The following is a 72,089-nucleotide window of genomic DNA, read 5'->3' as shown; positions in this document are numbered from 1 at the left end:
ACTAATCACAGCATATTGGTTGTATAAAAAAAGAAGGAAAAAAAAACACTTTTATTCATTTTAATTTGTGAAAACATGTGAGCATCACAGTTTCAATCGAGTCACCCACAACACATTCATTTTTGTCAAAAGCACTGATAGTCTGACACTCCAGGATTATATATACTACTAGCCCCAATCCCCTTACAGTATTCTACGATATCCCCATCTACCACAATTACAGAGGAAAGAAATACAATAGTAGTGGAACTTCAGATATCATGGTGGCTAATGTCAGAGGACAATTTTTCAAGGGACATCAATAAGGGTGCATGAAGAGCTGCTGACAGTCGTAAAAAGCCTGTAGGCCTTTGATATGACACCTTTTGTAAACGCCGCTTTTTCCTAACACCCCCTAAACTAAATCTTCCATATCAGTAAAAAATAGAATTGTTTTTTTTGCCAAGCCCGAATCACTTTGGTTTAATATCGCACGGACGAGCATTTCATCCCTGCTTTGTCCTGATTTAACACTCGTCAAGCTTTTTCCAGTCTGAAGTATTTCCCTGAGGTTTCAAACTGGTCATTCCTGAGATTAGCCCACGAGTGAAGGTACACCCCCCCACCCCCCCTCCAAAAAAAAAATAAAAAAAATAAAACAGCCTGCAACTTATTTTGATTACGAGAATGGAACAGAAAAGAAAAGAAAAAAAAAAACTAAAATGTCAAAAATATATACTCGAGAGTGATTAAAAGGAAGATGGAAACAAAATTATTAGTGCAGAGTAACATTGCATTGGTTTTTGGCATAGATAGACATAACAATGGGCTCAATGTGCACTAAAAACAAAAGAAATAATGAAAAATCTAATAAAACCTCACAGTTTAAGTCAGTCATCGGTATTCATGTACCCATGCAGTGTGGTGGATGTTACACCTGCTTTATAGAAACACTGAATTCCTATCAGTCAATGTCAGTGATTTATCAAACACACGTACAAAAGTACCTCGTGTGTTATTCCCTCAGTGAGATTTATCACTCATGTGACACTGGCCTGTTTATTACAGATGAGGATTAGGACCACTGGGGAAAAAAAAAACAGATCCAGTAGTGGAAAAAAAATCAATTGTAGAAAAAAGTTGAGACCAAAGACAAGAAAAAAAAAGATTAAAAAAAAAAAAAAAAAAAATCAAGACAAGAAAAAAATGATGAAAAAAAGATAACTGTATGATTAAAAATATGGAAGCAAATTCCCACCAGTAAAATGAATAAAAAACTAGGAAAAAGTAAAATAATACCTTAAAAAAATCTGTCATAATTTAATTAATAATATTTTACTTTTCCAAGGTTTTTTTTTACTGGCGGGAATGGGCTTCCATATAAAAACGTGTTCTTATATTTTTTTTCCACTACTTGATGTGTTTTTGTTTTTTTTGGGGGGGGGGTTCCTCAGTGGCCTTTAATCCTCTCTGGTAGTTTTCTGATGTTTTACTGGAACATCATTAAAGAGCTGCGAGGCTTCAGCAGGAAGCAGGAGGAGAAGCCGGAAGCACTCTGGGATGAAAATAAATAGTAATAAGTAGCATGATTTTTTCTTTTTATTTTATTTAAAAATGCTTTAAGAATAATTTCACAATATATTAATTGGGTGTAAAAGTCTCAGTCAGTGTCTCCTGTAAAACGGGAGTAAACTGCTGATAAGCTAGCTACTCCTACATGCTCCTCCCGGCAGACATGGGTGTTCCCGGGCGATCGCCCGACTAAAAAGTCGCAGGGAGGTTAACGTCTTTAAATAACTAGAAGTGGATCACACACTGGCTTTAAACAAAACCATCTACAACTCCCCCACTGGAAATAAGTCGTCTGATTCTGCCTGACTTTTATTCAAGTATCACAAAGTATCATAAACGAGCGCTAAGTCAAAACCGCTCAGTGTCACAGTCCAGGTCAACTGTCTTAACAGAAGTTTTTTTTTTTTTTTTTAAATTCAATTTTAGCGAATAAGAAACTTCTGGTAAATACGACTGAAAATGTTTGGTTTTTTTGTTTGTTTGCATGTGATTCCTGAGTGTGTGTGTGTGCGTTTTCCTACGGCTTTCAACGACGGTCCAAAAAATATAAAGAAATGAAAGTTATATCAACAGTTAGTTATCAAACTGTCATTAGTATATTGTGTTTAATGCCCCTGTAGGGGAAACTGTAAAAAAGAATAAAATAAACCAATGTTGATTGGCTCTCTAACACCAGTCAAAAATGTTCTACATTACAGCTGCATTACTCTGCTCCTGGAGGGCTGCCATCCTGCATGTTCTCTCAAATTCTGGATGCAGGGAGTAGATTTTAATACATTTCAAGGGTAATCGAGTGAAACATCAAAAACATCTTTTGGCACTAAATACCTCCACTTTCCTTCCTGAGAAGCTTTAAAAATAAAGTACCAACTCATTTCCTACCAATCAGTCCTTTTTGTATCATTTTCCCCCCCAAACAGTACATTCCTCATGGTCACATGATTTGTTTGAGATATTTTTAAAAATGGATAGAGTCTGAAAGCTGGGAAATATATTTTTGAGCGGTTTTGTACGTGCACATGAAACCTCACCGTGCAAGTTGTACTAAAAACGTAAGGAAAGTCTGTTCTGTTGAATGTGTCGTGCAAAAAGGAACCGGTTTGGTTTTCCTTCTACCATCAGTTTAGTAGCACAGCATGCACCAAATACGTAGGACCACCACACACCTTTAGAGGGACCTTTACAATTGTAACAAGAAGAAATTAAAAGAAAAAAAAAAAAGACCAAAAGCTGAAAAACACCCCTGGTTGACATTCATTTCAGAAAACTGGATGGTCATTTGCAATAATGGCCGATATTGATTCTCGTGCCTCATACTCATGCTATGCTCTTTAACAAATCCTCCCCAGGCCCATGCAGTAGGTTAACTGACATTCATCACACAAACACTGACTGTCACATCCCTGCCTTGGCGGATAATGAGGTATACCAGCAGCCAGGAAAGAGGCTCCGCCCACCTCCTCCTCCAACATCATCAACAACAACAACAGCAGTGATTCCTACAAGTGTCCTGAGTGCAATAATACAGCATTATTATTATTATCATTATTCCTGAGCATCACAACCAAATGAAAACAAAAAGACTTCAGCAACATTCTTCACCAGATTCTTTTTTTTTTTTTTTTTTTTAACCTGAGGTAGTTCCAAAAGCAGCTTCAACAGCCAGAAGGCGTGACCCCACCCCCCCCCCACCCCGCCCTTTAAAGCACTCCCATTGGCCCCCTGTGCTTCCTTCCACATCCATCCACAGCTTAGTTGGAGGTAGTTTCAGACGGCGCCACCGCCTGGACGTGCTCCTCCTCCTCGTCTCCTTTTCCCTGAGAACCCGGTGAGGATTGCTGTGCTTTGATTGGGCAGCTGGCGACCATGTGGTCCACACTTTGGCAGAAGTGGCACTTCTTGGGCTGGGGGGGCAACTTGCACTCTTTGGCGTGGTGGTCCAGACCGCCACAGTTGTAACACCTACAGGAGGAGGGAAGAATGGAGACGTTATGATTGTTTATCACCAGGGTTGGGGTCAATTATAATTATAATAATCGCGTAATTGATAATTAATTACAATTATGACATAATTATCAATTTTTTCTTCCGTCTGCTTTAACTCCTCCTACGTTTGTTTGATTTTGACAAATAAGTTATCAAAAAAATTCAGAAACTTCCCAAGATTTATGCTAGTACTTTTATATTTTTTAAACTTTTTGACTTATTAATTTTTTTCTTTTCCATTTATTTTTATTGGAAATTTAAGCTTTTTCAACTTTTAACCCCTTCATCCCCAGCCATTCTACAACTGATATCATTCAACCTTTAACGTGTCCAACTACTACCTTCAACCCATTTCAACCTTTCTTTTATACCTTTTCAACCTCTTCTTTTCTTTGTTTTGAACATTTTTTTTTTTTTTAAACTTTTAACCGTTTCAACCTTTTTAAAAACTTTTTTCCAACCTATATCAACCTTATTGCTAATGTTCAGCTAATGCTAGGTTAGTGCTAATGCTAGAATAATAGTAATGCTATGCTAATATTATACTAATGCTAACATTAATGCTAGCACCAAGTTAATGCCACGCGAATGCTAATGCAATGCAACATGGACCAGCACCTGCATCCTCACTTGCATTTTCTTCAGGAAATGCAAATATTCTAGTTTTCATTATAAAAAATCTGTTGCTGTTGTAATCATTCATTTGTAATTGAGCTCAGATAATTGACTTTCTAATTGTAATGGAAATTCTATAAAAACTGTCAGAGCCAAGGCATGAAAATAGATTTAGATAAGGTTGTAGTAAGGCATAAAAAAGATAAGGCCATCATGAGAACTATCCGTATTTGGTCCCTGAACTAAAATGAGTTTGACACCCCTGGTATAAATGAAACCATAACATTATAATTAGTTTCATCATCGTTTAACTACTGAAGATGTGGCAACATCTTTTGCAAATTTTATTGAATGTAAAAATAAACTAAATTCAAGGTTGGAAGTAGTTTTGTTAAACCTTAAAAAGTCAAACATTAAATCATTATCAAGTGATTTTTTCCCCCCATTCTCATCACCTGGATCTTATCAAAGTTTTCTCCTGCATTTCTAAGGATGTTATTTGTCTTTTAATCTTATAGCCCAGTTAAGGGTTTGGTCTTCTTATCCAAAGTCTAAACCAACCAATGATTTTTTGCATTAAAAGAGGAAAAAAACCTAGTGGTGTCGAGATATGAACAGAATAGTCAGAAACAGCAGGTATGAGAAAAACTAATGGGTTACATACATTTTAACCTTAAACATAAGATTATTTTACAATTAAATAAAAATAAATACATAATAAATAAGAAGACCTCAATAAATCTATTAAAAACTATATATTATATATATACAGTATATATATATATATATAGTATACCTGTAATTTGATACTCTGTTTTTGTTCAAATCATACTGATTTCCAATATCATCATCAAACCGGGACATCCTTTATTTTATTTTTTTTTGCAAAAACCATCAGCATTTGTATGACAGTGATTTTTAATTAAATTTTATTTATTTAATTTCACAATCTGCTGAGAGTAAACTTCTTAATATGTAAATGAAGCCTTTTCATTTGTTTTCTCAGTTAAAGCAAATAATGGTCAGTTTTACACATTATTACATGTAAAACCTTTTATTTTTATTTATTTTAAGGTCAAACCTACGTAACCCATTTTCAGGTAAATATTGTATGTTATGCTTAAAGTAAACATAGTGGGGGAAAAAAAAACATATCTGCCAATTAGGTTTGTGTGTTTCAACCAAAGATAGACCTTACACTATGGAATATTCCATTAATGATTGGAGGGGATCTGGATCAATACAGTATATGGATTCTAAATAATTGGCATAAACGTACAGTCTGCAGCTTTAAGTTGCACCTGTTTGCCACCAGGGGGCCTTATTTCACCTGGCATCACTGAGTTTATGGCTGGTCATAAATCATTGGAGGGCATTCCAGGTCACATCACAGAGCTCAATGTAAAGCACACCCCAATCTTTTATTAAAGCACCGTTATGTTTTATTTTATTTTATTAGCGCTGTCGTCCAGTGGGTCATGTTCCCCATTTATCTGATTTCTGACCGACCATGTCCAACTACAACGTTTTGCTTCAAAAACTATTCAAAAACAATAGAGCATGATGATGGAATGAACCAGTGATAACACATATTTTAAAGAATCTCATTTGGTAAATAAGTGGGAAAAAACAGTGTTTAGTTCAGTGGTTCCCAACCTGTTTTTGGATCATGACCAATAATAATAATAATATCATGGATTTCTGGTGACCCCAAAGACATTTATTTTTTTTCTAGAATTAGTTTTTGATCATGTTTGAGCTCAGATTTTTTTAATCTTTTACTGCATTTTAGTTGAACTAAATTTATATTACACAAAGTGAAAGCATAAAAATACAGTTGTTTAAGATTGTGTTGTTTTAATAATAATAATAATAAAAAAAAACAATATAGTGGCTCCTGAATAAATCTATTTCTATATTTCCAGTGATCTCACACCTGGGGAGGGACCATCATTTTCCTCATCAAATTTAACCCAGAATTGTTTCTGGTCAGACTTAATTTGAAATAAAATTATCAAGATTTATATTGTATATTGCTTTTTTGAGAACAAATATGGAAATCATATAGCCCAGCACTAAATTGCAGTCATTTGCTGTACTACTGTTTTTTTTTTAGTAGTTTTGTCTATTTCTGGAGTATTTTCTGTGTTTTTCTCTCATCTTTTACTGTAATATTGCATATTTTAGTGTATTAACGTTTTGTCATTTTGTGCATTTTAGGGGTTGCACAAAATTAGACTGCCAGTTGCCTATGTTTGCCCTAGGGGTACACGTACCCACATTTGAGAAACCCAGCTGTTGTCTATTAAAAGTTTGAATGCTCTTTCCAGAATATCACATGAGGGAGACTTGGAGCTCTTCTCAGTGACCACACACACGCACACACACACACACACACACACACGTTTAGTAACAGCTTGCTCTGTTGGTCACTTGCTGTGGACAGAAGTCTTTGATTGGCCTCTATTGTGCTGACATTTGTTTCCTCTGCATTGAGCTGAAAAACAGACACCGTCAGGAGGTCAGCGGGCGCTACGGGCGTCCCGCGGCCACCTTTCTGCACACCTTCTATAGAATAGCCACGCGTGTGAGGGGCGGAAGAAGACAGATGGGCGGTGGGCGGCCTCCGCAGACCCTCTGCCAACCTTTGTGAAGCGGCAGATGAGGGCCGGACTTGGGGGCGGCTCCCTCGGGGGGGGGGTCAGCGTTGTTGCTTTGTAGCGGTGCGGCCGTTCGGGGCGGTGTCAAGGTCTTCAGCGTCACATGGTAGCGCTGCGCTACATCAGCATCCATCAGGAGGCGAGTGGAGGGGAAGGGAAAGGGAAGTGGTCCCCTTTGTCTAAAAAAGCTGCAGTAATGACCTCTGAACTCTGACCCCCCCCTCCCGAACTCCCTCTCCCTCCATCACATCCCAGCCCCCCACTCTTCTAGCTTTTACTCATACGTTGTTGCCGTGGCAACAGCGACCTTTCACCCTAATGCCTGAGCTCTTGCATCTGTTATCAATTAAATGGACAGGACCCTTTTACACGCACGCACGCACGCACGCACACACACACACACACACACACACACACACACACACACACACACACACACACACACACACACACACACACACACACACACACACACACACACACACACACACACACACACACACACACACACACACACACACACACACACACACACACACACGTATGAGGACTGTTAGAAAAATGGCTACAAACTAGAGATAGGCAAAACTCATATCTCGATATTTTTCCTCAAAATGGCAATATACAATATAAATCTCGATAATTTAAATGAAGTCTTACCAGAAAGACAATTCACAGTTAAATGTGCTGATAAAGCTGCACAATATGTGCCACTTTAGTCTTTTTCTCCTAAAAAAGGACAGTATGTGTGAGTGAGTTCTGTAGTGTGGCTTGTTTAGAGGAAGGTCTGAGTTAGGACACACTCAGTGATCCATATAAATGTGCTTTTCATGCTGTTCTGAGAAGAAGCAAAAGCAGAAACTCCTAAAACTGGTATTTTAATACAAAATACGCTATAAAATGTATATCGATATAAGTGATATTGTAATTTTCCATAGCCCCAAAATAGAAAACTCGATATATCTTGAATCTCGATATATTGCCCAGCTCTACTGCAAACATGAGCTCAAATCCAAAAAGAGTGAAACGACTCCCTTTTGCTCTTTGGAATTGACCCGTTTTCAGCCAAAACTAAAGCTGTGACTCACCCTGCACAGTTAGAGCTAGTAGATCAGCAACTGGTGGCCCTCAATCTAATCCCCACCCCAAAAGCAAACCACCAAAAATTGTAATTCAAGAAGTTAGAAGGAATATGAAGCCCAACATAATACACAAGGTACACAAATGCAAAAAAAAAAAAAAATGAATTCTAAAATACACAAAATGACTCACAAAATATAAAATGGCAACAAAAACAGACAACAACCACTTAAACAAACAAAATGATAACAAGACATTAGATAATAACACCAAAGACACACAAACTGTTCACAAAATTACAAAACACAAAAATACACAAAGTGACCCCAAGAACACAAATCTGCAACAAACATGCAGAAAACAACAAAGAAATTACACCAAGAACACAAAAACACACATAATGACTAAAACTTAAAACATCACAACCACAGACAACGACACGTATTAATGCTCTGATTGGTCATTATTCTAAATACTGACATACATAAATGTTGATCATGTGGCCCTCAGATCAGATACGTGCACATGTTTGTGGCTCACGCTGTGATAGAGTTGCCCGTCCCTGTGGTAGATGCTAACAGGGAACAATAAGGTACCCATGGATGTGGTAAAGTTATTGAAACACAGCGGGCCTCTCTGGACTCTTTGAGGCAGTAATGATCTCCGTTCTCACACTGACTACTCGCTGGCTGTAATCACATTTGACAGGGGAGGGGGCGGGGGGTAAAGTAGATACACCTCTAACCCTGACTTAGATTGATATTCAAAGAGTGACCCAAAAATCGTGGGCCCCTACAGCTCCCGTTTTCTTCTGCCTGGAGGGACATTGTTGCACTTGGTCGGAGATTTGAATCCATGTTTTGTTTTCCATTAAAAAGACTCATACTGATTCATCATTTCATTTCAATTAGAAATCATCCAAATTAAAGCACATGTATGTGATATTACATCGACTGTACTAAACGGCAAATAAATAAATACATAAAAAATAAAGTAGAAGACATCACGAGGTTTTCTTTTGAATAACTAATGGTGCAGATGTGAGGGGTTTTGTTGGAGGTTGAGAGCAGGTTGGTGTGAATCCTCCAGGGAGCAGCAGATTTAAACAGTTATTGATCCAGGTCACACGTCAGGCCTGCTGACGTGACCCCCGCTAGGACATGAAGTGGGGGGTGGATGGATGCGGAAAAATTTTGGGGTGGTAAATACGACGTTGACTATTGTTTTCAAACTGAGCACCGCAAGATACGGGTTTAAAGAACCTTATTTATTTTCTATTCTAAAGATGTGTTTGCCCTTAGTTAAGACTATAGAGTCACACATTCCCGAGGAGCGAGTAAACTTAGTTTAGTTTAACACATTCAAAATGTTCTTTTAGGCTGTTAATACATTTATTTTGGCTGTTTGGGGGAAGATCTTCAAATAATACATAAAAAACAAAAACAGGGACATTTTAAGAACCTGATGTCACTACAAGGGGTATTTGAAAAAGAAAAATTAACAAATGAAAGCATTATAAATACGGGGTTTTACAATATCATTTCAGTTAAAAATGATAGTCATACTAAATATTACCAGCAACTCACAAAAACACACAAAATAAAAGAAAAATATATTGAATAATTAAAAAAACAGACAAACAACAACAAAATGACACAAATGACACTAAGAGAATCAGAATCAGAATCTACTTTATTGGCCAGGGGTGAATGAATACACACGAGGAATTTCTTTTGGTGACCTGTGCTCTCTCATGTAGTGTAACATTAAATAATAACAATCAACTAGGATAAATAAAAATAAAGAAAATAAAGAAAAATAAATAAAAAAGAGAAGTATAAACATAAATATAAGAGTAGTTAGACTAATATGTGCAAACTAAATAAAACTAACAAGATAATAATAATAGTAATAGTAATAATAATAATAATAATAATAATAATAATAATAATAGTAATAGTAATAGTAATAGTAATAATAATAATGATAATGAAATAAAATAAAAATACAATAATAATAATAAGATAATAGTGCAGAGAAAAATATTTACTATTACCAGCAACACACAAAACAACAACAAAGAAACACAATAAATACAAGAAAAAGACATAAGATCACTACAACATACACACAAATAACAGAGGAACAAACAACAAATTACAAAAAATGACACCAAAAACACAAAAATGTATATAGAAATGATCTTGATTAGAACATGAACTGAAAATACAGAGTCAGTCTTGGTCCCACATCAGGAGGGAGATAACTATAAAATAAATCTATTCAGGAGCCACTAAACACTGTTTCAATCCACTTTATTTCTACAAAATGAGATACTTTAAAATGTGTGGTATTTCTCATTCATTCCATCATTATGCTCTATAGTTGATTTTTCACAGAATTCTGAGCAAAATGCAGTAGTCTGACATAAGGGGGGGTACTTGCATTCAAAAGTAAAATAAAGGGGGTACTTGGGCCCAAAAAGTATGAGAACCACTGCATTAGAGAACCTAAATAAGTTAGCGTTCCCACAGCTTTTAAATCCAGAAAATTTCAAGAGCATGAACTAAAAAGAGCACCTCCATCCAGCTCCAATTATGCTCTTTTCCAGATATTTGCAGTTATCTGGATCAGTGATTGTATTCATTCACACTTTAAAAGGCTTGGAAGAAATTTCCATCCCCATTAATAACCATACAGTAGGTCCAAATGTGTGGACAACTCCATTATTTTGATAAATCATGATCAAACGCACTATGATCTTAAAGAGTCAAATTTAATAACTAACTGCAATCTGAATTCTGAACAAGAAGGATTTTTTGAAACTGATCTAGAATCAAAATCCCCTTCAAAATGTAATGGCATCTTCCATGGCGTAAGGCACACATGTCAAACTCAAGGCCCGAGGGCCAAGCTCGGCCCGCCAGAGCATCTAGTCCGGCCCACAGGAAGACTTTGTTCAAAGTAAAAATTAGAGAAAAAACAGGACTTTTTTGTTAATTGCCATATAAGTTGCAGTACTACATTATTTACAGTAATTTACAATTTTTTTTTTAAAAAAAACCTTGAAAATTCTTGTAAATTATCCCACACAATTCTGGCAAATTACATTGCAAATTTCATGAAAATGTGTTGCAAAGTCAGGATTTTGTTTGAATTTGTGCTTTTTTCCTTCACAAAAACATGGATTTTTCTGGTCCGGCCCACTTAAGGTCAATGTTTACATGTAAAAAAATGACTTTGGGCATCAAACCAAAGACTGAAACAACCTTCCTGTGGCATTTCTTAGGGGTTAAAGTGTGAAGTAGGTGTATAGACTAACCTGTCTCCCTTTGAGCGGCGCTTCTGGACCTTTTTGCCCTTGGGTCTTCTTTCGCTGCCCACACAGTGGATCCCATCTGGTCCTGTAACTCTCTGCGACTCCAGCCCTTTAGACGACTTCTTAAACGTAAACTCTACGGCCTCGCCTTCCTTTAGGCTGCGGAAGCCCTCCATGTGCAACTTGCTCTAAAAAAAAAAGCAAAAAGAAAGAAAAAAGCATTAAGATATTTATTCATCAGATTTATGATTATATGAGGAGGGCAGGATGAGGTCTAATTTATATAAATGTAGGGTCATATGGTTAGAGCAGGGGTGTCCAATTCTGGTCCTCGAGGGCCACTATCCAGCATGTTTTAGATGTTTCCCTCTTCCAACACACCTGATTCAAATGATTAGGATCGTTATCAGGCTTCTGCAGAGCTGGATGAGGAGTTGATCATTTGAATCATGTGTGTTGGAAGAGGGAAACATCTAAAACAGGCTGGATAGTGGCCCTCAAGGACCGGAATTGGACATCCCTGGGTTAGAGGTTAGACAACATGATAATACAATATTGTGCCACACTTTGTAATTTGGGTGTTAAAGGGAACACCTCCACTGTTTTTACAAATGTGGCCTAAAACCTTTGAAATATTTTTGTTAAAAGATCTATGCCTAACAAAACATTATTTTGCACCATATTAGTTTTATTGCCATTTAAAGAAATGGAACTATTTTACAGTTTCAGAGCCTGTGTTCCTCCATCTTGAAATCAGGTGATTGATGATGTCACACGGCCCCACTGCCTGTAAACATCCCATTGTTTTCAATTGGAGTGAAACATTCAGACTGATTTTTAAATCATTTATCAGATTTTTAGATCATTTCGCAGCTTTTTTCTGTCAATACACCAACTTGTGCTGCTTTCGGTTGCTCTAAATAATCAGGAAAAGTTGATATTGTACTTGGTCACTTTCTCACTTTAAACGCTTTTCGAACTTCTAAAGGTGGAGAATCAACAGAGATATTTAGCCTCAATGTGCTTCAGGTTTTTTTTCGTAGGTTCCAAATGCATCCTGGGAAACTTGGAAGTATACTTCAGTGGGAACGCTTGTCATCCTAATCGACCTAGCCATAGTACTTATAGTATATAGTAGACAGTATATACTCATTGAGTTAGTTTCAAACCCTAACTTTAACCAGATTTTTCACAAGTCACAGCTGTTTTTATTTGGTAAAAGAGGTTTACATCAGCATCTTTAACTTTTCCTGATTATTTAGAGCAAACCAAAAGCAGCACAGTCATTTTGGCTGAAAAAGCTGATAAATTAGCTAAAAATCTGCTAAATTATGTAAAATCAGGCTGAATGTTTCACTCCAATAGAAAACAATGGGATGTTTACAGGCAGTGGGGCCGTGTGACATCATCAATCACCTGATTTCAAGATGGAGGAACACAGGCTCTGAAACTGTAAAATAGTTCCATTTCTTTAAATGGCAATAAAACTAATATGGTGCAAAATAATGCATTTTGATGGACAAAGGCTGTGTTTGAAATTGCAGATGTATACTACATCAGGATGTTTTTGAAGTATGCACGGTATGTACACTAGTCATACTCAACCGTGCCATGATGCATTGCGATCAGAATGTAAAATCGTCCTGGGACAATTCATTTTTGCTAAAAAAAAAAAAAAATTCAGTATTGTTTATTTTTGTTTTCAAAGTGAACGGACATGTTTTATTTGTTTATTGGATTAGGTTAAGGTTAGGTTACAATCTCAGACCGTGACACCGGCTTTTTAAGTTAAAAGTCAAACATCCCTTTTCAAAACAAAAGCATCTCTTCTTGTCTTCCATGCGTTTGTTTTTACTTATTTGTAAATAATAGGGCTCTTGTTTTAAAGTTAACCACAAGTGTTGTCAGTAGCACAATGGTGGTTCTCTGAAACTCTCCAAAATGTCGGAATGAAATGTGTCTACATGAGTTTTATGGATCAAATGAGCACATTTTGATATTCTACTTGGTCACTTTCTCACCTAAAATGTTTTCAGAACTTTCAAAGTAAAGGTGGAGAATCAACAGAGATGTTTAGCCTTAGTTGTAGGTTCCAAATGCATCCTGGGAAACTTGGAAGTATACTTCAGTGGGAACGCTCATCATCCTAATCATACTTATAGTATATAGTAGACCGTATATACTCATTGAGTTTGCAGTGCATAGCACGGAGTGTGACATTTCTAACACAGCCATAGATTTTCTAATAAATACATTTCAAAGGTTTTCGGCCACATTTGTAAAAACTGAAGAATCCCTTTATTACTGATCATACCCACACCCGTTCCCCTCTGATGGATCACACCCTGATATCACATCAATTATCAAGTATCTGTGTATGAAGACAAAACAAACATCCCACCTGGTGGAAAACAAGCCCGACTCAGCATTTACACACAGACCTGCATGCATGACAAAGCACTGAGGTCCTCACGCTGCATTGTTTTCTGCTTTCATTCGACTGCGTAAACCTGATGAGGATAACCTTCAACCCCTTCCCCCCTCCGGAGGAACAGCATTCCAAACTGCTGCCCCCCCCTCCACCCCCACCCCTCTTCCCACCCACATCACAAAGCTCCACACACTGACCACCACCAGCACGGAGCCTAAACTGCAGGATGTAGGGTTTTTGGTGGTGCTCAGGTTGGGGGTGGGGTGAGAAGGCAAGTGAGGCTTCACTGGGAGGTTGGGGGGTCTGAGTGACATACATTCTTCAGATAGTTTTGGTGGAAGAACTCACGAGATAAAAAGTTGAGAGAAAGTCACCGGGGGATGTCCAAATAGACGTCAATTCGACTGGTTGGTTTGGGTTCACAACATTTACAACTTGTATTTCTTGGGCGTTCATTTAATATTTGAGGTTTTTCAGTAGATTTTGGAAGGAATTCAAATCAGATCTCTGACCTTTGTAGGTTCTCCTCTGACAGGTATGAAGAACAGAACTCATGGATACAAGAAGAACTTAGAAATGATTACCTTCAAGTTTTTTGGAAGAACTTTTCCACTTAGCCACACACTGGACTAACGAGAGAAAAAAAGACGTGTCCCAATAGAACTAGTTGCAATAACTTCTAATTTAGGTCGATTATGATAACTCTACACAACGGTTTGCACAAGAGAGTTGTTTAATGATATCATAAATGCTAGGGCGACCCTATGTCTAGATTTACCCGGACATATCCTCATTTTATGTCTTGTCCGGACCGTGTGGGCGGATTTTATAAATAGATGAAAATGTCCGGGTTTCCCAGGGACCCTGAACGCATCTTGGGAAACACGTTACTTTAAATGACCGTAACTCCGCTAATATTTGCTCTATCTCAGAAACTCCACCAGTTTCTGAAAGCTAAGAAGTTGCAAACATTATCACGTATTAGCATTACAGTAATGTCACTCACACGTGACTGAATCATTAATGATACCGCTTTGCTTTGACAAAATAATCAGATACGCAGCAGAGAGAAGAAAAAGACTGAAAGAGAGAAAATACTCGTGGATTTAATTAAAAAATGTAGCAGGAAAACCCTCATGGATGATAAAACCTCCATGGATGCTCAGACAGAGAAACTCATCTCATATGAAGTTATGGTCAGTTCATTATTAAAGTGTATATTTAATGTTCTGTAAGCCTTGAGGCTTTTTTTTTGTTATAGTTTTAATTTCAAGGATGAGATGTTTCTCATTATTTCAATAATTGAGAGATTTTTTCAACGACCGACTGTTGTAATGGATAATAAAGGGGAATTACTTGAGTCACCACTGATTCTTTGTTATAAAAAGAGAAATAATGTTTTAAACCCTATGGACAATAACTTATTTATCTACTATATTGTATTTTGCCATTACATGGTAGATTCAAGAAAACGTCGAGTATTTTGAGTATGAAGAGGTCGACCCAAGTGTCTTCTTTTTTGAAAATCCAAATATGGTAACCCTAATATATGCAAATAAATGTTTTGCTCGCAAGAAATATCCTAATACTGAAACTGTTAAAACATAAACTGCAAATGTCTTAATCTCTGATGAGCGAAATAATGATTTAACAACTTTTGTGTTTAATCATATCTAAACACAATATCCTTGGATTTAAGGAAACTTAAAACGTTGCAATTTTCCTGCGAAAAACTACAACTTAGCCTCTTAGCCACACATTGGATAAACCAGAGAAGAAAAGATATGTGTCCTGATAGAAATTTAGGTCTATTATGATAACTTTATGCAACGGTTTACACAAGAGTTGTTTAATTACGTCATATGAGGAAAATAATGTCTTGCTAGCAAGAAATATCCTAATAGTGAAATAGTGTAAAAATACAAATGTCTGAGTAAAAAAATGATCCCATAATACTTCTGTTTTTAAATATATCCAAACATCTAACACAAAGTCCTTGGATTTAAGGAAACTTGGTGATCAAGAACCTTTCAGTGGCGTCATCAGTTTGTCCTTCGAGCTCCAAGTGACCGTTAACCCACTTCCTTTGCTACGTGTGACCTTCCCCACCCCCGTAACGGACTCACACCAGCCGCCACATGGTTGCATCAGGTCATCCTGAGCCACAGGTAAACGTCTATTCAAGTGAAGACGTTGGTGGCTCCACTGTAAACCATCTCCACACTAATGTGTCTGCGAGCTGAGCGAGTCAGAGAGAGACATCAGAGCAGCGAGGGACAATAGCAGGGACCGCTGCTGGGACAATGAGGGGCTCGGTCATGGCTGAGGTGCTTCATTCGGATGCATGGCTCTATTGTCCACCTGCACAAAAGGCCAGCGGACCCCGGGAGTTCATTTTCTCCTTGACACACGACCACTAATTTTAAAGCACGGAGGCCTGTTTGCTTACCATAACCTCCCTGTGCATTTATCACCTGCACACGTGTCTGTCAACCTTTTACTGGTGTCAGACGGGGGGAGAAATGAGTCGTTTGTTACACATTTCTTCAGAAGTAAAGACACTTGGGTGAAGTATCGAGAGTCAAGATATATCGAGTGTTGTATTTTGGCAATATAGAAAATTACTATATATATATATATATATATATATTTTTTTTTTTATAGTTTATTTTGTTTTAAAACACTTGTTTTAGGCGTTGGTGCTTTCGCTACTTTTCAAAAGCCCAGTTAGATGGATTTCTGAGTGCATCCTAACCCAGACCTTTCCCTGAACCAGTGGTTCTCACCCTTTTCAAGCCGCAACCCCCAAAATGAAGGTGCCAGAGACTGGGGACACCCTGTATACCTGAAGGGTGGTCAAAAACAGACAGAAAAAGTGGCAAAAAGAGTTCAAAGTGTGAATACTAAAACAACTGGTTTAAATTGGCACATAATGGGCATGACTAATTATGAATGTGGAAAAAATAGGCATGAAATATGGTGAAAAGTGACAATAATGGGTCAACATATGCAACATTAGGTGGGAAAAGGGTTTATAAGTGCTGAATTTATCTTGAAAGTGGAAAAATTGTGCAAAAAAGGCATTTAAATTTGGTGGAATGGGATTAAAGTACCAAAAATGCATTAAAAGGAGCAAAAATATGGCAAATATGACCCCCTCCCAGACTTCATTTGAATTAGAATTATATTGTGTATTGCTATTTTGAGAAAAAATATCAAAATATGAGTTTAGGTCCATATAACCCAGCCCTAGGGGTAAACTTCAACGGTGCCGTTTGAATCACAGGATTTACACCAGATTTCTTCCAATCCTCATCTAATGTCACAATTTAGGTTAATAAAGAGGACAAAGAGGCGGTTTTTGGAGACAAAGTCAGTTTTGTGTGAACAAAGATGTGTAAATAAAACAAAACGTGTCAAACTCAAGGCCCGGGGGCCAAATCTGGCCCTTTGGAGCATCTAATTCAACCCGCAGGAGAAAGTGAACATATGACAGAGAAAACATGAATCGTTGAGTCAATGAAACTCAATATTTGTTTTCCTAGGGCTTATCACATGATGGCAGTCATTTTTAATGTTAAACTGTTGGGGGGAAGAAAAAAAATCAAAGTTATTAAAATCTTTCAGTTTTCCTTAAATAAATAGAAATATGGTCACAAAAATCTAGGAAAATTAAAGTGGAGATTCTGTTGGGACTGATATCTGTAACTTTTTGATTAGATCTTGTCGGTTTCTTACACATTTTGTATTTTATGTATACGTAAAAGTGCAAACTAGGGCACAATAATGTTGAAAAAAAAACCTAATTTTGTGGCCCATTTGAGATCAAACTGTTCTGTATTTGGCCCCTGTTTTAAGGTGTGTGTGTGTGTGTGTGTGTGTTAAAAGCTACCACACACACACACATGCACGCGGAGCAGAGGGGGATGAGCAGACGGCAGAGAGCCTTTAATCACTTTATGACAGGAACTTTGAGGTGAATGAGCATGGATTCCTCTCATTCTCATGCTAAACCACCTCATCAGGCACAAATGCAGCCACTCACTGGGACAAGGAAGGAACGCGAACCCAAGATGAAGATGAAAACTCAACACTCTGTCCATAAGTATGACATCAGGTTGTCCTTTTCTATGCAGAGAACAGCAAACAGAAAAAACTCTTCATTATGTGCTCACCCTTTCCTTTTAAAAACACCCATTTTCATGCAGCTCAGATTTATTGTAAGCCTGTTAGTGTGTGTGTGTGTGTTGCCAACCTTTTTTTGGGTTGTGACCCCATTTTCATATCACAAATGTTTATTACAAATACAGAGTAGCCAGGATTAGTGCACAAAGTACATCACCCACCTCAGATATTTTTATACTGCTTTTTATTTAAACTAGATTTATATTTGAGAAGTTTAAGTATAGCAGGGGTGTTAAACACATTTTAGTTCAGGGGCCAAATACGGAGCCATTTGATTTCCAGTGGGCGACATATTTTATGCGTTAAAACGAGTAGTTTCAACAATAAGGTGCCCTAGTTTGCACTTCTCCGTATACATAAAATACAAATATGTAAGAAATCAACAATATCCAAGTGATAGATATCAGTCCCAACAGAATCTTTACTTTAAATTTCCAAGTTTTTGTGGCCAATTTTTATTTAATTCAGGTAAATAAGTCATAATTTGAGGGAAACTGAAGGATTTTGTAAGCGTTTTGAGTTTTTTTTCCAACTATTTAACAATAAAAATGACTGTGATATAAGCACTAAGAAAACTGCAAATATTGTTGAGTTTCATTTACACAATGATTCATGTTTAATTTTCTCTTGCGGCCCGAATTGGATGCTCCAAAGGGCCGGATTTGGCCCCCGGAGCCATGAGTTTGACACATATAAAGCACAATATAGTTATTTGAAATTTATTGTGTGATGTGCATTTGAAAAATTATTCAAAAACAAACATTTAAAATAGAATTATAATCCGTTTTGACCAAAGGTTTAAAAAAAAAAAAAAAAGAAAGAAAACACACAATTACCAGATATTTCAGGCGACCCCACATGAGGTCCCTACCCAAGGTTGAAAAACCCTGGACAAACCATACCACGCTTGTATTTCTCATCACATTATTATTATATCAGTGTCTCTGAAAGCCACGAGGAGGGAGACCCCCACGACCGCAACACGTGCTCATGAGAAAACACCCACAGACAAGCCTTAGATTCAAAGGATGAGCGGGGATGCTTCCAAACAGGCAGCCCTGAGTCATTTCAATCATTTTAATGAAAGGAAATGGTAGAAAATAATGATAATAAATGAAAATCAAACGATTTTTTTGGGTCATTTTTTTTTTTTTGCAAATCCTGCTCCATTTTTTTTATTTAATGCTAAATTCTCTTTTCTGGTTGCTTTGATTATTGATATAAAAGTGTTTAATGTACATACCTGATGAACGAAGACATCAACCGGCTCGTCCAGTGGCTCTCCCTCCCTACTGGTCATGGACAGGAACCCGAACCCCATGCGGACGTTGAACCATTTACACACACCGACCCCATGGAAGGACTGGGAGTCTTCCTCAGTGCTCGGACCGTCGTCTTCCTCGGTCTTAATACACACTCCTGCAATAAATCATCAATAAATAAACTATATCATAAAAAACAACCAGCAACTATGGAGTTGTGTACAAATATATCCCAGAAAAAGCAGATTAACAAACAAATCAATAAATAATTGGAACCCAAATTTCCTGTGTAGTTTTTTCAGGATCGATTGAAGAAAAAAAAGTTGTTACTAAAATGGGGAAAAAAACTTAAGCACGTGTAAATTTAAAATGTAAAAAAAATGAAATAAAACGCATTGATTGACCAATTGATTTCCAATCACGTGTGAGAACAAAGCCGGTTCCAATCATCATTTTTTCTTCAAAAAAAAAAAGCGTTCAATCACCAGGAAAAGAAAAGACGCTCCTTTACCTAAAGTTTCCAAACCTGGGAACTCCTGGTTAGAAACGGAACCCATGTCTTCAGATCTCCCCTTGAGTCACAATCAGCACCCAACAATTACAGATCAACCCTCTCAGGCCCTGGAACAGGCGAATAATCCGCACAGGTTGCCACTTTCATGCAAAATGCGGCCAAAAAAGCCGGAACGCAGCGCAGCGAGAGGGAAAAAGCCGGAGGGAGGTAAACAAAAGGGGGCTGGCAGCTCTAAACAATGAGGGGTGGGTGGGGGCAGGCCGGAGATTCCCTCAAGAAGGACCTCCACCTCACTTTTAAAACATCTTTAGGGCAGAAATCCGCAGTGAGCTGCAGAAACTCACCTTCAGCCATGGTTTCTCCTCCTGGTTACACCCAGTCTCTATCAGCTCTGCTGTGTGTCAACCACTGATCAATGTGTGCATGGATCAATACCATGGACTATTTTCTAATCCAACGAAAATATCCCCCCCCCAAACACACACACACTGTGGTTCACGTTCACGTGATTCCCAATTGCAGTCCCTGAGGAGGCACGTTCTGCACGTCGGAGGACCCACGAAAATTTAAAAAAAAAAAAAAAACTTTAAATTACCTGTTTTAAAAAAAATAAATAAAATTTACTTGATCGTTTTATTGCTTTTCGTTTGATTCGAAATCCTATGTATATTTTCGCCCTCTTTTGATTTAAAATCTATGTATGGAGGTAGATCTGTGTCTTTGTTATTCAATATAAAAAAATTAAATATTTTCAAAAAAACAACAACAAAAAACAACAACAAAAAAACATTTTCAATCAAAGAAAAAATGTTCAAACGCAATTATTTGAGTCTCAAATTTTATTTTGCATTTCAACACGTTTTTATTTGATTGAAAATGTGTTTTTTTTAATCCAAAAAACCTTTTTCAATAAAAACAAATTAAATATATTTTTAATCAGAAACAAGTTTACTTCAATAAAAAAATAAAAATAAAAAAGGTTTTTCAATCAATGAAAAAAAAAGCGTTCAAATGCAATCATTTGGATGTTAAATATTTTTTGCATTTGAACACTTTTTTTTTCTTTGATTGAAAATATTTATTTTTTAATGAAGTGATTTTTTTTTTCCTATTAATTTTTTTTTATTTTTTGGAAAAATAAATAAATAATAAAGCCACAAATCTACCTCCATCTTGTTTACTTGTAAATCGCATATATCTTATCTTAACTTTTTAAAAATCTTGTTATCTAATGTTTTTTTAAATAAAAAAAAATACATAAATAATCTTTTTAAATTCTAAAAGGGGTTTAAACAATATTGTAATTATAATTGTGTAGGGCTACTTACTATATTCCTCATAGTTCTAAAATAAGTTTAATCTTGTCTCATTTTATTTAATCTTAGAAAATACAAAATCATCAATAAACACAAAAAGAAAATTACATCTCAATGTTTCTTTGTTTTATATGAAAAAAAAAAATTCTACTCCCAAATAATTTATTTTTTAGGCATTTAATCTAGTATTCCATTTTAATGTATTATCTATTGGAAAGATATGATCAAATATTTGCAAATAATATCATATTTAGTATCTTACACCACTATACTCGTCAACTTTGTACCTGCATGTCGAGGGTTCTGCTTTCATAGAAAAGTCATCGGTTTGATTCCAGTAGTTTGAGGGAGTTTGCAGGTTCTCTCTATTAAGCTTCTGTGTGTTTTCCATGAATGCATGAATGACTTTAGTAAGATTTGGCCAAATATGAGGATAAAACCCATAACCATTCATTTTTGTATCCTATTCAGAGTTGCATTGGAATCATGTTGGACGGGGGCACCAGCAGGCCACGAACCCACGCTTTGTTTACAGGAAGTGACGCCATCCGATGCGACACTGAGCATCCTTCATCATCGTCATCATCGTCATCATCATCATCATCATCATCATCATCATCATCATCATCTGTGAACTCCCAATCTACACTGAGGCATTTATTGTTGAATTCAAAACCATCGAGCAATTCATGGCGCAAAAAATTTAAATTTTAAGTAACATTAAAAAATACCGCATTATTTTGCTGAAATAATAATAATAATAATAATAATAATAATAATAATAATAAAACATTTATGCCATAGTTAAACAACTCCGTTAGGAATTAAAAAAAAAGAAATTAATTTCACTGTTTCTTAATTTTCTAAATGTAAAAATTAAAAAAAGTAAATAAATTCGTTAGAAACACACCTCATTATAATTATGAAGTGTACATTAAAGATTAAAAGTTGAACTATTCAGTATTCTAATTGTTTATTTATTCACAACGACCCCTGGTGGACACTTGAAACACTCGTGGCTGCAGATGTAAATTAACTTTAATAGCTAAATTAATTACTAAAAATAAATACTGTATGTCTTTAAGGCCAATTTGCTGCACAATGAAAATAAAAAGATATAGCATGCTTTTCAAATGTTTCCAGCTCTCAGAATTTTAAATTTCTAACCAATCTTTAAACAACTATTTTTTTAAACTTGAAATATCTGTATTTGCAGAATGATTTAACTATTAATCGAGTTAAATGAAGTGTTAGAATTATAAATTATTTCCCACAGAGGGGTCAGAGCCTCCTCAGTGATGTCTAATGTCTGCTGGACTTCAGCCAAAACCAGCGATGCTGCACTGCTGGAATCCAGCCAATGAACTAATGGACCAGTAACAGCCCAAATATACCGTTAGGGGGCGCTTTACACCCTGTTTACATAGCACAATCAAATAAATCTACTAAAGCCTATAGAGTAGGTAAGATGTGACTTTATTAATCAATCAAAAAAAAAAAAAACCCAAAAGTTTACTTTCATCAAAAAAACTATAAAATAAATGGAAAAAAATATTTCAAACCCATATAATTGCATTTGAACACTTTTTTGTTTGAGTGAAAAGTTTTTTTTTTTTTTGATAGATTGAAAAAAAATCTATTTTTTTGATTGAATAATAAAGACATACTTGTGGTGGTGTTAAGTTCCTGCTGCGTAAGTGTGAACTTTTGTTTCTTTGCTTAAAATAAAAATAGGTTCTGTTGAATTGGAAGTTGGTTTACAAACTTTACACATCATATCTTCTTTATTTCAGTGCAAAATTTGCAGCAATGATTTACTCTCTGGTGTGTTTGGTTAGCACCAAATATTAGATTCATTGCACTCCCAAAATAAATATAGGTTTGAATGTGTGACCTGTAATGGGGACATTTTATACTCCACCCAACACCAGCGTCACCTTGAGTTCCTGCCTCCTGCAACACTAAATAAGACCTTTTTTGTAAATTAGGAAACAAACGTTTTGTTTTTCTACCACACAATTGTAACGTGAATGTTGCATCCTTAATTTTACCATGCGTTCTAACAAGCTTTAAACACATGATGGTACATTGCCTGAATCTCCAGCAGCACCTGAACGCAGCACAGTGGCGAGGAATGCGTGTGTTGTATCAAATGTCCACAGTTTTAATCACTAACTCACATTGAAGGGTTAAGAATTTTAAGTTATTTTTTGCATTCTGCTTAAGAATATAAACTTTGACCCATAATCCACATTTAATAATCTAATCATGATTTTTGGGCCTCACATTTTATTTAAATGTAAGCCAATGAAGTTTTAAAGCAGCCTTCTATTCATAATCTTTCTTTATGCAAAACATGATACAAATCTATTGTTGTTGTTATCATTGTTGTTATTATTATTATTAGAAAATGTTATTATTGTATGTTTTCCCTTGTGAACTATGCGGTGCCCAATGTAAAAACTTGGTCACTGTTAACATGGCCGACATATTTTGAACACTGGGCTAATTTTTCTTTAATCTGCGACAAATTCATGTAAAACAGCATCTTCTATAATCATTGCTAAAAATGTGTAAACATTAAAAATAAATCTAAATGTAAAAGTTAAATATAAATGTTAAATGTAAATCAAAATGTAAAATCTAAATCTTAATGGTAAATAAAAATCTAAATATTAAATCTAAATCTCAATGTTAAATCGGTCGCCAAGTGTAAAGCTAAATGTTTAGAGGACCTCAGGCAGTTTAACAGACATAGATTCACTGATGTCGACTCACTTTTGCCAGTGATGAAGATATTAAGGATGCAGAAGACCTTGGAGGGTGGGGTGTGTGGAGATGATTTCTAAACATTAAGCTTTACACTTGACCACCTATCACCATTTAGATTTAAATTTAACATTTAGATGTAGATTTACCAATTAAATTTAACATTTAGATTTAGATTTAACATTTACATTTAAATTTAACATTTAGATTTAATATTCAAATTTAACATTTAAATTGAACATTTAGATTTAACATTTAAATTGAATATTTCGATTTAGATTTAACATTTAAATTTAAAATTTACATTTAGATATAACATTTAGATTTAGATTTAATATTCAAATTTAACATTTAAATTGATGATTTAGATTTAATATTAAAATTGAACATTTGGATTTAGATTTAACATTTAGATTTAAATTTAAATTGATCATTTAGATTTAATATTAAAATTGAACATTTGGATTTAGATTTAACATTTAGATTTACATTTAAATTGAACATTGAGATTGAACATTTAGATTTACATGTGACATTTACATTATGATTTATTTTTTATGTTCACAGAACAGGCTGTTCTACATGAATTTCTGTCTCAAATGAAAGAAAAATGAGCAAAATGAGAGGAAAATTAACTGAATGTTTAAAATATGTCGGCTATGATAAAACAGTGAGTGAGTTTTTACATCGGCTCCTCAACATCTAAAACTCTCAGACATCATCATCATCATCATCATCACCGTCATCGTGCCTCGTGCTGCTTGTGGGCGGGACTCACTCACTCAGCTGCAGGAAGCACAGCTCGTGCACAGTCAGGACTCTGACGTGAGTCCTGGTGGATGTGGATCCTCGGCAGGATGAACGACGTGATGCTGAGGGAGGAAAGTTAGAAAGATGGAGGATTCCTCCCTGCAGAGGAAAACAAACCACTTCCTCTAAAGCGATGCGGGCTGTTCTGCAGTGTTTGTAGGGTTTGAGGTGGAACCAGTGTCTCTGTGCTCCCTGTCCCAGTTCCAGGTCTCTGGTCCCAGTTCCAGCCATGGCCAGACTCCGGAGGAAAGCATGTGTGGCTCTTTTTCTTTTCATCCTCTTTATCTTTGGGGCCCTGATGGCTCTGAGGACCATGAAGCCCAGTGACGGATTCTCAGATCTGGCTCCGGGTTTGGATCTGATGTCCATGATCAGGAGTAAGATGGAGCGGGGATCCAGCACCACCTCCTCCGCCCTGGGACAAGCGCCAGCACCAGCTCCTGGTCCTGGTCCTGGTCTTGGACCTGGAGCTAAAACTAAAGAAGTTTTGTCCAACTTTGGCCCCGAGGGCACCGTGTTTTACGACGTCCACATCTTCTACTACACGTGGTACGGGAACCCATACCTGGACGGTAAATACATCCACTGGGACCACATCCTGGTCCCGCACTGGGACCCAAAGATCGCCTCCAGCTACCCGCGGGGTAGACACATGCCTCCCGAGGACATCGGCTCCAGTTTCTACCCGGAACTCAACCCGTACAGCTCGAGGGACCCGCACGTGCTGGAGTCCCACATGGAGCAGATCGGAGCCTCTGCAGCAGGTACACACGCGCACACACGCACACGCGCACAGAGCTGAGTGTGTGTTTCAGTGTGTCAGCAGCTGCACTGATCACATCCAGCCTCTCTCAGCATAAACTTACTGTTCCCGTCTGTGGGAGACGTTTTTCAGCACCACGTGTCCACCGGACAGCGTCGGTTTCTGCTGAGACACGTTTAATAGCCACACTCACCAACACATAACCCGTTACACCAGGGGGTCTCCAACTACTTTTGGTTCAGGGGTTAAAATACAGACTAGTTTGATCTCAAGTTGGCCGCAAATTTTAGGCGGGAAAACGAGCAATTTCAACATTATTCCTCCATAGAAATATTTAATTCATGGATGTTACAGACAATATTCAATCTTTACATTTCCTTGAGTTTGTGACCGATTTGGGAAAAGATAAAGATTCATTTTTCAATTGAAACAATAATGTGTGATTAAAAATGGCTGCCATCATGTGATAATTTAAAAACGTGGGGAAACTGTGAGTCCTGGCAATTATTGTGGATATTCATTGAATTCATGTATTTGCAAGGGCTGATGTATCTATAACTGAATGACTTGGTATTTCTACACAATGATTCATGTTTTCTGTCATTTTCATTTTATCCTAAGGGCCGAATTTGATGCTTTAAAGGCCCAGATTTGACCCCCGGGCCTTGAGTTTGACAGATGTGCATTACACATTCGTTTAAACCAGAGAGGGGAAAGTTTGATCAGATCGGGGGCCATAAAAATGTGTTTGTTTGATGGAAGGGCCACATTATGTACATTCAAGTCAGCCTTCAGAATAATGACCAATCTGAGCATTAATACAAAGGTTTTTAGAGTAATTTGTGTGTTTTTCTTTCCTTCTGTGTATGTTTGTTTATTATGTGCATTTCTTTTGTGTATTTTTCCTGTAAAATGAATCTCTTTTGGAGTCATTTTGTGTATTTCTGTTGTCATTTTGTTACTTTTTGTAGTATTTTCTGTGGTTTTCTTGTCTTTTACTCTATTTTTTGTATAGTAATTTGGGGCCACATTAAAATTAGACAGAGGGCCGCATGTGCGCACTTAAAAAATGTCCCTACAATCTTTCCATACTATCTAATGTGAACGCAGTACATACTCATTTTGACATCAGACTTAGTATGAGTAGTACGTTAGCATGGCATTTACAACACCGCCTTATATTTGAGTGGTAGCATTTTGCAACATTTGGCTAAAATTGTTCCAGCGATCCTGAGGAGACTGCAGTGTTTTTCCTTTGTTTATTATACGTCTTAACTGATGTCCTTCTCTAGGATGCAGCCTTTGTCTGTAGTCCAGTGTCAGGTTACACCCACGTCTGTCTGTCCATCAGCACAGGCTACACATGATAGGCCCTGGTGTTTCTGAGCCCTGACTCAGTATAGGTCATCCAACACCATCACATGCATCAGCACCACTTAAACAGATGGACCACGTTCACTTTAAAACAATCCACTTAATGAGATGCTACTTCCAGCCAAAGCCTCTGAGATCCCTCTTTAATTCGATGACAGACTTTCTGCCATCTTTCCCAGAGCTCCCATCAAGAAAATGCAGCCAGCGCGCGTCGTACACTTCCTAATACACAAGGCACATGATTGGACATTGTAATCTAATTGTCCCCCAAAGCCACAGAACGTGAGTTTAATGAATTAGCCGTGAGAGCAGGAGCTGATGTGCCAGCTACGGTTTGGTGCCAAGCATCAGACGATGAACACGCACTTCTTTTCAGGAATTTATGAGCTGTCGCACAGTCAAACTGTGCAGTGGGATTGCCTCCAAACAAGATGTAATAAATGGTCCTAAAATGAGAAGTGGGCATAGATCAAATGAAGCTGAGCAGCAACTGGGGACGCGTTACAGAACAGAACAGGACAGAAGAGCACGAAAAGAGCCTCAAAGAGGAGAAGATAGACAAAAGTAGAAAAAAGGACAATGGCACAAGACCCAAAAATAGTGGAAAAAAAGTGTTTCTTTTACAAAAATGTTTGTGTGTTAATTGACATTAACATTGGGTTCCCTCGGAGCGACCGGAATCATCAATTAGTCTGGTTACAAACTGTGTCACTACAGCCAATATGACTCTTTCATAAATAGCTGCAAACGTGTCACACAAATGTTAGTGTTAATTTATCTCCTGCTGCTCTAGAAGGACTTTAAAAGAATAGAACTTAACAAAACCTCTAATATCATATACAGTAAGATCTTTAATGGAACTTGCGAGTAAAATTCACTACAGGTACGGTTTTATAACGATAGCAGTGGGCATTAATGTTGGTTTTTGCACCCGCAAATTTAGGGCCCCTCAAATGACTACTCCATTAATGCTTGTTGAATCAGGCTGTAATTTGACATGGATATTCTATGAGCGGATGTTAAGAACTTCTCGGAGACCTTTTTGTACTCGATGGAACCGAGTCATTTGACTGAATTCTCGGGAGTCAAGGGTCTGCAACATGCGGCTCTGGAGCCTCATGTGGCTCTTTGACTCTTCTGCAATGGCTCCCTACAGCTTTAAAAAAAACTATTGAAATAAATATATATATTTTTTACAGAGGTTATTAATGATTAATGACAAATAAAGTCAAGATATAACAATGTGTTAACCTAAAACTAAATCCCGTTGTGCAATGACTCAGCACATTCCTACTTAACCTCCTGCAACATCTACAGACCATCAACTTTCCTGCACCTGTGACTAACCTTAAGTTTTAAATCCCTGGTAAGAAACTAAACCAATAAAAACACTATTCTGGAAGAAAATAGAGATTTTAATTGTGTGGGAACAAATTCATTTAACCACCAATGTACAGGTTAAATATGTATGTTTTATGTGTGGCAAGAAATGATAAATTAGCATGTGTTGATCACATGATCATGTATAACAAATTCAAGTTACTTTTTCTAGCCTTTCAAATACATTAACTAATAACAATATTATTTATATAACATGTTCTTGTAAACTAAGATGCATAAGAATTTGAAGATGCAAGATACTGTGTTATTTCTTGATGCCATTTTTTAAATTTGATTTTAAACAGTTTTTAAGTTGCCCTTTACATGATCAATATAAATCAAATTAAATTGAACATTATTCTATATAATTTTAACTGTATAGAATTTAATACACTGTATTGTCTTCACTGAGAAGGTGTTTTTTTGGCTCCAGGAGGACTTTAATCCAGGTGAGATGAAGCAAAATGGCTCCTTAGAAAGTAAAGGTTGCAGATCCCTGGTATACTGTATATCATTACCAGGATATAAATCTAGCACTACCTGGAAGGATGATTAAGCTCATGTCTCTGTGTCTTCAGGAGTACTGGTTCTGTCCTGGTATCCTCCAGGATTAGCTGATGACAACGGAGAACCTGCAGAGGATTTGGTTCCTTCCGTACTGGATGCCGCATACAGACATAACCTCAAGGTAACAGCGTTCTGACACTCGACGAGTAGTGGGAAATCCACAGCAGATACAATGCAGAAGTGGAGAAGTAACATTTAGTTCATTTAAGAAAATAAAATAAATCAAACAATGTAAATTCATAAATCCAGAAAGTCATTTTTCTCTTCTTTTTGAATAATATGTTCAGGTTTCATTCATTCAGACAATTTTTTCTTTTTAGAAAATTTCCTTTGATCTCCTGACATGTTTCGACTGTCAACTGCCAGTCTTCTTCAAAAAGAGCTTGCTGGAATTATTACGCAGTAGTCAAGGAAACATCAAAGAGATCCGCAGACGCCTTTGAAGAAATCTGAAACATGTCAGGAGATCAAAGTAAATTTCCGATAAAAAGGTTGTGTGAATAAATGAAACCATAACATATTAAAGTAAATTCAGGTTTTAAAAAAAACATTTTTGCATGAAAATGGAATATTTAATATTTGACTATACAAACCAGACTAAAAAACAAGACTAAAACACAGTATTTGTTGTATGTTTTTAGATCATTTATCAGATTTTTAGATCATTTATCAGCTGTTTGGTCAAAATAACAACTTGTGCTACTTTTGGTTGCTCTAAATAATCAAGAAAAGTTAAAGATGCCGATGTAAAATTATTTTGTTTACCGAAAGAGCATAAAAACATTTGTGACCCAAAAACATGTATGACTAAAGGCAGTTTGTCAGTAGACAATGAGGCAGAGAAGAAAAGCTCTCCTAAAGGACCTTTTGCTCCCCCCTTTAACAGTGCGTGGCTGATGGATGGGTGGGGGGTGGGGGGTGGGGATGGGGGCAAAGCAAAGAAGAAGAAAGAGAAGATGAACAATTGCCAATTAGGCTGGAAACACGACATAATGGATGGAATGCTTAGCTGTCGTTCCTCTGCATCCTGTCACTGTAATAAACGCTGATCAAATATTAAGAGGAAGCTTCAGAGCATTAAAAACATTTCTCAGATACACGTCAGCGAAATCATGAAAAATGCTCTCCTGAAGTTACTTAATTTGTATAAAACAATGGTTCTAATCAACCTTGGGGTCATGAGACACTAAGAGGGGTTTTCCAGATGCCTTTAAGAAATTAGGAATATTTTTTTTTTTACATTTTGAGCTCATTTTTACCCTTTTTCTGCAACTACACCAAACTTTCCATATTTTAACATATTTTCATCACTTTTTTCTTGCCATATTTTTGCTCCTTTTAATGCATTTTTGCTACATTACTCCCATTTCTGCCACTTCATCAAATCCCAAGGCCTTTTCTGAACATTTTTTCCACTTTCAAGACATTTTCTACACTTATAAATCTTTTCCACCTACTGTCACATATGTTGACCCATTATTGTCACTTTTAACCTCTTTTCACCACATTTCATGTTTATTCTTTTGCCAGTTTAACCACATTCAGAGGTCTGCAAATGATGACAAATATACTGGTAAATGATGAAAGATTGTTTTCCAAACTGTAAAATGTCACACAAAGAGACAAATCCTAATGAAATAAAAATATGTTTATTCAAGAGTGTTCTGGCCAAGACAGGAGCAGCATGTAAAATAAGATTAAGAATAAATAAATAAATAATTAAACAAACCAGAACATAACCAAAAATTAAGGATGTATCTGCCTGGGAATTTTCTAGAAGATAAATAAAGTAAAGTCTTGACTTCTTTCCATTCTCACTAAGCTGAATTAAAAAAAGTTGTAAATCAACAAAATACCAACTAAAAAAGACATTAATGTAAACAAATATATGTGCTCGCTGCTCTTCCAACTGCATAGTTTGGTTTGAACTCACTGTCCATGTTTTAGGTGATACTGTAAGTAAGGATAACTCCCTGGGTATTTTATACAGTACTAATAGTGCATAAGCTCATGCAAATTACAGCTAATGCAGGATCAATAATGCTAATTTAATAACCACATTGGCCAAGGATTAAATTAGTCCATAATTTATATTCTCCAGCTGAACAAAAGGGCTTGTGATTAATTACAGTTTGAAGCAAAGAAAGATGGATGTCAATGACCTGAAAAGACAGAAAATCTGACAGTATTTTTCACACTATTCTAATATTATTTTCTTTATGTGAAGGTAGAAATCTTCTATTTCCCTCCAGCAGCATGACACATATTTACCACGTTCACTCTGTGAACATCGCTGATGTAGGACGTGGGTTTTTCTGCTAGCTTGTCAGATCTTATATCACAATGTGTTTGTTCTGTTTTTGGCCTGAGGCAAAGATATAATATAATGTATCTGTCCGAGAATGAGACGAGAGTGCGAAGATTAGGCATGCAACACTGAGCTGATGGGCTTTCACAGTACGCACAGAGCTGACGAGAAGCTAATAGACTGCGTCTGATTCAGGGCTTTGTTGTGTTCACTGGTGCAGCTAGCGTAACATTTTTACTTTACTCAGACGTGTGCAAAGACATGTTTTTATGCCAAACAACTGCACAATAATCTCAGTGTAACAACAATCTGAATACGTTTCACTTCAGAGCCTACAAGTCCAGATTAAAGCTGGAGGAGGAGATTCAAGGAATGATTTCCTTTTTAGTTTGTTCAAAAGGGAAAAATCTTACAAGAATGACAAAATAAAAGTAATTATTCAGCATCTATAAGACTGGAAAATATGATAATTTATTTTGGTGAATGACGAAGAGATTCAGCCCTACAGCAATACTTCAACACTTCATCAATACAGCGGGGGCTACAAACATATAATTATCTGATCTGAGGGCCACATTACCAACATGCATGTTAGCATTTAGCATAATGAGCAATCTGAAGGTTTTTGTTGTGTTTTTTTGTGTTTTTATTGCTGTTTTGTGTTTTCCCTGTCATTTCTGTTGTTGTTTTGTTTATTTTAGTGTTTGTGAGTCATTGTTGTCATTTGTATATTTTCATATTCATATATTTTTCATTCTGTACATTTTTGTTGCAAAACAGGAATCATGAAAAATGATTTCTCGTTGGAAAACAGGAAACATTATTTCTAAAAACATAACCTTAAAGTTGCAGTATGTAAGTTTGTTTTGGTGTTATTTTCTCAAAAATCCATCCTAACCTTTGATTACATTGTAATTTAAAGTGTTCTGAAAGGTCTCTGGACCTCTTCTCCTTCTCTTGGCTTCATATTCAAGCTTTAGAAATTCAGGAGTGTGAACATAGATTTCAGCCAATCAAAAAACTTTTTACAGAGCGCTCCATGAGATGTTTAAGGCGTTACTATTGGCTGCCCGACTAAAGACAATGCGCGTTCACTTACCAACAATAGTAGAAGTGAATGGTGGACATTCCAGCAGGAGAAGTCCCCATCGTGGTGTTACGTGGAGAAGCAACAGAATAAAGGCATAATATATATATATACATAATATATGAGCATAACGGACTCAACGGAGATCTACTGAGTCAGAGGGAGCGTGAAAACAGATGGGATAAATCATGTATAAACCTAAGAGAAGCTTATCCAAGGTGGAGAGAACATACATGTACGTAATTAATTTGCAGTCAGGATGCGGAGTGGTGTGGGTCTGCTCTGACCTGAGCTGGGATCACTGCGGCTACTGTGAGGTAATTAGAGTAAATACAAAGTGCTTTCCTGTCTCTAAAACATCAGAAAACTCTCCAATAACACAAGATAAAGTCCCTAGATTTGTCACTGGTCTCTATTGAGAAAAAAAGTCACTAAAAGCTGAACAGTTGTGCCTGGTAAGGTTTCGAAACAGGGAGGGGGAGGGAGGAGCGTGGTTGTTTTTATACAAATCTCATGATTCTACATACTGCAGCTTTAAAAAGATAAAATGTGAAGAAAAACAATTCAATTTAAAACATGAATTCAAGATATAATAAAGTGATAACAAGGGTGTTCGAAAAGCAGTGCAATATTTGCTTAGCAGACAATTAAAAGCTGCAAACCTGCTATAATAAAAAGGACATTATTTAAACTTCTGTTGTATATATACCCCGGATTTGAATTGTTGATTTGTTTTTTTATTATTATTATAACAAACAAACAAATAAATAAATAAATGAATAAAAGTTGGCCTTATACTCAACATAGAACCAGAGGGCTAATTAAATATGAAAGACAAAATCTGAATCAACCAAATAAAACATGGTTCATTGAAAATTTGACAAACACAAGCCACAAATATCGTTAACGTCTTCTTTTTGTTTTATTATTATTATTATTATATAAGTAGTACATTAGTACAGCTTCACCCACGCACAGCGTGTACATTGTGTGAGTGTGAGAGCCTCCACAGGAGACGAGAGCTGCTGCTTGACCTCAGCTGGAAGTGGAGCTGAAACAGTCCTTCTGCTCTGGGGATAGAGGGAGACATGGTGGTGGTGGTGGGGGGGGACGCATTAGTGAAAAACATGGGTGGTCTGATTCAATATGTACTCGTGAACGCTGTGCACCCAGAGGGACTGTAAAGGTTCTAGTAAATGGGTCACAAAGCTTCATGTACTCAGTGGGATACAACAGGGCCCATGGGTGCCCTCGTTATTCCATCTGCAACACTTTGTTTCATTCAGCGTTCGACTTCTACTTCTGCGTCTCTGGGTCTGAACGCCTGTGTGAATATTAGTGAAGTTGATTTGTTGCAAAGGTCTCGACTTTCATCTCTCAGTTGGATCACGTCAACATCTGCTGGAGACGGTGATAAATGTCTCCGTGCTCGGCGTTAATCTTACACGGGTCGTTCCAGGACGAAAATGTCATCCGAAAATTTGCTACATTTTCTGGCAGTGGTGTTTTAGCGTAGAGGGTCGAGGTCTGGATCTAATGGGTATGATTTATCATAATATTTATACCTAATGAATGAATTTAAGAAGTTCGTGAAGAATTGCTGTAGGTTGAAGCTGATTGAAGCTCATTTTGTCTATGTTTCATTTATTCAGACATTTTTCAGGAAATTTACTTTGATCTCCAGACATGTTTCGACTGTCAACTGCCAGTCTTCTTCAGAGGCATCTGCTGATTGCTTTGATTTGTCCTTGACCTCTGCGTAATAATTCCAGCAAGTTATTTTTGAATATGTTCAGGTGTCATTTATTCGGAACCTTTTTTTAATATTCAATATTCTATACAAAAAAAACAATTTTTTGTATAGAAACTTAAATTAAACTCAAGTTGTTTCATTGCAGGTCAAGACTTAAAGCGTATTTAAAAAGGACATATTGGACTTGAAATGTAGACTTTAAAAGTAACTCCAAAGGAATGAAACTGAAAAATTAAAAGTACAAACCGTGGTTAGTAGGACTTTGAAAACCTTGTTTTTGTCTGTCAAATGTAATTTAAAGAAAACTAAACTTAAAGAAAAAGAAGGCTCTTAAACTGTTCAACATGTTTCAAACTCAAGGCTCGGGGGCCAACTCTGGCCCTTTAGAGCATCCAATTTGGCCCGTAGGAGAAAGTGGAAATGGAAAACTATAATTTTGTAAAAAAATTATTTTTAGATGTGTCAGTCTCTCCAAATTCAAAAATTCAATGAAACTCCACAATATACTGTATATAGAGGGTCATAATTTTCCTGTGCTTATTTTACATGACTGTAGCAATTTTTAAATTTTTTTTAATCTCAAATTGTGGAAAGAATGCTGCAACTTTTCACAAACGATCCCACAAAATTATACAAAAATTGTTCAAACAATCAACAATAATTCATTGATTTATCAATTGATTTTCATTACCTTGATTCCTATTATTGTCAGTGCTTTACATACTGTATTTATCAGTTACATGTTGAAGTACAAACAAGAAAACAACTATGTTGAAAATGCTTTTTTCCTCACCCACGATCTGCAGCCAACTTGAGCTAAAACTGGTCCATAAATGAGTTTGACGTCCCTGGTCTAGACTCTGATCAGTCTTGGTCTGTTCTAGTGTTGTCTAGAGTAAAACACTAGATAACGGCTCTGTTAAAAAACGTTATTACTATTGATGAACAAATGTCACAGAGGAACAAAAGCAGGATTTGAAGTTGCCTGCACTGCACATAAAAAAACTGCCCAGGTTGAATATTTCAAAGGCCCAGCCAGAGAATTCAGTGACTTTGCATTATGCATGTTCACAGGGAAACTCCATTTCCCTGGCAGTGGACCAGGGAAAAACAACAGCTTTTAAAAGATGGAGACCAACACCTGAGCCACCAGAGCTTCAGCAAAGGTAAGGTCAGAACATTGTTGGTACAAATGGAAGGATTGGCTTTGTGGATTCTCCTCACTGAACCGCCTGTTCTGCTTCCCATGTTTGCTGTTTGGCAGCCGTGGCAACACCGCCGTCCGAGTTGTTGTTGTTGTCATTTTCCAACACAAACAACGTATCACGCGGAAGTCAAGGACAAGTCAAAGCGATCAGCAGACGCCATGAAGAAGACTGGCAGTTGACAGTGGAAACATGTCGGGAGATCAAAGTAAATCTCCTGAAAAAATAAAAAGAGAACTAGTCCATGATAAAAACTGTGATATCTTTCAAAAGGCGTTCTTTAAACAGTCCTTTTATGAGACTGTGGCCTGAGGTGAATCAGCTGGTTTTTAGCGCTCGCTAACTCAGACTCTACCTAAAGTGCATCATCTGAATGGAAACTTACAAGCTGTGTGTTTTTCCCCCAGGTCGCTTTTCATATCCAGCCATACCGAGAACGCAACGACCAGACCGTGCACGACAACGTCAAGTACATTATCGACAGGTTGGACTGTGTGTGTGTGCGTGTGTGTGTGCTGCATGCACTGTCACTTCAATTAGTAAAGCATCAAGTTTGCATGCACTGAGGGGAAAAGTGACGTTTAACACTGAAATACTTTTAAAGCTGCACTCCTGTTTACGTAAGGTCTTCATGACTTATGAATTCAGTCAAAGTGCTTTGGTGTGAACAAAGGAGCTCCGTCAAACGTGTGCAAAGTCAAAATACATTTTGAAATAAACTCAACGTGACAGTTTTGCTACAGTGGTGGAGCAAATATATTTCCATCTGCCCCAAACTGCCCTGATTCAAGTCCAAATATTCTCTCCTATCTCCTTTCCTATCCACTTTTCCGGAATCACGGAAAAATCTGACGGCGCGGTGAGTGACGATTTTACAGTACATAGCACTTTTTAGACACTCAAAGTACTTTACATTGTTGTGCATTGTTCTTTCCCTCCACACACAGTGTGGTAAGCTACTCCTGTAGCCACAGCTGCCCTGGGGCAAACTGACAGGAGGGAGGCTTCCATAGTGAACCATCGGCCCCTCTGATCACGACCAACACTCATACACACCATCCATACTAGGCAATGTGGGTGAAGTGTTTTGCCCAAGGACACAACAACAACGACGGGATTCAAACCCCCTTATTGGACGACCCACTCTACCACTGAGCCATAGTTGCCCCATGGTTTTAGGTTATTTAAAGCTGTTCAAAGCACATTATTGCATTGGTAACTTACGTGTTCTGATCCCTTTTTAGTCCATGAACATTCGGATGAGCGAGTCCCTTTAAATCATGTGTCAAACTCAAGGCCAGGGGGCCAAATCTGGCCTTTCAGAGCATCAAATTTGTCCCGCTTGAGAAAGTAAAAATGACATCAAATGACTAATTCAGTTATAGATATCTTAGGCCCTCCAAATACAAAAACATCTATTAAAAATCAACAACATTTGCAGAGCTGTTTTACAGTTCTTATGTCACATGGCAGCAGTCACTTTTTAATTTGAAATTGTTGAAATAACTACATTTTTCCAAAATCAATTCCAAAATTAAATTTTCCTAAAATTGTTCCACGAAATTTCCCAAATTCCCCAAATCAGGGAAATTTAAGTGAAGATCCTGCAGAAACTGATATACTTACATACTTTATCACTTTATATCGTTTATACGTGGAAGTGCAAACCAGGCACATTAATGTTGAATTTGCACTTTTTACACCTAAAATCTGTTGCCCACTTAAACTGCTCAGTATTTGGCCCCTGAACTAAAATGTGTTTGACACCCCTGATTTAAATGTTGTCTCTGCAAGGACTGGTGGGTCAGCATTATCTGGTCTCCTTTGTTAAAGGATGCATCGGTGTTTCCTAGACTAAAGGAGGTTATGAAGGAAGCGTTGAGCCTCCTTTCCTTAGCTTTTATAGAATTGGAACACTCCTTATCATGGCTGCCACTTAAACACTTCCATGGGTTGAGGAAAAGTGGATAGGAAAGGAGATAGGAGGGACTATTCAGACACAGCCCTGATGTTTTTTCAACCTTGTATTTATCTTCTGTCTCAGGTATGGAGACCATGGAGCTTTCTACAAGTTCACGTCTAGCACAGGAAAGAGTCTTCCTCTATTCTACATCTACGACTCCTACCTAACTCCTCCAGAGTCCTGGTCGGAGTTTCTATCCCCCACCGGCTCCCACAGCGTACGCAACTCCGCTTACGACTCTATCTTTATCGCCTTGATCGTGGAGGAACGTCACAAGCATGATATCCTGGCTGGCGGCTTCGACGGCATGTACACCTACTTCGCCTCCAACGGGTTCTCCTTTGGCTCCTCCCACCAGAACTGGAAGACTATCAAAGCCTTCTGCGATGGAAACAACCTGCTGTTCATCCCCAGCGTGGGGCCGGGTTACATCGACACCAGCATCCGACCGTGGAACAACCACAACACACGGAACAGGGTGAACGGTCGCTACTACGAGACGGCCCTGCAGGCAGCGCTCAACGTGCGTCCAGAGATGGTCGCCATAACGTCCTTTAACGAGTGGCACGAGGGCACGCAGATAGAGCGGGCAGTGCCCAAGAAAACAGCCACCCACGTCTACCTGGACTACCAACCACACGGACCCGATCATTACCTAGAGCTGACGCGACGATGGGCCGAGCAGTTCAACAAAGAGAAGGAGCAGTGGCTCATGTGAGCTTTCAGAACATCACGGTGGAAGTGACCGTGTGGAAGAATAAACAAATGTGAAAAGGAAACAGTGACTGTGGCCAGAGGAGGCGGGCTTTGTGAGAGAGTCGTCAACACAAGCCTCGTCCACAGGAATAAAACCATCAGATCGCGAGAAGTTATACGATGTTGGATCTTTTCGTCTTTGAGCTCAGAAGTGTGAGAAGACTCAACTTCCTCTTTCTAGCTTCTAGTCAGGACTCTCTCCTGCTCAGACTGACCTAAGCAGGCCAGATACCATCGCACACTGATAGCATTCACCAAGGTCTCTGCTATGTTTTGACTACCGCTATCAGCAACATACAAAACCCTGAGAGCACCGAACAGCAGCAGATTCACTCAGACACACACAGACCGGTCTGTTCCCCCAAAACCCTTTGACATAATAAACCCTGTGTCTGCATCTGACCAGCAACCTTAAAGCTCGACTCCGCCTCATTCATCAAAACTGCCACAACAAAGACTGTTGGTGGTTTTTTTTGCACAGAGGAGAAATAGGAATCACAAGGAGAAGCACTAACCTCCTCAAATGCTGTGTTTGATTGCGCTCAGAACCCGGTTAAACTGACAGAACGAATTAGAAAAGTGCAATAAAAAAAATCACCCTTTAGCTCAGGATCCCGACTCGGGAATTCGGGCAAAATCCAGTTAATGGCGGCTCACACCGTGAGATGTGAACAGTCACTTCCTCCTCAACTTTTTCTTTCATGTGTCGTCTCATTTGACGTTTGTTAATGAAATTGTAGAATACCATAACTGTTCCTCAGGATATTTACTTTGGTCTCCTTACATGTTTCGATCGCCAACTGCCAGTCTTCGTCAGATGCGTCTTCAGATTGCTTTGATGTTTCTTTGACTTCCACAAAATAATTCCCTTTTGAATGATATGTTATGGCTTCATTTATTTAGACAACTGTTCCTCAGGAAATCCATTGTGAATCAACAGACGAATCAGCAAGAATCTTGCTGGAATTATGCGGAAGTCAAGGAAACTTCAAAGGAAACATCAAAGCGATCAGCAGACGTCTCTGACGAAGACTGGCAGTTGACATTCAAAACATATCAGAAGATCAAAATAAATTTCCCGAGGAACAATTGTTCTAAAAATTAAAACGTTAACATATTAAAAAAGAATCTTGCTGGACTTATACCCACTGTGTTCATTTGAACACTGCTGTGTGGAAGTAGTGATGGCGTATAGTTGAATGTATTCTTTCTACAGTTTATTGTGCGTTATGTTGCATTCAAATCATACCTACAGTATATGACGTTTCTCTCTCCCTCTCTTACCCTTAAGTAGCTCATATATATTTCGCCAGCAGGCATTTTTGCACCTCAAAAAACATCAAACCAGTCATGTTTTTGAGCTCACTGAATAAAACACATTTACCCCGGAGGTCTAAGTTGATAAACCGGATCTTTCCAGGTTCCGAGTGCAATCGAACGCAGCATAACACCTGAATGGACGCCTCAGGTGCTGCTGAAGTCAATTCACAGGTTGAGAAGCTACGCAAGGTCAGCTAAAAAATATTTACAATTAAAACCTTTCATTTTAATGTAACGTTACCAGATACTTTTACATAATGAGTGAAAGTGATTCCATTAAATATAAAGGAAGGACTTTAAGAAACAATCTGAGCAATTAAAGCTTCCTCTTTGGTCCACTACTGACTGGTTTTTGTCTCTATTTCATTAGCCAACCAAAGAGAAGCTATTAGATGGGTGTGTTAAGTTTGAGTAAACTAACCAGATGCATTCAAAAAGAATACTTTAGGTCCAAAAGAAAAGCTTTTCCTTTAAGTGCTTCTTAAATGTTATCGTCTCAATCTTTTCAGCCCTTTCGCGACCCCCATAATAAAGGTTCCAGAGAGCAGGGACCCCCACTGTAGCTGAAGGAATAAAGGGGAGAGATTTTTAGGGTCCATCCATAAAGTCAGAAAAATGATGGTCCATTGTTCTATGAATCTGTGATAACCACATTTATTTATTCTTTTTTTTTTTTAATAATATCCACTGTTATCCAGGAAGTGTATTATTATTTTGGGCAATAGAATATATAGTCATATTAAAGATGGAAATCCTCATTTTAATAAGAAATAAAATGGGTGGAAAAATGGCCCAAAATGGAGGAAAAGGTGGTGAAATGTAAATACCACAGAAATTGATTAAAAGTTGCAAATTAAAGTGGCTAAAAACAGAGAGAAAAAGTGGTAAAATGGGTTCAAAGTGTCAATATTGGAACAATTAGTTTAAACTGGCAAATAATAGGCATGACAAATGGTGAAAGTGGTTAAATTGGCAAAAAAATCAGCATGAAATGTGGTGAAAATAGGTTAAAAGTGGCAATAATGGGTCAACATATGTGACATTAAGGAGAAAAGTGGTGGAAAGGGTTTATAAGTAATGAAAATGTGCCAGAAAAAGCATTGAAAATTGATGGAGAAGTGTCAGAAATGGGAGTAATGTAGCAAAAGTGACTTAAAAGGAGCAAAAATATGGCAAAAAAAGTGATGAAAACAGGTTAAAATATGGCAAGTTTGGTGTAGTTGCAGAAAGTGTCAATACTGTCTTTAAAGTGGCAGAAATGGGGGTTGGGGTAATAAAAAGTACAATTTAAATTTAAAACAATTCAAATAAATAAATAAATGTGTGTGTAAGTCAAAAAGCATGACTGAGGCAGCCTCTCGGCTTGGGACCTTGGGGGCGTTCGGGGGGCTGCTTGGCCGTGGGGTGGTCGCCGGGGGCCCCTAGATCTCTCGCTCTTTCTGCTGGCCCGACTGCTTCTTCGGGCCCGGGGGCGGCTCATGGGTTTTGCAGTAGCGGCTCTTGGAATCACATTTGTCATGGACGCACTGGCTTCGGGCTGTGGGATAACACTCATACTGGGCTCAACCATAGACACGTTGTTCCCAAATACCTGTTTTATGTAACTTCCACTCACTTCCTCCTCTGCTCACAGCCACCATCATTATTCCTAAGCCGCACACTGGTCACCAAACTGGCTTGATAACACAACAATAAGCACAATATACACAACCACAATTTCACATCACATCACTTGAAACTTATTGATTATTCCCCACCCATTCGTTTTCCTATCTTGTATCCCTCCTCCCTGTTAACTCCCCCCCCCCCCCCCACCCCCCTCACCCTGGTGTAACACTGCCCTCTCTCTTTTACATCCTCCCTTTAATAAAGTATTTACCCTTCCCTAGGGAGGGCTGGTGATGGTCACAATTATGCAATGAAATAAATTCATTTATTTAATTGCAATAATAAAATATGCATTGCTGTTAAAAGATTGCACTTCTTGTAGTGTTAACCTTCAACAGCATGTGCAAACAAAGTGAAAAAAAAAAAAAAAAGAAAAAAAAAACAAACAAACATGAAATGCCACTGCAGAATAAAACTAATTTTTCAATAATCTTTTAAAACAAGGTTTTTATTGTTGGTCACTGAGCTGAACGTTAAAAAGATTTTAAATCACGGCTAAACATTGTTTTCTGTGGTCGTCGACAGTCACAGTAAAATCACTTCTGACTGTAAACGGTGGATAAAGACGTGAGAGACTGTGTGAAAACTTTAACACACTGAAAAAAAACCTGGAAAATATATTTATTGAGGCTGTTCATCTTACACGGTTTTATGATCAGGCATCAAAGGAAACACATGACAACAGCAGTGCCTGATGTATAATAAATAAAGGGTTGTTAATTCAATGACCTGCCATCAAATAAAAGTTACATTTATTTACAGTTCCTCAGACAAGTCCTGAAACGCGTCTGCCCATGAAAAATAAGAAACCAGTCCAGTGCACCCACAGTTCATAGCCTTCCACCAGTGGTTTGGGACTCCACCAATGAAGTCTCCTGTTCCCCAAGCAGCCCAGAGTCTCAGCTGGTTGTGCGTCTTAGCGTTTGGTTTTGCTCGTGGGTCAAAGGTCAATCTGTGCCCGAGTCCTCTGACAGTCCATATTTACGCTCCAGCACATCAACCGTGGCAGAAAGGGCACTGCAAACAGAGTCTGGAGTCATTCCCTGTTTAATGAACCTGTGTGTGTGTGTGTGTGTGTGTGTGTGTGTGTGTGTGTGTGTGTGTGTGTGTCGCTCAGAGGGAAAAGGATATACACATTTCACCAGTCTGTGACTGATGCAAACTTCATGATTCCGTTTTTTTCTAAATATGGTACCTAAACATTGCTCAGCTGACATTTAACATTTAGTCAAAGTTTTTATTTTGTTCTAATTTTCAGCCTCAGGGAAACGTGACGACGTGTTTACCTCTGTGACTTTAAAGGTAAAGTTTTTAATCATTCAAATCCATTTATTTGTGATGCGTTTGTCTTATTTATTTCAATAATACCCACTGTTAACAAGGAGGCTTATTATTATTTGGGCCATAGTATATGGTCATCTTAACGATGTAAATCCATGTTTTAATCACAAATAAAATGGGTTAAAAGTGAGAAAATAAAAGATGGTGAAATGGGATTTTAAAAACCACAGAAATTGGTTAAAAGTCTCAAATTAGAGTGGCCAAAAACAGACAGAAAAAGGGTTCAACGTGTCAATATAGGTTTCAAATTTACAGAAATGGGGAGAAAACTAGGAAGAATTAGGGTAACACTTTAGTTTAGGGATCATCTATAAACCATTAATTAGTTGCTTATTATTATGCAAATTAGTAACATATTGACTCTTAATTAGTCATTATTAAGTACTTATTAATGCCTTATTCTGCATGGCCTTATTATACAACCAGTAAGCCATTAACTAAGAGTTTCCCCTCAATAACCTCAGAGTTATTACTTATTATTAGTAAGTAAGGAAGTTGTTGTATATGAATTACAATCTCAACATGCTAGGATTAGGGTTAACGTTAACCCTAATCCTGTTTGGACTGGGAAACTGCCATTAAGTGTATATTAAGGCATCATTAAGTACTAAATAAAGCATTAATAAGTACTTCATTATCACTAATTAAGAGCCAATGTGTTACTGTGGTGAAATTGGCAAAAATAAGCATGAAATATAATGAAAAAGAGGTTAAAAGTGACAATAATGGGTAAACATATGTAACATTAGGTGGAAAAGGGGTTTATAAGTCATGAAAATGTCTTGAAATGTGCAGAAAAGGCATTGAAAATGTACGGAAAGGTGTCAGAAATGGGGGTAATTTAGCAAAAATGCATTAAAAGAGCAAATATGGCAAGAAATAGGGACGAAAAATTCAAATAGTTCTTAGTTTCTTGAAGGCATCAGGCGAGCCCCTCCTGGTGTATCGCGACCCAAGGTTGAGAACCCCTGCACTAAAGTGACAGACAAGCTCATGGTCGGCCATATCGCATTGAGAGTAAAAATGCAGGCGGACTGGAGCTCAGGTGTGGTGTGTTTTTCATACTAAAACCCAACACAAACGTACCAGCCTGGTCGTATGATGCGGTATTTGCCAAGCACTGATAGGTCGACTACTGTGGATCCGAGGCGGTTCTCGTCTCCTATTGGTCCACCATCAACCACCACAGCCAGTTTGGGCCAGAGCTCCTGAAACTCCTTCACAAAAAAATGGGGAAAAAATGCAGCTAATTACATAAAAATAAAAAATTGGGGCTTTCGCCTTTAATTGTCCATGTATGTTATTACATTAATGGAATTTGTCCTCTGCATTTAACCCATCCCTGAGGAGCAGTGGGCAGCCATTTTGCAGCGCAGTTCGGGGTTAAGGGACTTGCTCAACATCCCACAGTGACGGCCCAGGTGAGGCTTGAACCGGCAACCCTCCGATTACATGCCCAGCGTCCTTAACCACGAGGCCACCACTCCACTAATGTTTTTTTACTTTATAGAATTACATTTTTTCATGTTCTCTGTCTGTGTGTCCTGTCCCATCCCATTTGTAGTGCACTAATGCAAATATACGTACATACTAGAAATGCACTGAAATGGAAATTCTTGGGCGAAAATGAAAAACCCAAGACCAAAAAACATCATGCAAAAATATGAGTACCATTGCATTATAACTATATGTACTATAACCTCACTCTGAAACTGTTATAAATCTGATACGATACATCCCGATACTTAACAATACCATACTATATCGCAATATGAATAAACTTCACTTTTACACGTACAAAATGTACAATTAATGTCATTATTTTTTTTTAAACTTGTGAGAACAAGTAAATGTTAAACTAATTCCATCACGTCGTATGTTTATCAAACTGTCAAATTACTTTTTTCAACAAAGTTTAACTTTTGCTTCTACAACAGATTCGGATTGTGTTTAGTTCTGAAATTCTGAAATAAAAGTAATCACATGCATTTATAAAAGTATGTTTTATGAAAATAAATGACAATCAACTTCCAGTTAAAATGCAGTGAGGTAGTTTAACAAGGTCTGATGGTGCGTTCACTGACACCTAGTCAGACTGGGGCGTTTACGTGCTATGCAGATGAAAAACATGATTTTAAAAAAATCGCTTTCGACATTATTTGGACCAATACAATAATTGCGTGGTGAAATATTGAGATATATCGGCAAATCGATTTTTTATTTACACCCTTCTCGCACGCTGACCACACATCCTGTTTCTGCTGCGTTGTTTACTTTTGTGCTATTTTCAGCTTTATTCATGAGGCAATTCTTCAGATGTAGAGTACAGTCTGAGCTCTATTGAACTGATCAAAAACAGCTTCTATGTATTTTATGTTTCTGATCCATGTTCATGGAATCCTTCAACCTCACAGAGATGATTTAAATATGAGACGTTAAATCAACTTGTCATAAATCCATTAGTATGTTGTTGTTCTGTTGGTTACTTGGGAGTTATTTTCTAAATCATTTCATAAGCTCTTATTCTAGGACTGGACTTTTTTTTAATTTTTCTTAATGTACTTTGTTTCATGTGTTCTTTAATTATTTGAAGAACATTTTGTATCATCAATGTTTTGTGTGCTGCTGCCAATCTCGACCTGGATACACTCGTAAAAAATGATGGTTCTGGTAAAATGAAAGTTAGATTATTAACAAGGGCAAGACCTGTATTCACAAGGTGAATATCTATTTGGCAATTTGAAAAAAATGCCAAATATTGTGTGTATTTTGTTGTTGAGTAATGTCCCTTTATGTTTTTTTACTAATAAAATTGAAAGTAAAAATGCAGGAAAAACAGAAGACTGACCTTGACCTTAAATATGACCTTGAGCGAAGGTGAAGGTCACACATTGTAAGAAAATGTTGTTCAATGGTACCAGTCTGAGCACTGGATCTCAATTTGTGACCATGTTATAGGAAAAAAAACTATTTTTTTTGTGGTGACGTCATGAACTTTGACCCCTACTGATCTTTTTACTGGTAGGTCGTACAGTTTTGGTCCAATTAAATAAAATACTCCACTTAAGACGAGCTTTTCATAAATGTAAGCATCGAACTTGTACGATAAATATTCGTAGAGATTTGGAAAATTTTGTTTTTGACACAACCTTGATTCCACGACAAAGAAGTTGCGGAAGAAAAATAATAAGATGAACTCCAACGATAACAATGTATTTGACAGTTTGCAATTATTAAATACAATAATAAAAACGGATGGACTCACGTTGACCTCCACGGTGCTGCTGTGTGAGCTGATGTTAGCACTGGTCAGAGCCAGTGGTTCCCTGCACATCTGGCACAGACGACGCATGAAGTGGTGATTTGGAATCCTAACGCCAACCAGCTGAGGAGAAACAGACGGAGATTAAAATAACAAACGGACGCATCGCACAGACGGTCTGACAAGAAATCTCACCTGTGTGAAAGAGTTGAGGTCAGAGTTCAGCAGCTCTGATCTCTCAAATACCAGCGTAACGGGACCAGGAAGTAGATCAGACAACAGCTCCTTCTTCACTTTCACCTGACAGTACCTGCACACAGAACATCACACTGAGGAGGTCGGATTGGAAACGGAAGAATTCAGAGATAAGTTTAATACACGATCAGTGGATTAGTTCATTCAAGAAAATACATTTCTACATTAACTGACGCATCCATGTATTTTTGTCTAATCATTATGGTCTGGAATGATGTCATCAGGATACTGTAAATTAAGTTGATCAAAAGTTAATCAATAAACCTGCTCAGAATCAGTAAACCATTGATTGGGTGACATTAATGCTGCTCTCATTCATCTTTATATGACATATTGTGAATAATTATAAAGAAGCAGACGGAATAATCCATGGCAGTACAACTTTTATCTACCTTTTAATTGTTACTCATGGTTTTAAATCACATTTTTAATTTTGACAAACATTTTTTTTATTTTTTTATTTATTTATTATCATCTGTTTTGTTTCCTCGCAGAAGATAAAAACTAACATTTCCTGAAAAAATGGATAAAATATTTCTTTAAAAAAAAAAAAATTAAAAAAAATTATGTGGAAAACAGAATTTGAAAAAAAAAATGTAATGAATTTTATAGAGCCCTAAATAACCCATGTCAGTACAAATTATTTGAATTGTAGTTTAAACGTGGTTTTAACTTATATTTTTATTTTGGCATACATTGTTTAACTATGGTTTTCTTTTTTTTATTATTGTTTATTTTGTTTCCTCGCAGGAGTTAAAAACTAATATTTTCTGAAAAAATTGATAAAATATTTCTAAAAACACAGAATTAAAAAAAATATTAATGTGGAAAACATGGAAATTGGAAAAAAATCTAATTAAATTTGGGAAAACATGACAGATTTTATAGGGCCCCACTTAAATTACAAATTTGTAGTTTGTGCATTTCAAATAAAATCAACACTTTTTGTCGACACTGATTTATTGATTATATTTATCTATAGAACGTACAGACAGTTCAGTTTCTACACAGACTGCTGAGGGTTTTTAAAGTCAGTCTGAAATGACACGTGATTTCTCAGGGTGTTAAATCGACAGCAGGTGGAAGTGTTAAACTGTCACTTAACATAACTCTGAGAATATGATGGATGTGAGTCACATGTACTAAACGAAGCTGCCACGATGACTCACATTAAAGTCCATGTATAAAAAACGATCCTTTAATGTAGATCAGACTCACTCATAGATGTCCTGGACTTCACCCACACAGATGGCCAGAGGTTTGTGTTCGTTCCGTCCTTTGATCTCATACGTTCTCCTGATGGCCTCAGAGTTTTGAGCCAGACAGGCCAGACCATAGATGGTATCCGTGGGAACGGCCACAACGTGACCCTCCTTCAGGGCCTTCACAGTGGTCTCCAGCACCTCTGAGTCCAAACACAGGGAATAACCATTCACACATGATGATCTATTTCTGGGAAAACACACAGTGCTGGTCTCTAATCTTTCATATTTATTGTTTCTTTCCTGTACCACTGCTGTGATGACATACTGTATATTAATAAGTACACACTCATGCACGCACAGCGCCTGTGTTTAACGTGTTTCCCCATGCGCTGATCTGATGTTGACATGAACAGTTGTCTGTTAATAAATGCAATGCTTAAAATTTAATCTAATAAAATCACGACTTTATTCTCAAAACTACGACTATTCTCCAATTACTACGACTTTAATCTCAAAATTACAACTTCAAATAAAATTACAACTTTAATCTACTAAATTCCGACTGTTCTCATAAAAACGGATATTTATCGGCATATAACTCAATCAGTTTGAATAACTTCACAGTGAACCTGCAGCGTAGTTACTCTAAAATATTAAACGACAACCAGGCGATCTTAGATTCAGGCAAATCAAACAGTTATAGTCCGTTAGATGCGACTACTCTGGACCTCGAGCCTCGGATTGCTACGGCGGCTACATTCAGCGGCCTGCAAAATAACGGAGTTTCGTACCAGCAGTGTCCGCCAGCGGAGGACACGCAAGCGGTGTGATCAGAAGCAGGAGCGGGGCTAGCAACGAAGCTAAAAGCTAATCCTCAGGGAACGTCGCTTCCCTCCATCCTGTGTTCTAATGTCTGCTCCCTGGAGAACAAACTGAACCTGAAGCTGGATTTAAATGTAAGACGGGAGATGAGCGCGTCGGTGTTTGCATAAACACCAATAACAACTGGTGCAACAACGGTGAGCTAGTCTCATGTCACTGCTCTCCTGATGTAGAACTACTGACTACAAAATACATACATTGTTCTTCCCTGATCTGTTATAACTTTTGGCAGTCTATAAAACTCCACGTTTTTCACGTTCTGACCGATTAGTACAGCCAACAACACGGCAATAATTCACCATTTCCTCTCAAAATTCGGGATTTGCTTGTTTCTGTGCTGTTTGTAAACCTGCCGGCGCCGCTTATCTCCAAAATGGCGACTTCCGGGTTGATGACGCGCTGTGAAAACCCTCAATAATACAGGAATCAGACAAGCAGAGTAAACTGGCAGGACAAATTACAGTCCACTACATGTTTCAAACATATCAACTTAATCACGTACACGTTTAAATTAAAGGTTAAATGACTTAATAAATAAAACAAACACATTAAATAGGGATGAAGTCAACACATGTGGCTCCAGACCGGAAAATGACGTAACACAGTGTAATGTTTACGTTATTCAATGACAGCCGCGTCCCATTGTCCCTAAAGACATTATCTTATGGCGAATTACAGACGGACTGGTTCTCTACCTGTTCGGTTCGTTTCTCGATCCACTGACGGTCCGTTGGAGGTCGGTGGTAACAGCTGCAGCACTTTAGTCTTCATCTCTTTACACATGTCCGCTCCAAGTTGACGAGTTGGTGTTGAACAATGAGTTTCTCTGAGTTTAATGAGTCTAACAGTAAAGTTATAAACTATCTTCATAAAGTCCAGTTGGCAGCATGTGCTCGTTCCTCACAGACAGCGTGCAAGGACCGAACCGGGAGAGCGACTGAAGACTTCCGGGTTCCGCCCCCAAACAAATACGTCACTTTGTTAAAGCGGAAACACAGCGTTTATTAAGTGAATAAAATAAAATAAAATAAAATAAAATAAAATAAAATAAAATAAAATAAAATAAAATAAAATAAAATAAAATAAAATAAAATAAAAATAAGTTTATTTCAAAAGAAAAAAAACAAACACTTTTAATGATACTGAAGCTACAAATTAAAATTTGGGGTGCAGGGAAGATATTGTTCGGGCTCTGACTTTATTCTCAGAATTCCAACAAAAAATAAAATGAGAATCAGAATTTCTTTAATATCCCAGGGTCACGATGGTTCCAAATAAAAATACATACAAATAAAATAATTTAAAAAAAACATGCATAATTGAGCAAATTAATATAAAAATATCGTGTTAAAAAAAATATAAAAAACATTTTTTAAATGTATGTCTGCATTTATTTATTCTTTTATTATTTATTTATTTGTAACAGTTATTGCCAAACAATACATCATTTTTAATGTGGTCTTATTATGTGCCGTCAACAAACGTTACTATACTGATAAAAAGTATTTATATGTATTATTTTCAGAATTTTGGAAAGGGGGCGGGGAGACAATTTCCTTAGGTTAACGCCCCCTAGCGTCCACCCCCTGTGAATTACGCTCCTAATTGTACAGATACACATCACCTGTGAGTCCTAGAGAAGTAACTGAAAATAAAGCCACATCTTACTAAACACAGTTATAAATTGATTCCAACATGTCTGAAAGTCCAGGTAAGTCCATATTATTTATTAGCTTCACTGCTGCTACTTTGTCTTAATGTGTTTGTAACATATTCAGATTCTTTGGAAGATAATTCTGCTGTGAAACAGGATGGAGATGAGGCCTGTTCACCACCTCCTACACAGGTCAGTGATCTTAATCTGGGACTATTTTATGTATATATATATATATATATATATATATATATATTTATGATAAAGTTTCATAAGGATATCGAGGACAAGCTGGAGGATCTGTCTGATAGAGTTTCTCTGTGTGAGGACATCCTGAGGGACCTACAGGCCCTGCAAACTCAGCTCAATGTGAGACTTTTGATCTCATCCTCATCATCCTCCTCTTCATCATCGTTACAGGTTGGACTTATTAACGAACCATGTTTTGTGTTTCAGAGGAATGACCTCCAGGATGTTGAAATACCAGAGCTGAAGTAACCAGTGGAGATGGCCTCAGACACTTTTAATTTGTTAATAAATATGTAGTTCATGCTCTGAGTTTTTCATGGAAGATGGAAGTGTGTTGACTGTGTTACAAGTTTGTGTTGATTTCTATTAAATTTATCTGGTGGCAGCTGAGCTGGACTTTTTATAAACTTTATTTAAATTTTTTTTTAATTCTAAATTTACAACAAATGGCCTTTTTGACTACAAAAAGCTCTATATTAATTATGGAAAGTGTAAACTCTTATATCCTAATGGTATGTTTAAGGTTTAATTTATTCAGGGAACTGTTCCTTAGGGAAAGTCACTTTTGATCTCCTGACATGTTTCAACTGACAACTGTCAGTCTTCGTCAGAGGCGTCTGCTGATCGCTTTGATGTCGCCTTGACTTCTGCGTAGTAATACGTATGCGTGGACGGATGAAGTCATAAGATTGACTGAATATGACTTCATTCATCCGCGCATGTGGATTGAGAGACAGGCCTCATCAGCAAACTCTGGATGGGTAAAAGCGTGAGATTATTCATGATATTAATGTTAATATCATGAATAATCTAACGCTTTAATGCATTAACAGTGTCAGCATCTTCCTGCCTTTTCTGTAACAACTGTTTATTTGAATTATGGATTTTAATTATTCATTTTAAACTTCAACAACACCTAACCTGGTCGGGACCAAGTGATGAAGTGGCTCTGAGAAAGTATAAAAGCTCCGCCTCCTGGTGCTCTACACTAGTGTTGCTCTTCGCTGTCATGATGGATTGAAATTCATTATAGTTGTTTAAGATCATAAGCTGTTTCTCCATAATAAAGACGCCCGCTCTGCCAGTTTTCTCCATTGTAGTGATTGGTCAGACGTTGCAAGCTCCACCCCTTTTATGTGAACGCGCACATACCGAAGCTGAAAACACGAAGCTTAAATTATCGTGTTGTGATCAACTGTCGTAGGACAGCTTCTCTCTGACATGGAATGCTTGGTTAGTTGAAGATAGCTAACGGAGATGAATCTAGGACATAATTATCTAGATTTGTAGCATAGGGCCTTAAGGTTGATCAAACTAAACCAATGACATGTTTGTGTTGATAAACTGTTCCTGAATCAGTAGAATCGAACACTTCTAAAAACCGACACAGACACAAACTGTGACAAGGATATGATTTAATATTATATTGCTCTAATTTCAGAAAGTTATATTTTATACCAAACAAGCATAAGCGAATGTTTTCACATTATACATTCTCTTACAAATACACATCCTTAACAGTTCCTCACTCTTTGGGTGTCGAGACATTTTCCTTTGGAAGCAAACCACTTTTAACTTTTTTTGTAAGAGTTGGTAGAAATTCAGACATTTGTGACCAAACTGCTTCCAAACAAACGTCTCCGTCAAAGTTTTCCTCCAAAAACAAACAATGGTGTCTCTGCTTCATGGTTAGAGCAAACGTTGGCAGCCGTGAGTGTGAACTTTTCACTGGTGAACATAAACAGACTGACAAACGTGTGTGTGAAAGGCAGACAATAAAACACACACACACACACACACACACAAAACAAGGTAAAACATGTTACACACATCAAATAGAAAATAATTCTTAAAACAGAACCATCCATCTCATTCAGTTTGAAATATTCATCTGTGACATGAGAAAAAAAGAGAAGTGTGGTGCGACATGCGTGGAATCAATACTTAATGAATGCACTGCAAGTTCAGTTCACGCCACTGCACGTGTTTACTCACGGAGCAACAAAAGTGATCAACCTTTGCTAATAGATTGCTGTGTATAGGTTCCAAGCAGACACTACCTTTAGAGGCATCACTAACTTTTAAATAATAATAAAAAAATTATTGATTAAACTTGTGAATGCGACATTTTGAAGTTGCATAGTATTCACTGACTGTATGCATGTGCGTGTGCTCCACTAATGGCAGTTTTTATTCACTACAGTAAAGCTAGCGACTACATTTCCTAGTCTAATTTCCTACTCTGCCATTAGGACAGTGGTTCCCACTTTGATTAAATCACCGTTTGTTTAGTTTCTGGTCCACTGCTCTAGAAGTAATTTCATTATCTGCTGGAGCATGATGCTAAACCACATAGCTGCACATTTTGAATATCCGATTTGCCAATGCAATGATTTCCTATGGTGCTAATATTGGATAATAAATAAATACAGTAAATCAGATTACTTCTCATTTTTTTTTTTACAAAAACCACTGGAGAAAATGGGGGAAACTTTTTTCTTTAAGGTGAAGGTGAATGCTAGGTTTTGAAATTTAAATTAAATTCTTGACTTTATGGCATTCATTTTAAAATAGAAACTAAACTTAAAGTAAATGTAATTCCAGCAAGTTCATTTGATCTTTTTTCAGAAAATGTACTTTAAAATTGACTTTGATCTCCTTTGAGCAAAGTAAATTTACGTTGTTCTCTTTTCATCAAAGTAAATTGACTTTGATCAAAGTCGATTTCAAAGTAAATTTATTGAAAATGACTTTGATCTCCTTTGATCAAAGTTAATTTACTATGAAATTCACTAATTTTCTTTCATCAAAGTAGGTTTCAAAGTACATTTCCTGAAAAGAGTTAAATAAATGAAACCATAACATATTACATCCTAAATGTGACCGCAAAACCAAACAGGTCAAGAGGAAAAATAAATAAAAAATGAACAAAATATAAATTGCGTCTCTTCGATGCTCCAACTTCCAGCTGCGATTTCCCCCCCATTTCCATTGCGTTATGTCCCACCTGATGCAACACTGTGAAAGTCTGTGTATTGCGTACTGTGCAGAACCATTTAAACCCTAAGCTTCTGCATATCTGGGTAAAGCCAAACGAATGCACATAGAGAGGATATAGTACTTTAGCTCCAAACTTTTGAGTTAAGTTTTCCAAATTTCTATACAAAAATACAAATTCTAGTATAATCTACAAGATTCTCAAAGATGTTTACACTAAAATGTACTCTATTTACATAGTTACCAGGACACCGACATCCAACAAAATTATACTTTACAGCAGTTGTTTACAAAAAAGGACAAAATAAAGGTCTGCAGCGGCCTTCTTTTACATGGTAATGTGTGCAATAAACAGGGACAAGTGCAGTGACAAAGTAGGGCTACTGCAAGTGTGGGGCAGTGAACACACACACACACACACACAGAGTCGGGGGTTTATAATGACTCGATGCATCCCTGAGAGGAGGACCACAGCCCTGAATAAAACACGCTGACAGTAGTTTCTCTGCGTTAAGTGTGAGCAAAAATGAGATGAAACGAGAGATGTTCGGTTTCTCACTCGTAAAGGAAACACACACACACACACGCACGCACACACACACAGAGGATTGGAATAAATTAATAAAGTTTCTGCTAAATCAACAATATCAGTATCGTGAATAGATTATGCATTTAAATATATTAACATGTACAATTCTTTTTAAGTTATAGGCATTAGTTTTTGATGCATTGACAGGCAGTTTGTTTCTTTATCAGTAATTATCCGTCAGAAGAAGCAGGGTTTTGTCACATTTTATGAACAATTTGTGTTCGTTCCGAAAATAACAGACTCCGCCTTGTATTACAAGACAGTCGTACGAGTAATAATAATAATAATAATAATAAAGTATTACTACAACATAATTCCAATTCTGGCAGATTCCTCTAATATACAGTGCACTCTGGTTCAGTTGCTCACCAGCTTTAGGCATTAGTTAGGATCTGTGATACAGTACAAAGATTTATTTTACAGGTTTGTTTTTGTTGTTTTCCTGCTCAGGGTTTGTTTTTTTGGAACTTTACACCGAGACGCGGGAACTTCTCAGTGCTTGGAGAACAATCAGAGCTCTGGATCAACTTCTGGAGGAACTTTACATTTGTATGTACAGCTTGTGGTTAGATTTTCGGTCTCGTCTGCATAATTTAGCCGTAAATGTTTTAGCCGTAAATGTTTTTCCAACTGCAATGACACCCAACGGACAAAATATTAATAGTTTGCAAATAATATATCTATATATACGTATATATATATATATGTGTATGTGTTTCACACACGTGGACAGAAGAACAGAACACATGACATAAAGTGACTTCAGGGGTGAATAATCTTGGTGTTGGTGGAATGGAAAAAAACACACAAAGCTCCACTAAGAGCTGCCGTCTGTGGCCATGTTGAAGTCGTCGGCGACCAGCAGCAGAGCCTCGATGTTGGCGGCCGTCTCGGGGCTCTGCAGCGACAGGAAGTCGGACACGTCCATGCTAGCCAAGCTGTCAGACGTGGGGGTCAAGTTGGGGACGTTAACGTTGCTCGCCATGGTTGGCAAAGTCTGAGCGACGGGAGGAGAAAGAGACGAGGTTGAAGAAAGAGGCTCTGAACTAACCTGGCCCACCTCAGAGGAGGGGTCAGGGGGGCAGCAGGAGGAGGTTGATGATGAAGGCGGGGCTGAGTGTGGTGGCTGGTCAGATAGTGGGGGGGGAGGGGGCTCGGGCGGCTGTTGTTGCGTGGGCGCTGGGACGGAGGAGGAGGAGCTCTGTGTGTTTTTCTCCTTAGTGGAGTCTCTACAGGAGCAGTGGCACTGACACGACTCCTCCTGTTTGATGATGATGACGGGCAGACTGAGGCCGATCTGCTGCACAGAGTTACCTGAACACACATCAGCATTTTCTCATCATTCATTTTTCAGTTACAATTACGTCTTCAATTGTTCATGTTCAATTACAACACAATTATGATGGTGACCTGCATTTATTTCAGAATCAGAATTCCTTCATTAATCCCAGTGGGAAATTGCTTTTGTTGCAGCCACAGGCAAAAAAAAAAAACAAAAAAAAAAAACAAAAAAAAATCACAAATAAAAGAATAAAAACATTTAACAAAGACAAAAGAAAGAATAAATGTTAAATAAGTGTATAATTAAGTAAAAGAATGTTAAAAATAGGGATCAGATACACACACATTACAGTAGTAGAAAATAAAGTACGGTAGGATAGATAATACTACTACTACTGATAATAATAATAATACAAATATACAAATTATATACAAATATGATACAGATATTTACAAAAATAATACAAATATGATTTAGATATATACAACAATCAAGCTGTGAGGTTACAGTGATGGCCATTTACAATTAATATTTTCACTTAAAATATTCACAATTACAGAGTCTTTAATAAAAAACCCCATAAAACATAACCTTCCTCTTGTGTTAGCTTTCTGTTAGCATCTTTTATGATAACGGCTCAGTTTTGACCCGTCTTAAATCAGCTGTAAAATACACTAAAAACAATTATCGAACATCCAATTTGTTTCTCATCTATTGGTTACCTTGTTAGGCATCCTAATCAATGAAAATATTGGTATTAATATTTTTGATACCCCAGATCACTTTTTGTTTTTAGATGGTAAAATGAACTGACAGGTAAGCTTGATATGAAACTTATTTTAATAATTATTAACTTTGTATGTGTTTAACAACGTACGTACTTTGCTTGAATTTCTACTTTGGAATTATGGAAATTTCTGGAACATTCAAAAAACTTTTCATGGGGAATCATTTATTAGAATTAGCCGGAAATTGGGTATAACTTTAAAATAACTGATACTGATGTTACAGATGATGCTAAACTACATTTTCCCAAATATATTCATTTAAAATCCCAGCTAAGGACCAATCTTCAATTTTTAAAATGTTCCGTTAATTCCCAGTGAAACATTTGAAAATTCCTAAAATTAGATTTTTAATTGTATTATTTTGAATGGATTCTAATTTCTAGATATGATAGTTGTTTAATGTTTTTTCAATTATTTGGGCGACCTTGGCTCAGTGGTCAAGTGGATCGTCCAATAATCGAAAGGTTGGGGGTTTGAATCCCACTCAAGCCAAGTCATTGTTGTTGTGTCCTTGGGCAAGGCACTGTATCCACATTGCGTAGTATGAATGTAGTGTGTGAGTGAGTGTTGGTGGTGGTTGGAGTGGCTGATGGCTCACTATGGCAGCCTTGCTTCTGTCAGTCTGCTTCAGGGCAGCTGTGGCTACAATAGTAGCTTACCACCACAAAGTGTGGAGTGAAAGAATAATGTCATGTAAAGCAATTTGAGTTACCAAAATAAGGCGCCATATAAATCCAATGCATTATTATTATTTTTTGGTTAATTACTTAATTATTAATCTAATTTCCATGAAAATTTTATATTTTTTGAACATTCCCAAAATTAAGCTTTAGTTCCAGTGGAAATTTATCAGAAATATTCCAGCCCTTTGTAGCCCTAGTATGAGCTAATAAAACAGTGTCATTGGGCTAAAGAAGCTGTAAAGAAAATGTAACGTACTAATGTGGCAAACCAACCACAGCTTCCACTAGATGGATAAACACATTTATTGCATTATCATCATATAAAGAGTAATTAAATCTATTAAGATCTTACCAGCGTTTCCTCCCACAGGTATAGCTGTAGTAAAGAAAACCTTTTCCACTTTGGGGGCTCCATGATGTGACTGTGAACCAACAGATAAATGTTAATTTATAAAAAGATGTTATTAGTTCATCTGCTGGTTGTTGAACACTCACCGTGTGCTCAGGGTTCTGCTGCTGGTTGGCAGCACTGCTGAGGATCCACTGGAGGTTCTGGTCTGACATGACCAGGCTGGGCTGCAGCAGATTCTGTGTGGGTGCAATGGTGATGGAGGGGGGGGAGGGGGCAACATTGGGGTCAGAGTTTAGGACTGGGGCGTTGGCCAAAGGCACTGGTTGAACCACGTTGGGTGGGAGAGCGTTCGCTGTGGAAGCTGCAGGTCCTGATGCTGTGTTGACTAGTGCGGGTGCAGGGGGGTTGGGGACGGGTGGTGCCAGGGGGGCGGGTTGTGCAGCGCTGTCGGGCGTTAGGAATGTGGGTGACAGTGTCACGTAGTGCTGCGAAGCGACGGGGGGCGGAGCTTGGACTGAAGCCTGAGACGCATCGGGAACCTGCTGAGACGTAGTCAGCTGTATGAAAGGGGGGGTCTGCGTAGGACTGATGATGGAGGGGGCAGAGGGTGGGGCGGGGGTCTCAGAGGACGAGCTCGGGCTGAGCTGGGACGAAACTTCAAGGACAGCAGTGGTGGTGTGTGAGCAGGAGGCTGAAGAAGTGGGATTGATGGAAAAAGAGATGATGGAGGAGGCGTCGGCTGCTCCAGCAGGAGGAGAAGTTTTATCACTGATGCTTTCTGTAGGAAAGAATAGGTTGTTCTATTAGAAGAGCAAACATCACTTTATACAGTGGGACAGATTGAAAGAATCTTACCACAATGATGAGCAGCTTCGTCTTGGCTGACGCTGTTTTCAGGACTTTGAAACATCAGCTCAAAGATTTTTATAGGTGTCATAGTGCTGAAGTTCAAATTTTGAGCCTGCAATGTAAAAAAAAAAAAAAAGAAGATTGAAACTGTTCAAAATTACAGTATCATTATATTCAGATATTATTAACTAGAGCCTCCGTTTCCCGTGATCGCCAAAAACAGACGAAAAAAAACACCATGCGCCGCATTTCTTTCTCTCTTTGTTTAAAAATCGGACCACAACATGACACGGAAACACCTTGTTTTGGGACAATATCGCACATTAAAACTATTATTCACTGGAAAACGTATTATAATTGACTGTCTAAAAAGTGTCAAACGGCCCAATATGTCCAATTCCGCCCATAATTCCATTCAAATTCCCATGCTACGGCACATTTAGTGATCATGTTATCCTGTGATTGAAAATCTGAAGTGTGTTTTTTTCCTTATGTTGTGATAAACAAGTGGTTCAGATTTTCAAACCTGTAAAGGCTCTGGTACAAAGATTGGTATATTAGTGTAACTGGAGATAAGTTTACCTGGTGACACGTCACGGCAGAAGCAATAACTCACACGGCTGTGCAGGGTTTCATGCTAAACTTGAGGGCGATTCACCGGTTGGAGATTTTTAAAGGTTTCACAATAATGTTTTAGGACCGTATCAAACATTTCCATGGGATTTTCTCCCCCTAAACGGGCGGCTGAAAGTTCAGCAGTGTGGTTAACACTGCTCTTACAACGTAATCTTTCATGATTTTAATTTAACCCTCCTAGCTTCTATAAGTAATTTGAAACATATTAAAGTAAAATGAATACCGGTGGTTGACTCTATTAACCACAATGAGCATGTTTTGTGTGATTTCGGGAAGTTTAGTAACCAGGAAAGTCATCTAAACAGGGAAAGTGAAACGATGAAATGGAAAATAAAATAAAAAGTGTAACATGACGAGGAAATGGATGAACCCTGAAACAGAATTTGGGAAATTTAGTAACGGATAAACAGAGGCCCTACTTAACATGTAGCATGTCTGGTCCAATAATACAGCATCTTTTAGGATCTCAAAAGCTACAGTATATATGAGAGAGATTAGAAAATGCAGGCTTACATTATGGATGTTCTCTCGTAGCTCTGAGTCTGTAGAGATGAGGCTCAGGTCACTGAGACACAGAGAGTGGTTTGCATCCTGTAGTGAGGAAATAAAAAAAAGAACTTCATAATCTCACCACTGATATGCAATTGCTGACAGTTGATTTCAATATATCATCACACAACAAGCTACTAATATTGACAGCATGCATTCTGCAGTGAACCACATGTAAATACAAATGCAGGTGAATCCTTTGCTGTGACGCACCTCTGAATGTGGGTGAGAGAGGGTGACGGTGAACGGTTGTCCTTTATCGTGGCCTCGGATGTGACTCTTCAAACTGTACTGGCTGCTAAACGTCTTCTCACAGCCATTGCTGGGACAGTTAAATGGCTTTTCCCCTAAAGTGCGAGAGGAAACATGACAGAAAAGGACAAAAATCAAACTTAAAGCCAATAGGACAGGGGTACTGGTCCAAATATAAGAATACATAAGAACTCCCACCCAGAAGAACTTATATCCTAAGGGTTTTTGTGTCTTCAACAGTCCGTGATTACTCGCTAACTTTAGCTACAAGAGCGTGTCAGCGCACTGTTTAAGAGCTCTTCTTCTCTGCTTCATTGTCTACTATGTGATCGTAGAGCTGGAAATGACGCCCCCTGTAGTCAAAGATTTTTGTTGAGTTACAACTGTTTTAATCCTCTTTCGGTAAACAAGAGGTTTCTTTCGGCATCTTTAACTTTTACTGAACATTTAGAGCAATCAAAAGCAGCACAAATTGGCATTTTGACTGAAAAAGCAGCTAAATGATCAAAAATTTAGGCTGAATCTTCACTCCAATTGGAAACAATGGGATGTTTACAGAAAGTGGGGCCGTGTGACATCATCAATCACGTGATTTCAAGATGGAGGAACACAGGCTCTAAAACTGTCCCATTTTTAAAAATTAATAAAACAAATATGATCTTCTATTAAATCGGGGCTTTCGCCTTTAATTGGCCATGTAATGTTTTTACATTAATGGAATTTGTCCTCTGCATTTAACCCATCCCTGAGGAGCAGTGGGCAGCCATTTTGCGGCGCCTGGGGAGCAGTTCGGGGTTAAGGGACTTGCTCAACATCCCACAGCGATGGCCCAGGTGAGGCTTGAACCGGCAATCCTCCGATTACAAGCCCAGCGTCCTTTACCACTAGGCCACCACTATTTCAAAGATTTTAGGGCCACATTTGTAAAAACAGTGGAGGATCCCTTTAAGACAAACAAAACAAAAACTAGTGAACTAAATAAATTGTACCTGTGTGAGTCCGTACATGTGTTTTTAAGTGATGGCTTGCAGCGAAGGCTTTGCCGCAGCCGTTGTGATCACATCTGTTAAAAACAGGAAAACAAACAACAGTTTGAAACCAAACGTAAGCAGAAAGCCTGTAAAACCTTTGACAAATGTTTAACAGACGGTTCCAATAGCGAAGAAGCTAACCGGAATGGCTTCTCCCCAGTGTGTGTGCGAATGTGCTTCCTCAGGTCGCTGAGTGTGGTGAAGTACTTGGTGCAGCCTTCGGATTCACAGTTGAACGTCTTGCCTGTGTGAAGCCGCTGGTGTGCTTTTAGTCTGTGGAGACAAACATGATTCTACTGAAACTCTGGAGAACTGAGCAACCTTTGACAGGGTTCAGGATCAGGATTATGATGATGATGATGATGATGATGGTGGCGGCGGCACAGCTTTGCCAACGACTGTTACAACAAGAAAATCAATACAGAGCAAAGAGCTTTGAAGACAAAGCTACATTTAGATATCAGCACTGGGATAGATAGGGCCCTATAAAATCAGTTTAACTTTTATTTCAAAATTCCATTTTATTGTTTTCTAAAGTTATTTTACATTTTTAAAGAAAAAAAAAAATCATCATTTATTTCAGAAAATATTAGTTTTCAACTGCTGTGAGGAAACAAAATAAATAATAATAATAATAATAATAACAAAAAACCATAATCAAACAAAAATGTATGTCAAAATAAAAATGTAATACAAAACCATGTGTAAGCTACTAGGGGTGTGCCTGACAATAAACTATACAATATCGTGATATCAATAATTACAAATTTCATCTTTATAAGTGCAAAATGATATGAAATGCAATTTATCTTTGATTTTTTAAACTCGCGAGAACAGGTAAATGGTAACTAACAAGTTACATTCAAGTAAACAAGTAACTATTCAAGTAGCAATATCAAAAACAAATGGTATCAAACTGTCAAATTACATTTTTCAAAAAAGTTTAACTTTTGCTTTTAGTTTTTGCTTTAAGTTTTTAATTTTTTTTTTTTTTTTTAAATTAACCACATACATCTATAAAAGTGCCCAGTATGTTTTATGAAAATAAAATATCTTGAAAGTAATAAAATATGGTGTATTTGCAAAAGGTGTTAACTATATGGCCTTCAGACCCTAATAAGCAGAATTGTTCTCCTCAAATTGTAGGAAAAAAAAGTCTTAGTTTCTTGAAGGTATCTGGCGACCCCCTCCCAGTGTCTCGCAACCCCAAATGGGGTCCTGACCCCAAGGTTGAGAACCCCTGCTTTGTACAGTATGACATAAATAATGAAAAAGGAGCAATTAGAATAATCTATGTCAGTACAACTTATATCTAATTTTTAACTGTACACACATGGTTATAAATTACATTTAAAAAATATATTATTATTCATTTGGTTTCCTTCACAGAACCAACATTTTTCTGAAAACAATTAGAAAATATTTCTAAAAAAAACTAAAAAAAAACCCCAGGATCCCAAAAAAATGTATATGTAAAACAGAGAATTTAGAAAAAAATGAAATGGAATGTATCGAGCCCTAGATAGAACTAACCTGTCTCTGATTCTACCTGAACCATAACAAAAACTCACCTGTACAATGTGTTGAAGGCCTTTTCACAGCCCTGCACGTCACACTCAAATGGCTTCTCCTTGGTGTGAACACGCACATGGATCTTGAGGCTGTAGGAGGTGATGAAGGCTTTCCCACAGCCCTGCTGATTGCACACAAATGTGTATTCGCCCCTGTGTGTCTTCTGGTGTGTGCGCAGGTTTCCTGCGGTGCTGTAGGTCCTTGTGCAGCCTTCAAACGTGCACTGGTAGCGCTTTACCTACAAGAGGGAAAATAAAGACAATTAAATCGGTCCTGAAATCTACACGTTTTTAAACATTCCTTATTCAAATATCTGGGAGAAAATCTGTTTTTGGGTAGCTCTAAAGGTGTGAGAAAAAATGGATTCTGCAATATATTGTATTATTTCACTGCGCGACTATTGTATCAATGTTAAAACAGCACAAAAACTAACCTGTCTCAATCTGGTACAAGCCAAAATTTGTGTACAGCACATTTGTTCAGATACTTTAAGAGTTTAGAGCCCAAAATTCACTTTTAAGGAGTATTTACTAAGGGTGTCAGAAAAGACTGATTCAGCGATATATCGCAATATTTCACCACACAATTATCGTATGGATACAAAAACATTTCCAAATCGATTTAAAAAAAAAAAAAAACCTATGCATAGCACGTAAACGCCCAGTCACTAAGTGTCAGTGAACGCACCATCAGACCTTGTTAAACAACCTCACTCCTCAATGCAGTTTAGCTGGATGATAATTACACTTTATTTTCATAAAACATACTGGGAGTATTTATAGATGTATGTGGTTACTTTTTTTATTTAATTTTTCTAAGAATTTAAGAACTTAAAGATAAAAAGGACGATGTTCCCGAAGTTTAGAAAAAAACGCCCTCTGCACATGCGCAACACTATCTACTCAAGAGGGAACGCCTACTTGTGCGAGAAAGCGTGCACAAGCCCAGTTTTCCTTGTGCGCCACTCGCCACCGGTAAGTGAAAATCCATTTTCAAAAACCCGGTGCACAGTGGGCACGAGAACGAGCACATACGACGGCCTTACATAAACATATCATCAGAATGATTGACAAGTAGGAGGACCAATAGATAAGATGATCCACTCGGAAGTTGGAGCCAAAATAACATTGTCCACAATACCTTTAAAAGAATCCAAATTTGGGCTGCAGCAAATATGAGGAAGTAATAGATGAAGTCAGCTTGACATGCCAGAGGGGATTTGAACTTAGTGACTCAGGCACTTACACAACATGAAGCTGATTAACATAAAAATAGCATTTCTGACTTCTGTTCTCTTCATCGTGATCGTCTCTTCTTGCTTTATCCTTAAAACACCCTGGGGTAAACTGAAAAAGCCACCCTTCCTCCACTTGGAAACATTATCATGTTTTCAATAGGATGAGTGAGGAAAGATCTTATAGTATTTTTGATAAGAGTGGCTTCTCTCTCTAACACTGATCGACTAACGTGTTCAAAACCCCCCAAAAAGTGAAGAAAACTGCTGCAAGTATTACACAAGAACAAAACAGCTGAGAAGCACAAAAATGTGTCAAAGCCTTAGATCAGTGTTTCTCAAATGGGGGTACGTGTACCCCTAGGGGCACTACAAAGGGGTACTTGAAAAAGAGAGAGTAGAAAATGAACAAATAAAGTGTCAGTCTTGGTCCCACCCCAGGCTTGAGATGAATGGAAATGATAAAAACTATAAAAATAAATCTATTCAGGAGCCACTAAATCAGTGTTTTTCAACCTTGGGGTTGGGACCCTGTGTGGGCTCACCTGAAATTTCTGAAAAATTAAAATAGATATTTGAATTTTTTAAATTATTGTTCTTTTTTTAATTAAAACGAAACACTATCTTAAACAACCGTATTTCTATATTTTCACTTAATAAAATATAAATCTAGTTCAACTAAAATGCAGTTAAAAAAAAATATATATATATATATATATATATATATATATATATATATATATATATATATATATATATATAAAATCACTATTATTTTGATCAATATTGTAATCACAATTATAATCACAATTATGTATCATATTAGGGAAAAATTCGGTGTTTTTTGCACTACTTTTAAATAAAAAATGTGTACAGTTTACAGAGCAAAATTAGGCTTTAAAATGGAATTATAACTTAAAAAAACTAGTAAAGTGCCTGTCCGAAGTATATATTCATACAGTGGGAGCTTAAGTAAAGTTAGCAATTATGGCCAAATGAGTATGTGTTTGAAGATTGGATGTACAAAGAGGTGTACATACTCTGTACTCTGTAGTGTTATAAAGGGGTTTTATTTGCAGGTGCAAAGTAAAATAGCGTGTGCAATTTCTCTGGTTTAATTCTATGGGACATGCGCATGATAAATTGGTAAATAAAGTTTGCACTATGTTCGCTAGACTTAAGCAAATGAATAATAAATGTCTTGGAGCATCCCCTGTCCTTAGATCCTCCTTTGGCAAAAAAAAAACTCAAAAAACCCAGTGGAAAAATGAAACAGTACAAACATGTCATGTACATCCAACATACTACCATAGAGAAGAGACACAAAAAACAAGTGGGCTTTACACCAAAGGCGCCCATCAGCAGATTCTTCTCATATTCTGCCTGTGGCGCCAATGAAGCGCACAATGCAACAAGTCAAACAGACACTGCGTCGGGGAGAAATTCTATCCACAAACACACACGCCTTACTTCCTTGCTTTTATAGATAATAATAATAATAATGCATCAATTTTATACAGCGCTTTATCATAGACACTCAAAGAAGCTTTACAGAATTAAGGCATTATTCTTTCACTCCACACTTAGTGGTGGCAAACTACTGTTGTAACCACAGCTGCCCTGGGGCAGACTGACGGAAGCGAGGCTGCCATAGTGAACCATCGGACCCTCCGACCACCACCAACACTCACACGCTACATTCATACTAGGCAATGTGGGTGAAGTGCCTTGCCCAAGGACACAATGACAGATGCCACTGCAGCGACTGCCACCCCACTGTGGCTCCTGGAATTCTCAGTGGTCTCCCATCCAACTACTAACCAGGCCCAGACCTGCTTAGCTTCCAAGATCTAATGGGATCGGGCAATGACAGGCTGGTATAGAATGATAATTACCCCAATAATTTAACATGTACCAAAGGTTAACTGAATAAATACACTATTGGAGAGTGCAAAGCCTGTATTATAAATGTAAATATTGCCAACGATCAGGTTAATTTAATCGTGGTAACAAAAATTGTGATTAACTGTGCAGCCCTGCACTAAAGAGTGTTTCTTTCCACTAATTTACAAAATGAGATTCTTTAAAATGTGTGTCATCACTCGTTCATTCCATCATAACGCTCTATAGTTGTTTTTAAATAGTTTTCTAAGCAAAATGTTGTAGTCGGACCTAGGGGGTACTTGGATGAAAAAATAAGAAAAGTCAGAAAAGTGTGAGAACCACTGCTTCAGAACCCTCACACAATCCTACAATCTCTCCAGGGCGCTAAGATGATAGAGGTAAAGCAGCCACACAAAGCTAAACACTAATCCTACTGATAGAGTAGTGTGTGAGGTCATAGTTTCTTAGGCAAATATCCACTCAGTGACACTGTGGGTGTTCTAAGGCTCTGAGATCAGACAAGCAGCTGATTCATCTCCTTCATCACTGGAACTCAACAATGCCCTCAAGAACAGAGCTAAAGTCAATGAATAAAAAACTGTGAGATAAACGGTGAGTGTGCCCCCCCCCACTAATACTCATTATAAGAAATGATTGATTCTTAAGTCTGAGTATCACTTGACAAACTTTCACTGAATTGCTCTTCTGTGTTCCTGTCTGTGCCCTTCAACAAGTGGAAATTAACATTTATGCTGACAAAGCAGCGACTGTGGCTGAAAGGATTGGATTGGGTACGAGTGGATTGAGTTAAACTATAGCAATTATTATAGGAATTCCTTCAGGTCAATCATCAAACCCTCAGTCTCATTGTCTGTATTAAAAGTTGTGAATTTTTGGGGGTCTGAACTACTTTGTTTAGAGCTAATGGTTCTCAACCTTTTCAGACCTTGACCCTTCAAAATAAAGGTTCCAGAGAGCGGGGACCCCCACTGTAGCTGAATGTTGTTGAACACAGGCATGAACATTGAAGAACAGTCATGTGGAGACAGGACCATCTATAAGGGGGAATAAAGGGGAGAGATTTTTGGGGTCCATCCATAAAGTCAGCAAAATGATGGTCCATTGTTCTATGAATTTGTGATAACCACATTTATTTATTCATCTGAATAATATCCACTGTTATCCAGGAACGTTTACTATTATTTGCGCCCTGGTCATCTTAAAAATGTAAATCCTTGTCTTAATCAGAAATAAAATGGGCTAAAAGTGACAAAAAAATGGTAGAAAATGTGGTGAAACTAGGTTTGAAAAACCAAAAAAAGTTGCAAGTTAGAGAGGCCAAAAACGGACAGAAAAAGTAGTAAAAAGGGTTCAAAGTGTCAATATAACAATTAGTTTAAACTGGCATGACAAATGGTGAATATGGTTATATTGGTAAAAAATAAGCATAAAATAGGGTGAAAACAAGTCAAAAATGACAAAATTGAGTCAACACAGTGACATTTAGGGGTGGGAACCTCTGGGTACCTCACGATACGCGATACAAAGCTCACGATAACGATTATCTCACGATATGACGATACCACGATTATCGATATATTGGTCAGAAATCAATCTACGATAATCTATGACATAACAAAAAAAAGTTTAAGTGAAAAAATACAATTTTTATTTTATATCTCTGAAAGACAATAAATTGAAAAAGTGTCCTATGAACAGTGACACTATATTAGTGCAACATTTCTGTAAATAAGTGTCAACATACCAATGTAAATGAATAACTATCTCCAATAGTGCTTTCTGTAAACAAAAAATAGGGTCTTTCTTACCAGTGACACCATTATAGTGCAATATTCCAGTAAATAATATATTGGTTCATTCAACAACAAAATTTCTGTGAAGACATACCTGCACATTTTAGTGAAAAAGCAGAAAAGAAAAAAAAATCTAAAAAAAATTCGATACTTAGCGAGAGCTAAAACAAATCCACTTAAAAAACAACTTTGTTATTGGATTACACTATGAAATAATCACCAGAATAATAAATGTAATTCTAGAACAATAAGCAATAACTAAAGCTTGATATTAAACAAACTAAAAAAAGTTTCTCAGACTATGATGTTTCACAAACACAAAACAATTTTAGTTAAAAAAGGGGATATGAAACAAGCTCTTGTGATGATTCAGAAGTTAAACTCTTGCAACATTTTGCTTTTGTGAGTGTTTGAAATTATCAACTGAAGGATCTCAACATTCACAGAAACCCTCACAATTCACCATAATTGTTTGTTTTGTTATAATAACTAGAAGTATAATTGGAAAAAAATGTAAACAAAAACAGGTCAACGTCTTGGGGAAAAAAGGCAATTGTGAAAAATCTGTTATTCAATACATTATACGGACAAAAGTATTTTTAGGCGGGAAAATGAGTCATCTAATCATTGTGCTCTAGTTTGCACTTCCACGTATAAATAAATGATAAAATATGTACGGTACTGATCATATCAAAGCAATAAGTGACAGATTTCAGTCCCTGCTGAACCATCACTTTGAATTGATTTGATCTTGTGACTTATTTTTTATGTAATTTGGGAAAATTTTGTCGATTAATTTGAAGAAAATTGCAGGATTTGGGAAAAATTGAGAGTTCTTTTAACAATTTAAGATTAAATATTATTTCCATCATGTGAACTAATGGGAGAATTCTGTAAATAAATCTGTCATTCTGCAAAATTGATTCATTAATATTGGGCATGTTCCTTTTAGGTCAGTGACAAAAATGTAAGGGTTTCTAGACCCAATATCAGAAAATAAAGAAAGAAATACAAATAAATCAGCCTGCATCTAAAATCTTTGATATAATATATGTTGTGTTTTGTTTTTTAAATTGGATTAATTGAGGTGTTTATTTTATTGTCTTCTAATCAACTGTTTTATTTATTTATTTTCATTTTATTCAGTTGTAGATCATTCTTGTTTAAGGTTAAATGGGTCACTTTTTCCTCATATCTACTGTTGCTGACTATTGCTCTCATTTTGAATAATATAACTTGATCAAGACTTTTTTTTTAACATGCCACACTACAAAATGAGTAATTAAAATATGATGATCATCATATCGGTTCAATATCGGTATCAGCCAAATAGCAAGGCTGCAACGTTATATCGGGACGGCGCAACAAAAATGTGTGAGAACAAAACAAATGGTTAAGATGTCTGTTTTCATTATTCAGGTCTTACCTCTCTCAGCTTGGTCTCTGGGCACTCTGAGTGCAGGGTCAGTGTGGCCCCCTCTATGTTACGGGGCATAGGGGTGGAACCTGGATTAATGGTGAACTGGATCTGGTCCGGTGAGATCGTGTGGTGCACATAACCCTGCGACATGCCATCAGGGTCCGTCATGAAGGCCAGGGACCCCTCTTCTTCGTCTCCGTCACCCTCCCCTTCGGTTAAAAACGTGACTCCGTCTTCGTCGCCCCCACAGTGACCCTCCTCTTCGCCCTCCTCGTCCAGGCGGATCGGGTCGCGCTCTATCAGCACCGTGGTGCGGTCGTACACGCGGCCGCTGGACGACGAAGGCTCGGCGATCAGGTCGTCGTGGATCTTTTCTTCGTCCTCTTCCTCCTCGTCCCGACCCAGGTGGTCCACCTCCACCTCAAAGTACATGGGCGCCTCCGTATGAGGGCCATTCTCACCCATGGTCCCTGGTGCCTCTGAACACTGACACGCCTATGACCTAAAAACCAACGAGACATATCAGTTCAGCTGTTAGTGCCTTCATCCAGTTCATTACAGCAGGGGTTCTCAACCTTGGGGTCGGGGGTCGCCAGATGTCTTCAAGAAACTAAGAATATTTTCTGAACAATTTGAGCCCATTTTTCTTAATTTTTACCCTTTTTCTGCAACTACACCAAAATTGTCATATTTTAACCTATTTTCACCACTTTTTCTTGCCATATTTTTGCTAAATTACTCAATGCCTTTTCTGCACATTTAACCCACTTTCAATTTTCGGCACCCTTTCCACCACTTTTCCAACCTAATGTTGTATATGTTGACCACATTCACTATTTGTCATGCTCATTTATTTGCCAGTTTAAACTATTTGTTCCAATATTAACATATTGGAACCCTTTTTGCTGCATTTTCAGTCTAGTTTTGGTCAGCCATTTGCAACTTTTTACCAATTTCTGTGGTTTTTAAAATCACGTTTCAACACTTTTTCCACCGTTTTGGTCACTTTTAACCTATTTTTATTTCTGATTAAAACAAGGATTTACATCTTTAAGATGGCTATAATAATCCTAAACTTCCTGGATAACAGTGGATATTATTCAGATAAATAAATAAATGTGGTTATAACAGATTCATAGAAAAATGGACCATCATTTTGCTGACTTTATGGATGGACCCCAAAAATCTCTCCCCTTAATTTCCCCCGTATAGATGGGCCTGTCTCCACATGACTGTTCTTCAATGTTCATGTCTGCGTTCAAATGTCTCTGGCACCTTTATTTTGGGGGTCGCGGGCTGTAAAGGTTCAGAACCACTGCGTTAACACCCCTAACAGTTTGCCGTATTGAAATGTTCCACAAATGGATGCATCGCACAGGTGGCAACACATCAAGTTTGAAAGTTGGAGTTCAATGTGCTTCAAAGAGCGAGCCACTCTTTCACAATGTTTGTTGAAGCAATCTAAATGCCAAGGTTCTTCAGTTTGTGAACCTGTGACTGTGGATATGGTTGAAGCCTGGATTAAATAAATCACAGGACTTTTAAAGTTAACAAATAGTAAATATATATATTAAAAAAACTGGCCAGCTTTGATCCAGATACCAACAACTGGCTGGGCAGACTATGAAGTAAAGACTCAGATTTTCGGTTTTAAAATCTCACCAATTCCCTTTCAGGGTTACCCCTTTTCCACCTCAGTTTACACTTTTCCATTTAGTTTCCATTTAATCATCTACTTTCCCTATATTTAGATGAGAGTCGCAACTAACGATTCTTTTTGTAGTTGACTAATCTATCGATTATTTTTTCTTTGGTCACGTATATTTTTCTCTTTTCTAAGCACATATTTTGGTCTGCTATTTTAATGAGTGAAGCATCAAAAATGTGGCCACTGATGATTTTGCTGCTGAAAGCCAAAAACGCATAAAAAAATGTTCATTAAAGCTGATATACGGAGTTTCTGAGAGCACGTCTCGATGTCCCGCCCTCAACAGCCTCACTTCCTCCTACTGCCTCTGCAATCTACCAGAAGCCACGCCTCTACTTTTCTGCACGTGCATCGCGGAACATAACAAGGTTGCATCAGGTCTCATTGATATAGGTCTATGTGTCAGGTAAGAGCCAAAATCATATTTACATGTTTGCTGTTGTGACACGGGGCCTTGTTTCCGTGCACAGTTCCACATTAAATCGGGCGAAAGCCCGATTTAATTCACTTTGATTGACAGTTTCAAAAACAGGAAGTTAAAGCCTATTGGCTGGGTGCACTCTGCAATCTTTTCCATTTGTATAGGGGTCTATAGGACGAAGGAGGGACTTTTATACATTAATCTATATGAATGACCACCAGTAGTAGACCATAGTAAAAGACTAGTTTTTTGCATTTCAAAAGAATCATACATAAACATGGATTTCTCAGAAACTCCAGATATCAGCTTTAAGACCTTCAATGCAGTTTGTGTTTTATGATCCAAAATAACAAATAAGTATGATTTTATGAACTTGTTACATTTACACCAGATATACTGTGGGCCTACATAACATTGTAGACACACATGTACGTCACACAAAGCATTCCTAGGTGAATGAAATACGTTGAATAAAATAATGTGGCTAAAAATAACTAAAATAATAAGTGCTCTGTTTTATGGCATTGTGAGTTTCCGTGAACGCTCTGACACCCCTTTAAATGTTGTCACTACAATGAATTAAGGGTCAGCATTATGTGGTCTCCTTTGGTTAAGGATGCATCAGTGTTTCCTAGGCTAAAGGAGGTTATAAAGGAAACATTGAGCCTCCTTTCCTTAGCTTTTAGAGAATTTGAACGTTCCTCATCATGGCCGCCACTTAAACACTTCCGGGGGTTCAGGAAAAGTGGATTGGAAAGGAGATAGGAGGGAATGTTCAGACGCAACCTCTTTGTTAATAAACCCAAATTCGAGGTATATTTTAGGCCGTGGCTATTGATACGGAAACATATCAATAGACTGCCAGTCTACTTATACGCAGCACCACTCATTGGCCAGTTTAGGTGACGTGATAGGTGCACCACGTGACTTAAAGTTCTGTCAGTTTTAGTTTAGCTACCCCACTAACTTTTTTAGTTTAACCCTAACCCAGGAAATACTTTAAAATGTTTATTTTTAAAGGTGGAATTTGCTGTGTTAAATATGCTGAAATGAAAAAATATATATGACAAAAGCAGGATTCGAATCCAAGGCAGCAGAAGGAAGAATCCTTGAGTGTGGCGCCTTAGACCATGAGGCCATCCTGGCACGGTGAGAACTCAGGCACATTACGCTCATGTAGAAAAGGTCCAGAAAACGTACCCATCGTCCCGGGGGCTATTGATACATTTCTGTATCGATAGACACCTCCTACATTTTACCACATTCATCAATACACAGCATTTTATAGACGCCACAATCTACGGCTGTTTGTTGTCATATGGTGAATGGGCCCTCGCCAGCTTCCGTAGATTTGACTTCATTTGCAAGCCTTCGACTTTTATCACGATATTGTATTTTGAGTTCATTTTTAAAATGTTTTACTTTAATTCTTGATTTGCCAAAAATTCCTTTCTCCATTAAAATTGGCCCAAATCAGCTTTCGTAGTCTTTAATAAGTTAAAGTATAGTTATGATAAATTTAAGCTAAACTGGGTTTCCTTAAAACTTACAAAGCGATGTCAAACAAGACGGAAGTGAATGATTTAATCTTGAATGACTGACAGATCATTTAGGAATAAAACTACTGTCAGGCTCTTTGACAATAGCTTATTCTACCCAACTAGAGCACTTTAATTTAATTAACATAGCAGTAGAACCAAGAAGCACACAGATGCCTCATAAACAACAGTTTTGACTGCCCTAGTGCTGTAAATGTAATATTATCTCCACTCATTGTCACCGTTAGCCGGCTGTTTAACCAATATAATGCTTTACCTTGTCCACTTTACACCTTTTAATATCCATTTTCTGTCTGCTAACATATACCATGACTGTGCAAAATCAAAGTAGCATGATAAAACAAACTAACAGGCGAGCCATTAATTCCTCTTCACATGTTTAGCTCGGCTAGGTTAGCAACACTTTAGCTCGTAGCTAAGCTAGTGAGCTAGCTGGGAACGTTTGTGAGTGTCGACTATTGACATGTCACGTTTTCTCAGCAGAAAATAACACCGTGTTTAACGTTAGTGAGAAGCAGAGGAGTGTGTGTAAGGTTTAAGATCAATGAATGACATGAATGACATTTAAATATAAAATTACCTTCGGATGAAATTGAGGCTGATCCTTTTGCTGTGAATGTAGAGTTTCTTCCTTCCCACCTCCCCCTCCTCAGGAAAAATACATGACGTCACTACGTCGAGAAAAATCTCGATTGACGTCGACTTTTATTTATTTTATTCTCTCAAGACAATTACAAATAACAAATGTACGTTATTGATCGATACCCATGCAGAGATATGCAACAAATACGTTGTCATAAGTATTAGTTATAATTATAATTTTACACCAGCTGTTTTTCAATGAGTACATTTAATTTAATTATTAATTGACTTAATTAGAATTTTGTAAATTGTGTTGCCGCGGTTGCAGTTTAGATTCTGTACTGGGATGACTTGTTTATGTTTGCACACTGTAAACTTTAAATTTAAAATAATTCCA

At 37.5% G+C, this 72,089-nt stretch overlaps 4 protein-coding genes across 4 annotated transcripts; 1 reads left to right on the top strand and 3 right to left on the bottom strand.

Annotated features, from left to right (window-relative positions):
- Positions 1 to 3,302: 3,302 nt before the first annotated feature.
- Positions 3,303 to 20,074, bottom strand: lin28aa (lin-28 homolog Aa). Its single transcript, XM_028470436.1, has 4 exons — positions 19,948 to 20,074; positions 19,071 to 19,246; positions 11,215 to 11,399; positions 3,303 to 3,513 (listed from the first exon to the last, which is right to left on the bottom strand). The coding sequence occupies exons 1-4, from the start codon at positions 19,955 to 19,957 to the stop codon at positions 3,303 to 3,305; spliced, it is 582 nt and encodes a 193-aa protein (XP_028326237.1). The 5' UTR covers positions 19,958 to 20,074.
- A 4,440-nt stretch (positions 20,075 to 24,514) lies between these two features.
- Positions 24,515 to 38,450, top strand: LOC114477550 (glycoprotein endo-alpha-1,2-mannosidase-like protein). Its single transcript, XM_028469907.1, has 4 exons — positions 24,515 to 25,262; positions 28,594 to 28,703; positions 35,343 to 35,419; positions 36,980 to 38,450. The coding sequence occupies exons 1-4, from the start codon at positions 24,728 to 24,730 to the stop codon at positions 37,614 to 37,616; spliced, it is 1,359 nt and encodes a 452-aa protein (XP_028325708.1). The 5' UTR covers positions 24,515 to 24,727; the 3' UTR covers positions 37,617 to 38,450.
- Positions 38,451 to 41,247: 2,797 nt separating this feature from the next.
- yrdc (yrdC N(6)-threonylcarbamoyltransferase domain containing) lies at positions 41,248 to 48,532 on the bottom strand. Its single transcript, XM_028469908.1, has 6 exons — positions 48,283 to 48,532; positions 46,719 to 46,905; positions 45,441 to 45,555; positions 45,249 to 45,368; positions 43,070 to 43,200; positions 41,248 to 41,659 (listed from the first exon to the last, which is right to left on the bottom strand). Exons 1-6 carry the CDS (start codon positions 48,455 to 48,457, stop codon positions 41,590 to 41,592), a joined length of 798 nt encoding a protein of 265 aa, XP_028325709.1. The 5' UTR covers positions 48,458 to 48,532; the 3' UTR covers positions 41,248 to 41,589.
- Positions 48,533 to 50,899: 2,367 nt separating this feature from the next.
- On the bottom strand, positions 50,900 to 71,755 carry mtf1 (metal-regulatory transcription factor 1). The gene is made up of 11 exons (XM_028469906.1): positions 71,691 to 71,755; positions 67,429 to 67,924; positions 61,070 to 61,308; positions 59,640 to 59,771; positions 59,457 to 59,530; positions 58,429 to 58,562; positions 58,180 to 58,257; positions 57,037 to 57,142; positions 56,325 to 56,959; positions 56,182 to 56,251; positions 50,900 to 54,390 (listed from the first exon to the last, which is right to left on the bottom strand). Exons 2-11 carry the CDS (start codon positions 67,885 to 67,887, stop codon positions 53,894 to 53,896), a joined length of 2,424 nt encoding a protein of 807 aa, XP_028325707.1. The 5' UTR covers positions 67,888 to 67,924; positions 71,691 to 71,755; the 3' UTR covers positions 50,900 to 53,893.
- Positions 71,756 to 72,089: the final 334 nt, after the last annotated feature.

The sequence above is a fragment of the Gouania willdenowi genome, chromosome 16 (assembly GCF_900634775.1).
Source record: "Gouania willdenowi chromosome 16, fGouWil2.1, whole genome shotgun sequence".
In the NCBI taxonomy this organism is placed as follows: Eukaryota; Metazoa; Chordata; class Actinopteri; order Blenniiformes; family Gobiesocidae; genus Gouania; species Gouania willdenowi.
Note: the sequence above shows the minus strand (reverse complement) of the source record. Positions and strands in the feature narration are given on the sequence as shown.

What these genes read in the sequence shown, in the direction of transcription:
- lin28aa (XM_028470436.1), bottom strand. An exon ending in TTGATGTCTTCGTTCATCAG is followed by an intron (nt 11,400 to 19,070) that starts GTATGTACATTA and finishes TTTTTTTTTTAG; the next exon opens with AGCAAGTTGCACATGGAGGG. An exon ending in CGCCGCTCAAAGGGAGACAG is followed by an intron (nt 3,514 to 11,214) that starts GTTAGTCTATAC and finishes CTCCTCCTGTAG; the next exon opens with GTGTTACAACTGTGGCGGTC.
- mtf1 (XM_028469906.1), bottom strand. Translation starts at nt 67,887, where the DNA reads ATGGGTGAGAATGGCCCTCATACGGAGGCGCCCATGTACTTTGAGGTG. An exon ending in CGAAGCTGCTCATCATTGTG is followed by an intron (nt 56,960 to 57,036) that starts GTAAGATTCTTT and finishes TCTTTCCTACAG; the next exon opens with AAAGCATCAGTGATAAAACT. An exon ending in AGCAGAACCCTGAGCACACG is followed by an intron (nt 56,252 to 56,324) that starts GTGAGTGTTCAA and finishes GTTGGTTCACAG; the next exon opens with TCACATCATGGAGCCCCCAA.
- LOC114477550 (XM_028469907.1), top strand. Translation starts at nt 24,728, where the DNA reads ATGGCCAGACTCCGGAGGAAAGCATGTGTGGCTCTTTTTCTTTTCATC. An exon ending in CATACAGACATAACCTCAAG is followed by an intron (nt 28,704 to 35,342) that starts GTAACAGCGTTC and finishes TTTTTCCCCCAG; the next exon opens with GTCGCTTTTCATATCCAGCC. An exon ending in GTCAAGTACATTATCGACAG is followed by an intron (nt 35,420 to 36,979) that starts GTTGGACTGTGT and finishes CTTCTGTCTCAG; the next exon opens with GTATGGAGACCATGGAGCTT.
- yrdc (XM_028469908.1), bottom strand. Translation starts at nt 48,457, where the DNA reads ATGAAGATAGTTTATAACTTTACTGTTAGACTCATTAAACTCAGAGAA. An exon ending in ACCTCAACTCTTTCACACAG is followed by an intron (nt 45,369 to 45,440) that starts GTGAGATTTCTT and finishes GTTTCTCCTCAG; the next exon opens with CTGGTTGGCGTTAGGATTCC. An exon ending in CGCATCATACGACCAGGCTG is followed by an intron (nt 41,660 to 43,069) that starts GTACGTTTGTGT and finishes CTCTGTTTGCAG; the next exon opens with TGCCCTTTCTGCCACGGTTG.